This window comes from Tursiops truncatus, chromosome 2 (genome assembly GCF_011762595.2).
Source record: "Tursiops truncatus isolate mTurTru1 chromosome 2, mTurTru1.mat.Y, whole genome shotgun sequence".
In the NCBI taxonomy this organism is placed as follows: Eukaryota; Metazoa; Chordata; class Mammalia; order Artiodactyla; family Delphinidae; genus Tursiops; species Tursiops truncatus.
This window is the reverse complement of record NC_047035.1, coordinates 1171079-1238347: the sequence shown is the minus strand read 5'-3', so window position 1 is coordinate 1238347 and position 67269 is coordinate 1171079. Positions and strand designations below refer to the sequence as shown.

General features: G+C 64.6%; 2 protein-coding genes across 20 annotated transcripts; both read left to right on the top strand.

Annotated features, from left to right (window-relative positions):
• The first annotated feature begins 11789 nt into the window (after positions 1–11789).
• INF2 (inverted formin 2) lies at positions 11790–40128 on the top strand. 10 transcript variants are annotated; one of them, XM_033850545.2, is made up of 23 exons: positions 11790–11948; positions 23193–23592; positions 25369–25484; positions 25550–25709; positions 26194–26227; positions 27172–27313; positions 27984–28125; positions 28335–28973; positions 29517–29662; positions 29738–29799; positions 30474–30576; positions 30714–30799; positions 31289–31389; positions 31914–31984; positions 32074–32181; positions 32495–32565; positions 33598–33718; positions 34031–34195; positions 34278–34380; positions 34537–34677; positions 35291–35920; positions 36349–36405; positions 39127–40128. In XM_033850545.2, the coding sequence occupies exons 2-22, from the start codon at positions 23202–23204 to the stop codon at positions 36402–36404; spliced, it is 3588 nt and encodes a 1195-aa protein (XP_033706436.1). In that variant the 5' UTR covers positions 11790–11948; positions 23193–23201; the 3' UTR covers position 36405; positions 39127–40128. The 10 variants fall into 10 exon arrangements, with proteins under 10 accessions (XP_033706436.1, XP_073656097.1, XP_073656098.1 ...); XM_033850543.2 differs by lacking the exon at positions 11790–11948 and adding an exon at positions 21141–21364 and having other exon boundaries at positions 34278–34362; XM_033850542.2 differs by lacking the exon at positions 11790–11948 and adding an exon at positions 21141–21364.
• A 2989-nt stretch (positions 40129–43117) lies between these two features.
• ADSS1 (adenylosuccinate synthase 1) lies at positions 43118–61293 on the top strand. Of its 10 annotated transcripts, XM_073799989.1 has the most exons (15): positions 43263–43401; positions 44641–44779; positions 50221–50323; positions 53298–53360; positions 54136–54186; positions 54344–54479; positions 55617–55724; positions 55821–55902; positions 56417–56543; positions 56971–57125; positions 57839–57963; positions 58723–58920; positions 59443–59540; positions 60693–60813; positions 60915–61293. In XM_073799989.1, exons 3-15 carry the CDS (start codon positions 50311–50313, stop codon positions 61018–61020), a joined length of 1383 nt encoding a protein of 460 aa, XP_073656090.1. In that variant the 5' UTR covers positions 43263–43401; positions 44641–44779; positions 50221–50310; the 3' UTR covers positions 61021–61293. The 10 variants fall into 10 exon arrangements, with proteins under 10 accessions (XP_073656091.1, XP_073656085.1, XP_073656087.1 ...); XM_073799984.1 differs by lacking the exon at positions 44641–44779 and having other exon boundaries at positions 43119–43401; XM_073799986.1 differs by lacking the exon at positions 44641–44779 and having other exon boundaries at positions 43120–43401; positions 54413–54479.
• Positions 61294–67269: the final 5976 nt, after the last annotated feature.

Below are 67269 nucleotides of genomic sequence, written 5' to 3'. Positions count from 1 at the left end.
TTACACGCGGAAGCAGAGGGAGGCGTGTGTGTGGCCAGAAGTCCGGAGGTGCCTCCCCTCCTGCTCCTGGGGGCTCAGTACCTCTGGATCGCTGTCCATTCCGTAGCTACATAAACATAAGGACGCCCAGATTTTAAAGCATGACTATGGAAAGCATGCAGATCTTTCAGGAACCCGTCTCCTTTGTTGTCATAAAATATATTTGAAATTCAGCAACCCCTTCTATTTAAATGCAAATACAGTCTGACATTTTAGAGTAAAGCGCTATAGTATTAGCCCAAGCTGCTCTGCAGCTATTTCCAACCCTCTTCCCTCTGTGCAATTGTGAAGCAAGATGTCTGGGTTAGGGTGGGGCAACTGAACGATGGTTACCTCTTGGTGCTGGGATGTCAACTGACTTTTGCAGACTTCCTTTTCCGTCATTTTTTGCATTAATAGATATTTTAATAATCAGCATTTTTCAAGATGATGAAACTGCTCTTTTGTGCCCCTGGTTTAGCCACTCCTAGCTGGGCAACCGTGAGGAGGTTCCTTAACCTCTCTGAGCCTCTCTGTTTACAACTTTAAAATGTAGACAATAATATTACCGAGTTCATAGATTTTTGTAAGAATTATATTAGATCATTTTCCAAAGCACCCATAGAGTGGGAGAGGCCCCGTACGGCGCCGCAGCAGCTGCTGCTGTTGCCAGGCGCGAACAGGGGATAAAACAACAAACGGACTCAGCCTTTGCTGCAAGGAGATTCTAGACCAGCAGCGCGAGATGGGGGCAAACACCCACGCCCAGCCCAGTCAACCCCCTGCTGCCTTGGGGGTGGCCAGCGAGCAGCTGTGAGGGGCAGAGAAACGGGGCCAGGAGGGAATGGAGAGGTGGGCCAGGGCCGGGGGTGTGAGGGGCGGCAGGCCTCCTGAGGGGCCCGAGACCACACAGAGACAGCATCCCACCCCAGGGGCACGGGGCACTCAGTGCCGGGCAGGGCCCCAAGACCAGAAAGTCAGGAATACCTGCACCCAGATTCTCCCAGCCTGAGAGCGAGGTGGGGGTCCTGGACTTCTCTTTACTGTAGCTGCAACACTCCTCAATGGTGACGCTATGCTTCTGCTCACCTGGTATAACCAGCACTAACCCTGTGCCCAGCACATGGCAGCCTTTCAATAAATGTTCGGGGGCTTCCCTGGTGGCGCAGTGGTTGAGAGTCCGCCTGCCGATGCGGGGGACACGGGTTCGTGCCCCGGTCCAGGAAGATCCCACGTGCCGCGGAGCGGCTGGGCCCGTGAGCCATGGCCGCTGAGCCTGCGCGTCCGGGAGCCTGTGCTCCGCAACGGGAGAGGCCACGGCAGTGAGAGGCCCGCGTACCGCAAAAAAAATAAATTAAATAAAAAAATAAATAGAAAAAATGTTCAGTAGATGGTTGGATGGTGGGTGGATGGATGGATGAATAGACAGAAGAATAGATGGATGGATGGGTGTTGGGTTCTGTACAGGTTTTAACACTAACCAGCCGTAGGTATCTCGTGACAGAGCGAGGACAGGAGCAGAGGAAGCGCTTGCTGGTGGGAAGACCCCTAGCTCTCACACATCTCACTCTCTCTGGCACCGTCCTTTTCAGCTTCTGTATGTGTAAACGGGAAGGCTCTGTCGTGCCCCAGACAAGAGGAAGCCAGTGTGCCAGGGCATAGGCTGCGTGCTCCTGACACGGGGAGGCGGGTAACGTGACTTGCCGGCAGCCTTCAAAGCCCCGCTGAGATCCCTGACTTCCCAGCCTCGACCTTCACACAAAGGTGACCAGGACCAAGGAGCTGCTCCCAGACAGCCGACCACGGCCGTGGCCATGGCCAAGCCCGCCAATGTCACCCTGCAGCCCTTCAGAGGCCTCGTCAGCCCTGGTGTCCGGGAGGACACACCTCTCCCGCCTCGGGGTCGGGAGCCACGGAACCGAGTCTTTCCACCTGTCGGGAAGGACCCGTGCCAGGTGCATCTTGCTACCAGCTACGCCTCCCTCTTTTGGAGAGCTGCCCCCCATAAACCAGGCATTGAAGAAAAGGTCCCCCATTCACAGCACCTTGTCTCCCCTCCCCCAGGCCACCCCAGACTGCCCAAGGGTGGGGTGGGACCCAGGCTGTCCTGAGAGTCCATCCCCAGGGTTCTTCCTCCGAGGGCCCCAGGCAAGGAACAGCGGGCGGCAGCTACAGGAGGACGTGGCACCAGCCTGACTGGGGCACCAGTCGGGTGGGGGAGGACGACGCTGACGGGGCAAAGCTGAGCCAGGGGATGGAGGGGTCCTCCCGACCCACACACCCCTGCCCTTGTGACTCCCGTCCGTCAACTCCTCTTTCTCTCCTCCACCAGGTTGGGGTTCTGACCCTGGCAACCAAAAGGCTCTTGACTACTTCCGCATCCCTGGACAGGGACCACAAACGGTCCCCGGCGCTGCCCCTCCCCAGGACTGGGCCCAGCCCAGCAGCGCCTCTCCCGGCCTCTGGGGTCGCTGACACCATTCCCACCTGGTGGCTTCCTGCTGACTCTGACCCGCCTCAGGTGCAGCAAGGACCATGATGAACGTCCTCTGCCCCGCCAGTCCCGTTTCAGACGGGAAACCTGAAGCTCAGAAAGGTGAATACATCTAGGAAGGGGCGCCCCACCCACGTCTGCTCGAGGGGGCGCACAGCGCAGGGCAGGCTGAAGCTCGGCTCTCAGGCGTCAGCATCTATATCAGCTCTCACCGGACAGAGGTCTCGCTGCTGAAATACGCCGAACGCTCCACACCTTAGAACCCCCTGATCCAGCCCAGCTCCTGTTTTTGCAGCCGCGGAGAGACCTGCAGTGAGACCAGGGGTCCAGGAGCCCCTTCCCCTCTCAGGCCTCAGCTGCCCCGTCTGCACATACCATGGCAAGGGAAATCTGTCATCATTTCAGGAGCCTAAGGGGGTGCCCCAGTCAGAAAGAGCATCCCTTCCACCCACGCAGCCCCACGGGGAGGGGCTGCCACAGAGGCCAGAGGAGGGGCTGCAGAGTCACCCCACTCATACCCAGCCCCCACCTGCAGAGCGGCCAGGGCGGTGGTCTCAGGGACGTGTTGAATGGGAGGCTTGGGGCTGCTCAAAGGCTCTGAGTCAAGGCTTCCCAGCCCGGGGGAGGGGGGACATCGGGTCAGGGGTGGGGGCAGGGCAGTTGGCACCCTGCACCGGGCTGGGCTCAGGAGAGCCCTGCAGGCTCTGGGGTCCCTGGTGAGGGAGTCCCCAAAAAGACCCTTCACGGGAGCGTCTGGCGTGGCCTGGGTTTGCTATGCTGAGCATCAGACATCCGTCCCTGTTGACTTGCGGGGTCCCTCTGGGGGCTGAGGCAGAGCTGCTTTGGGGAAGAGCCTCCGGGGACAGACAGGGAAGAAAGGTCCGAGGTGCGGCCCCTCCCCCTCCCCCTGCCCCCTGCCCCCTCCCCCTGCCCTCTGCCCTCTCCTCTCCGCGCCCCCGCATCTCCTCCTCCTCCTCCTCTTCCCGAGGAGCCAGATGGTGGTGGAAGCGGCCTCTCATTTTCCGGAGCATGACTCAGATGCAGCTGCCTTCTCAGCCCCACACACCAGCCTGCAGCCTGCCCTCCCCCACCCCAGCAGGGGCCCAGGGGCTCCCAGGCCCCCCCAGACTCCACCTGGGGGCCGCAGGGCGGAGGAGCTGGAAAATCTCCGCCAGGACCCCCACCCCAGGCCCGGGGGCGGGGAAGGGCTGCGTGTCCCCCCCAACCTGGGCTGACCCTGCGGAGGCCTCTCCCGCCCCCCTCACCCTCTGGCACCAGCACCCTACGCCCAGGCAGTAGGGAGACGGGCATGTTCTGGGCCCCCCTAGGTGTCTGAGGCAGGGGGAGAGGCTTGGGGAGCGGGGCAGTGGAGGGGCCTGGACTGGCCCAGGTGCCTGGGCTGAGCTCCGGTACTCAGGGACACTGCCCTGGCCCGGCGGAGGGCTGAGGGGAGGGCCGCGGGGAGTCCCAAGCCAGGACTAGAGAAGCTCCAGACGCAGGAAGTCTGACCTGCAGGGGTCCACGCGGAAGCAGGCAGGCTGGCCTCCTCCCGGGAGAATGTGGGTCAGAGGGGAGCAGGCGTCACCCAGGAATCCCCTCGGGTCATTACCTGCTCTGAGCGCAGGACAGTGTCCCCTCCCCCCACCAAGTCCTCTGCCTGGAAGCCCCCAAAGACACTCTTGGGTGGGAACCCGGAAACCTCTGGGCCACCACTGAGACCTCCGGCAGCTCAGGGCCCTTCCAGGGCAGGGCTGGGCCTCGTCTCATTTGCCCACCTGGCTGCCCCCTGCACGCTCTGGGGCCCTGGGTACTGGCCCACATCCATCAATGAGCTGAACCACGAAGCCAGGCCACACTGAGCCACCCAGAGAAAGCCAGAGAAAAACCCAGCTCCCAGGGTCCCGGGCCTGGTATGTTTCTGTCGCTCTGATGGCTTTAAGTCCAGGACCTGCCAAGGGCTGGGGGAGAGCCGGCCACCCCTGCAGGGGTTTCTGGCCTTTCTCTAGGCGGTCACGGGGTGAGCGGGGACTGAGGCCCCAGGGGAAGGCGGCACCCTAGTCTCTCCCAAGTATCCCCATCCTTTGTAAATTGCCCGCTGTCCCCAGAGTCCTCAGCTTACTTCAGCCTCAGTGAATACCAAGGGCCTGGCAGCCTCCACCGCTGGGCACCTGCGTCTGTTCCTCAGCCCCCCCCCCCGCCCCCGCCGGAAAACTGACCTCTCAACAGGCTCCCACACGTGCACTCACGTCTAACCCCACCAGGCCTGCCAGCACGGCCCCTGCGTCACAGCCTCGCCTGGCCCCGCCCCCCACCGTCTGTCCCTACGCCAGGGGCTCTTTCACACCATAAGTCAGGGTGCCCCACGCCCACCCCTGCTTAAACCCCTTTGCCTCCTTCCCCGATCTCAGAGTAAAACCTACTCTCCTCGCCCTGCGCCTGCCTGATATTCGCACTGGTTCTTGCCCCTCCCTCCCCCTGGTGTGTCCAAAGGAACTTTCCCTGCCCCCAACAAAGTGGCCCAGCACCCCCACCCCTGGACTTCGGCCAGGTCACTGAAGGGCTGCTGGCAGCTCAGCCCCATCTCCCACCCACACCTCATGACACTCAGCTCCATGTGGCTCAGAGGACCCCATTCAAGCCTCCGTAGCCCCAGGCGGGGGACCCCCAGCTCCAAGCAGCAGAAACAGGATCTGGGCCCAGGCTGTCTGGCTACAGCGTTCCTGGGCTGGACCATTGGGCCACACTGCCCACTGCCCACAGGGGTGTACCTGGCCTCCAGCAGGGTCCTCCCTACACAGGCCACGACAGGCTCTGAGCTCTGGAATTTGGCCTGTGGGCGGCGCACAGGGCCCTGCTGGGCAGTGGCGAGGCTGCACCCATCCCCCAGGGCCTCTGCACGCCCCCAACCTAGGCGGAGCCTGCCCCTCCCCCAACTCGCCCCTCCCCCCTCAGCTGCTGTTCCAGGGGATGCAGGCCTGAGGCAGCGGCTTCAGGAGAAGGGCGTGGCCACTTCTTTGCCAACACGAGGTGGCGGGGTGGGCGGGCGGGGGCTGAAGCGCCCAGGCTCTGTTAGCTGGGATCAGCAGGGACCCCTGGCCACGACTGAACCAACCACACCATTGCCCCTTCCCAGAGCCCTGGAGGCCTCTCCCGGGGAAAACGTACACACACACAAGGCCCACCCTGGGCGGGAGGTGGGGCCGGCCCAGCGACAGCCCAGCCCGTGGAAGAGGAACCGGGGACAGTGAGGTGGGGTCTCCCGGGGAGGAGCTCTCTGGGCTCATCAGCCACATGCCCCCCAACCCATACCCAGCTATCTGCCCATCACCCAGCGCCCTCCGAGCCAGGCCCCGTGCTGGGCACGGGAGCAAATGAGGAAACGGAGCTGTGCCTTGGGAGGTGCGAGGTGGGAGGGCAGCACGTGGGGGTGGGGGGATCCACAGACGCATCGCGGGAAGAAATAGCGCTGGGGTTAGGGCCTCCCGAAAGCTACAGCAGGCAGGGGGCATCTTGCTGCCTCTCCTCCGCCGCTTACCGGCTGGTGACTCCGGCTCTTAAGAATGTACTCAGTGTTCAATTAGGAAACTGATCCAATTTAAAATGCGAAAAAGAAAATCCCTTGAGAGCCATCAAGAGAAAGCTTGTCCCTCGCCTTCGTGGCACCAGATGCGGTGCTAGTTGCGCCCCAGCTGGGCTCGCGTGGCCTGGGGAGGGTCGGGTAGGACTCATTGTAGAGGGGCCCCGGCTTAGCACCCGGCACCCCGCGCGCCCCGACGTGCGCGCCCGCGGAGCCTCCCACCCCAGGGCGCGCAGGGAACAACCCGCGTCCCTAACCGCCTTGGAGTTACCGCCTGCTCCAGGTAGTGCTCAGTCCCCGCGCCGCTCCTCAAATTAGAACTTGATTTCTAGTTAATTTCAAGAAAAAAAAAATATGGCCAAGGTAATTAAGGAACTGATGGATGAAAGGAAACGGTGACGCCGCCCGGGACGGCCACAGAGGGCCTCCCTGGGGAGGGCAGGGGCGGGGTGCCGAGCCGCGGGAGGCTGGAGGACGCGCAGGGCACGGAGAGCCTGGCGGGGGCCTGAGCTGCACCGCGGAGTGCGGCCAGTCCGGGGCCCATTCTGAGGCACCCCGCAGAGACAGAGTGGGGGGAGCTGGGGGTGAGGTAGGGGCTGGAGCTCACTCGTACCTCCCACACCCCCACACACCGGACACTCCAGGGCCGCCTGCACCCTGACTTTCAGCCACAGCCCGCCTGGAACTCACAGTCCAATCAGGGACACGGATGACGGACGCCCACACGGGCCTGTGCAAGGAGAGCAGAGGTCAAAGTTTCCTGGGAGAGAAGGGAACACAGCGATTCCTCCTGGGGCTGGAAGGGCGTGGAGGGGTGGAGCGTCCCCGTGGAGGGGGCCTTGCGCAGGGCCAGCGGAAGTTCCCGGGGAGTGGGGGTGGGGGACGAGGGCAGTGGGCGGCAGCCCGTGCAGAGCCCACGGCCCGTGCAGAGCCCACGGCCTGTGCAGAGGGACTGGAAAGATCGCGAGGTCTTGGGCTAGGAATCGGCAGGCCGGGCCGGTGTATGCGGAAGAACCATATTCGGGTTTTGGTTTGGGGGTTATTTTTAACCCTTAAACCTCCCCACTGGGCTGGAGGAGAAAAGGAGAGTTGTGATGGGGTCAGGAAGACGCTGAGGAGGAGACAGCGAGGGGGTGGGGGCGGGAGGGGGTGGGGTAGAGCCCTGTCCTGGGCGCTGAGGGAGTGGAGCCCCCTCCTCCATCCCCGCCTGAAATCTGTGAACTCTTCCTCCCCGGGAAAGCTCAGATGCCAGCGGGTTCTTTTCCACACAGGAGAAGAGGCTGGGAGCCTAATTCAAGGATGGCTGGGAGCCGAATGGAACCGGTTATCCTGGGAGGAGCAGGGGACTGCCGCGAGGGGGGGCCTGGAGGCCGGAGCCCGGAGCCCGGAGGGGTAGGACGCAGCGAGGCAGGTGCGCCAGGACAAAACCTCCAAGACCTGGGAGGCCCAGGCTTGGCGCCGCGCCTCTGAGAGACACAGCCCAGTGGCCAAAACCAGCATCAAGGATTCCGGCCTTGATTTCCACCTCTCAGCAAACACCAGGGGGGACCCGGTTCTTCAGCCTAAATGCCCTGTCCCCTCCCTTCCCCCCAAGTCACCTCTGCCCCTCAGCCCTCTGCCCAGAGCCCTGCCTCTCTAGAGGGGAGAGGGAAGACCCACCTTCTGAGTTTGCAGCCTCAAGGCCAAGGGCAAGGTGAGTCGAAAACTGCTACGTGGACGGAGACACTGGGTTTGGGGCAGGGTGGGTCTCAGGCACCTCCCCACCGTCGAAGCCCTAAGGAGGCCCCTGGGATTCCAGCGGGTGTGCCTGCCGGCAGCCACCCCTGCCCCCTGCAGCGCTCCCAGAGCCAGGGCTGCACGGCCCTGGTTTCTTGCCTCTTTTCCTGCAGAACCTTTATCTTGAGCTAAAGATGCTTCCCCACGCCCCATATAAAGAAGTCAACACTGAGCTGCTGTGTGCCCCCGTCACGCTGGGTTATCTCTGCAGAACCAAGGAGAAAACCACAGTCCCAACTAGACCTTCGCTGGGTAACTGAGGCAACGAAGGGAGTCCAGGAGGCGAGGGACAGTCCAAGTCTTGGTGGGTCAGCGGAGGCCCCAGGCCAGCCCCTCTCTGCTCTGCAGGCTGCATCTCTGGGCATGGCCCCAGCACTCCCCAGGGATGGCCACCCACTGCCACGGGGACTGCAGGACTACTGGCCCAGCCGGCTCAGAGAGGCACCAGAGGGGAGGTGGCCATGGACACAGAGAGCAGGAGCCCAGAGGTCGGCCCGCTCTGCCGACACCCCCGCCCCTCTGCCTCGTGGCTTCCTTGGCTGGACGGGCCCGCAGATGCGGGGAGGTCCACGCGGGAGCCCATGGGCCTCTTGCTGCGACGCGAGGCGGGAGCCACACAACATCTCGGCCAGCCCCAGGGCGCAGCGGTTCTGGTCTATAGAGTCGCCACAAACACTGAATATTGGAGAACTGAGCCATTGCCCAAGGGGGAGCCCAGGGTCAGGGTCCCACCAGCCTCGGACCACATTCTTTCAGCCAGTTGATACGTAAGCTGCTTCTGCATATTCTTGTGTTCTTGTTTAAAGACACTGTATTTGTTACGACTGTGTTGTTCATGAGTGTTGAACCCGCGGCGGCTGCCCTGTAGCTCACGTGGACAGGATGCCCCTCGGACACAGGTGTTTTCTCTGTGAGGCACGTCCAACCTCCCTGTGCTAAGAGCCACTGGACACACTTCAGGGCTATGCTGGGGGCCACTTTAAACGGGGAAATCTCCTCCCGAAAAAGCACAAAAATGTGGAAAACTGAACACTAAATTGGCCGTGTTTGCAGCATGCGATTAAACGACAAGGCACAGAGCATCGCCTCGTCCGACCTCAGCTGGGGACTCACAGAGTTTTTGCCGGTCTACACATGTCAGCAAAAGACTGCAAAACAAGTAGTGATTTTTAGGGTCACAAACAGATTTTAGCGAGTAGGCAAGTTCCCAAATACAGATCTGCAAATGATGAGATCTCCTGAGTGTGTGACTGCTACTCAGAGGAAGAGGCTGGAGGTTACTGACCCACCCGAGCCTCTGACTGACCGGCCCACCCACTGTCCCTTCTGAGAATCTGGTCCCGGGTCCCACCTCCCCTCTCCAGACCAGGGATGGGCCCTGACTGACGTCACCTCTGGCCACGAGGGGGTGTTGAGGCTACAGTGGCCAAAGCTGCTGGGCTACAGAGGAAAGGCGCTGAAGGAGAGACAGGGATGCTGAGAAGAGCGGGGCCCAGGGCCGGAGCCTGCAGCCTGGGCCGCACTACAGCCCACCTTTCTGGAGGTGACCAGCGTGGTCAGGTTCCTGTCAACAAGAGCAGAAGCAGAACGGTTGCCCGAGGTGCCGTAGCTGCTCTGTAGCAGAGCTAGGTACCCCAGGTCTTACTCACCAGATAGACCTAGTCCTGCAGTGGATGAGTGGATGGATGGATGAGTGAGTGAGTGGGTGCGTGGGTGCGTGCGTGGAAGGAAGGATGGGAAGATGGATGGGTGGATGGTGGGTGAGTGGATGGGTGGGTGGGTAGGTGGATGGGTGGGTAGGTGGATGGATGGGTGGTAGATGGGTAGGTGGACGGGTGAATAGGTAGATGGGTGGTTAGATAGGTAGGTGGGTGGGTGGGTGAATGGATGGGGGGCACAGTTCTGCTGACTTCATTCTGTAGCAGTATCAGGGGTCACATCAGGGCACCCCAACAGGACAAAAAAGGAAAAACATTTCAAAAGGCGAATACTGAAAAGCATCCTGGGAGCTGAACTGACACAGGAAACGAAACCCAAGGCCAGGTGGCTGCTTGGGGTCCCGGGTGGGCCCCAGGCTCCCCTCTTGGCCCACGAGTGCCCGCCCACTACACTCAGGTCTGTCCTGGCATCAAACATGGGGCTGGAAGGCCTCTGTCTCTGAGAAATTCCCGTGCCTGCGGGGCTGCTCCCAGCACTCACGCGTCAGCGCCCGAAGCCTGCGCTGCTCCCTCCTCCGGATCTGTTTTCTGCATCCCAGCGGGAGGCAGTGACAGGCTCTCCGCAGGCTCACTGTGGCCCAAGCACGGTGCCGTGGGTGCGCGCTCTCTGCGGGTCAGTCTCAGGCCTGCGCGAGGGCCACCGTGGGTGTATGCTGGAGGGGGCCGGGTGCGGTGAACGGACCGGACCCTCGGGTAAGGCCACGCAGGACACCCGCCAGACCAGGACAGCCGGGACTGTGCCCACCTGCCCCAGGCTGGAGCACAAGGCAGAAAGCCCTGGGCAGGAGCCAGCTCTGGGGGCGAGAGAGCTTCCCTCTTTTCCATCAGGGGAGGGGTCCTCATGCCTGAGTGTGCCACAGAAGGGCTGACCCAGTGGCCAAGCCATAGATCCCTGGCCAAAGCCAGGCCTCCCGCTTCAGCGACTTGGGGAGGCCCAGGGTTCTGCCTGCTCCCCGCCCCCGATGGTAAGGGCTGGGGGCACAGGGCACCGGAGGCCCCGCTCGACACTGCTCTCCCAGCTGGGTCACCCTCCCCAGCCCAGCCTGAAGGCTGGAAAGTCACTCCCCACCTTCCCCCCCTGCACTTCTCCCTCCGCTGGATCCACAGACACACCCACTGACCACAGCCGGCTGCAGCCAGGAGCCAGGTTGGGGAAGCAGTGAGTCAGCGACTGGTGTCACCCCCAGAGGTGCCCACTGCCGGGATCCAGGAGGGCATGGAGGGGCCTGAAATCCAGCTCGGGGAGGATAGGAAGGCTTCCAGGAGGAAGCCACACCTGCTCCACGGGAGGGTCGAGGAGAGGGGCCGGGAGCCAGTAGGGGCGCTGGCCAGCCCTCCAGGCAGAGGCAGGCCCGGCCCTTAGAGAAAGGACTGGCGCATTCCAAGAACAGCAGAGTCCCGGCAGCGTCCCGTCAGGGAGCGGCCTCCACATTCACACGTCCCCTGGCTGGAGGGTGTCCGGGAGCCAGCGCACCCTCCTTGGCGGCTCACCTGGGCGTGCCCAGCCCTCAGGGGCCCTCGTTCCACACCGGCCTGTTGCCAGAAGCTGCTCCCTCACTGGGGCCGAGCCAAGGAGACTTCAGGCGCTGTACACGCTGCTCTTATCCCCAGCCGACAGGGGCAGGCTGGGGGCCGAGGGGTATGGTTGGCCCCAGGGAGAAGCGGGAGCAAGGTTGTGGAGCCGCCTGGACCTGGCGCTGCGCCCTCTGCCCTGAACGGCCCATCATGAGCCCTCTCCACCCACACTACCCCCACCATGGTCCAGACACTGCAGGTCTCGGGAGAGATTTGGCAGGACAAAACCACAGTGGAGACACTTCACCACGTGTGCTCATCTCACCTGGTTACCTTTAGGCGTAATTGTCAGTCTGTTTTACAAATGGGGGAGCAGTGGAGCCCAGGGAGGGGGCGGACAGTGAGGGCTGAGGTGGGGAGACCACTTCCAGATGTTTCCCAGGACGCCCCCACCCCTTCCCCGCTCTGTGTGTCTCACTCCCCAGCGCCACCCCGGCCCACGAACAGCGAAACTGGCAGGGCCGGGAACCTGTCGAGCCGCGGCGGAGGCGGCCCGGGTATTTATAGCCGCGGGGAGATTCCCTCTGCGCCCCGGCCCAACTGGCAAGAGCGGGCGGGGCCTCTCCCGGCGCCCCCGCCCCCCGCAGACTCCGCCCCGGCCGACGCCCGCTCCCCACGTGGCCGCCGGCGGGCGGGGCTGGGCGGTGCCTCTTCTTCCTCCCGCGCGCCCAGCGGTGCCGGAGCCCTAGCTGTGCGGAGCCCCGCAGTGGGCCGGCAGTCCGCGGCTCCTGACTCGACGCGGACCGAGCACTGGCCTAATATACCCGCTCTCCGCCGCCGTCCCCTCCCGGTAAGTCGGCTACCTCTGGGCCGGCCAGGAGCCGCGGGGAAACTGAGTCCGGGCCATGGGGGCGCTTGGGGTCGGGGAGTGGGGTTGGGGGAGCGGCGTGTGCGCCCGGGGTGGCGCCCAGCAGCCCCGCGCCCAGGGCGGCGGGATCCCGGCTCCCAGGCGGGGACCCTGCGGCGCCCCGGCCCCGACGGTTCGCGCCCCACCCCGGACTGCCGGCCCCGGTGCGGAGACGCCGCCCGAGCGCGCGCTGCCCTCGAGTGGTGGGGCCGAGGGTCGGCCGGGCCTCTGCCCTGTCCGGTGCCGGCAGAATTTACCCGCCTCGCGGCTGCTACATCCTGACCATGAATCAGCCACAGTTGGGGAAATAAACTTCAACTTCAAGTGGCACCACAAGGCATGCGGCGGCCTGCGGCCCCGCCTGGGCTGCTGGGTCTGTAGCGGCCTGGATGCAGGTGGGCGCACACGGGGCCCTGGCACCCCCATAGGCAGGCCTTGGGGGAGCGAGCCCCCGTCACTACTCCGGGTTCCTCCAGGATGGGGCTGGTAGTCTGGCCCCGTGCTGCTCCGGTCCCACTCCTGGGCCCCTTTCCTGGGGAGGAACCCGGGAGGGACCGTAGCCTCAGGAGGGAATCCGCGCTTCCACCAACACTGGCTGCTCCTGGGGAGGCACGTAGGGAGACTTGCCTGTCTGGCCTCCTGAGCCTCTGTGACCCAGGCCCCAGGCTGCATGGTGGCCGGCCTCAGTTGTGACCGCAGCTTTAGTGTCCCACCCCAGCTGGACACACACACCAGGAGTCAGGGCACCTAAGGTGGCCATGACCCCGCCGCAGCTGGGAATCAGGAACGAGGCCAGAGGTCAGGCACACCCACGAAGGAGCTGGAGTTGCGAAGTCCCCTCCCCACCAGCCCCGCCCCCTTCTCCCTCTGGCAGTGGGAACCGACCAGGACTCTGGCCTTCTCTGGGCCTCAGTCTCCCCACCTGCACCCTGAAGGGTGGGGACAGTTGCTCAGGCGTGAACCTCCTCTGTCGCCCAGCGGTGAAGGAGTTGGGGACCCAGAACAAAGCCCCAGACCCCGTCATGGTGCTTCCCAGGGTGGCGGGCTCTGGGTAGGGCACGCTGCGGCCCTCTTGTAGCAGCTGTGGGTGGGCGTCTGGTTCCAGGTCTGGAGTCTGAGACTTCACACTGTCCCCACTCCTCTCCAGGCCGGCATCAACCTTCTGCTCAAAGGGCCAGGTTGGTGCGGTAGACCCGTCCCGACCGCTGCCCAGGCCCACCCTCCCGTCTCTTCCACAAGAGTTCCTGGCCCCCAGCTCGGGGCTGACAGGTCATCGGGGCGGGTGGGCAGGCGGAGGGGGCACTGCCGGGGGGGGGCGTGAACCCAGGTGACCAGGTGGGGCTGCCCCTCCCGTGACCCATCCAGGCCGCAAGTCCTTTGAGGCTCCGCTCATCGGCGGCAAAGAGTTAACCGTCAGGTGGGGGCCCCCGCTTTGTGGAGGTGCTGACAGGCTGTCGGAGCTAATTGCATACACCTCACATTTGGGACCTGGAAGCTGTACCCTGAATAGATTCCATTGGCCTTTCGTCAAAGTGCAGTTGTTTTCCAGGTTGGAAAAGTTAGTGGTTTGTGGAACCGCAGGAGGGATGGATGGTAACTGGTTGATGATGGGCCGCCGCCCTGGGTGCAGGTGTGACCAGCTGGCCTGGCCTGGACCCTGGCGGGGGGCTTTCCCTGAAGTGAGCTCGAGCCCCTGGCTTGTGAGGGCACCCAGAGGAGGAACCCCGAGGCGAGGTCCCCCCACGGTCTGAGGGTCTGTGGGCTGAATGAAGGAAGGAGAGGAGGGCCGAGTGAACCAGCCTGCCGCGTTCCCACCGTGATCTCTGACCCTCACGCCGTCCTGGGTAAGGGTGGGTCTTGGGATTCTTGTCTGTTTCACGGGGAAGAGGAGACTGAGACACGGGGTGGTTCGGGGACAGAACCAGTGCTGTGCTCCTGGCAAGAGATGTCCGTGAAGCCCCCGCTGTGTGTGTCAGGCTCATGCTCCCCTCGCCGCTGTGGTGGCCGGAGCGTGGCATCCACCACGCTGGGCGTGCGGGACGTGCTGCCCCGGGGGCCGGGGGAGAACTGGCCGGCCCCCGGGGAGCACTTGGAGGCCAGGGCTGTCCCCCTGCCCCTTATCACCGCCGCAGTTCCCACAGGAAGAGCAAGCACATGGGTGCAGCAGCCTCTGGGTTCCAGGCCTGATGCCCTAGGAGTTAGGAGAGTTTTGTCCTGGCCAAGCAGCGCCCCCTGCCCCTGGCCCCCAATGCGGGGAGGGGGTGCCGGCCCACCCTCAGGGCACCCACCTGTGTGAGTGCAGAGCAGAGCAGCCAACGCGGATGGACAGCTGCCCTGGAGCCCGGGAGCCGCCGGCCCATCAGGGCGGTGGACCCTCCTGGCAGTGGCCGGGGGCGGGAGGGGCGGAAGCAGTCGCAGGTGGGTGACTGACGAAAAGGCCCCTCTCCCTGGGCTGTCCGAAGCAGAAGGGCAAGGGCCAAGGCCGCTTTTTTCTTCCGCCTGCCCGGGCTGCCCGCCCCATCGTTCTTCTTCTGCCTGCCCGGCCTGCCCACCCCATCGTTCTTCTTCTGCCTGCCCGGCCGGCCCCGTCACAGCCCTCTGCCCCAATGCAGCTTTCCCAGCGGCACCTCCCGGGTGCCCTGGGCAGCGGCCGCTGCTCACAGGCTGCCAGAGCGTCCTCAGCCCCCCCCATCCTGTGAGCTGGGCCCAGTGGGAAGGGAGGGGGAGGGCAGGCTGGAGGACCACCGGCTCCCAGGAGGTTGTGCCCGGGCCCACCCGCTCGGGAAGGTGGAGGCCTCCCTGGTAAGGGGTGCAAGGCCAGCGCTGCTGGAGGCCGGCTGGCCGGGGCCATGGAGCGAAGCCCCGCCTGGGTGGGAGGCGCACGCCTGGGGAGGTGGAGGCTGTTTCTGCTTCCTGTTTTGCAGGTGGCGCCGCCGAGGCCTAGCATCGAAGGGGAGCGCTGCGGCTAGAGGGTGCAGTGGGCCGGCTAGAGGGTGCAGTGGGCCGGGGGCGAGGGGCGGGGCCGCGTCACAGCCCTGGGCGTGGCTTCCCTGCGTTTCCTCTGAGACCCCGCTCGGCTGTGAGCAGAGGCCGGCCCCAGCCCCCGCTGTGCCACGCAGTGCTGGTTCCCCCACTCCACGCGCGTCACGCCGTCCCCGCAGACCCAGCGGGTGGGGCAGGGGCTTCTCCATCCCTGAGCTTGACCTTGGTCCTCGCCAGGTGCTGGTGGATGTGGGCGTGAGTGCCAGCATGGGCCCTGCCCAGCTGGGTGAGAGGGCCTCGGTCTCCCCGTCCGGCCTGGTCCCGGTCCTCTGGGGCCCTGGGATGTGGCCTCGGTGTGCAGCCTGCCTCTCCCACCATCCGTGTCCCCGAGCCCGTGTCCCCATTTTTGCTGCAAGTATGTACAGCTCGGCACTGCCGCCTGCGCGCCGCAGCCGGGAAACCGACCTCTGCTCTTCACCCAGCCGCGGGGTGGGGAGGGGGTGCTGCCCGTCCCCCTTCCCGGCCTGGCTCCGCCGCCCCACGTGCACAGGCGTGAGTGGCCTGAGAACGCCAGCCCCGTGCGCCCAGATCGGATGCTGCCCGCTTTGGGGACATCCATGGCCCCTGCCTGGTGTTTCCAGGCTATCGACGCAGGGGCCGGGCCAGGCCGTGCAGCTGGAGGCAGAGCCGTCGGTGCCGCCTGTGGCAGGGGGCAGAGCGATGGGAGGGACGGCCGGGACGAAGGCCCAGGGGTAGGGCCTGGGAGGTCGCCTCCGAGAGGAGTAGGGGAGCCGCCTGGGAGGGGCCTTACTGGCCAGGCAGGCCCGGCGCCTGTGCAAACCGTACTGGCCCAGCCGACCCACGGTCCCTGGACAACATTCTGGCCATTTTGCAGACGAGAAAACCAAGTCCAGGATGGGCCTGGCCCCTCGGTGCCCGGCAGGGAACAGCACACAGCGTCTTGTGCCCGATGCCCAGGGTCCCACTTGCCCGGTAGGGCCGGGCTCCTGGCACGGGCTCTCGGGGGTGGGTGGCCCAGGGTCCCACTTGCCCGGTAGGGCTGGGCTCCTGGCACGGGCTCTCGGGGGTGGGTGGCCCAGGGTTGCTGAGCGGGACTGGAGAAGGGGCACGCGCCGTTCCAGCTCAGTGTCGGCCACGGCAGCCTGGCCGAGGTGACGTCACGCACAGTGGACTGGTAGGCAGCGGGGCACAGCGCTTCCTGGCAGTTACGGGCCCGCTTTGCAGGTGGCATCCGTGGATCTGTCGGCAGACTGGGGCGGGGAGGTGGCACCAACATGCTCGTCCCTGTGTGAGGACAGAATCCAGGGCCCAGCAGGTCCTGTGTGTTGCCCAAGGGACACGGCCAGTCAGCAGCAGAGCCTGGTCTCAGCTAGAACTTGAGCTGTCCCCTGCCCCCAGGCCCTGGCTGCAGCCCGTGGCAGTGCCAGGCTGTGCAGGCTGGGCCCCTCCCTGCCAGTCTGCTGCTTTGTTCTCCCTACTCTGGGCAGGCAGCCTGGAATGGGGACGTAGGACAGGCGGGGGTGGGTGGGTGGGGGCCCCCTGGGGCAGGCAGTGGGTGGCCTTCATGTCCTACCCCAAGACCCTGAGGCCTAGACAAGCACAGGGCGATCAGGGCCTGAAGCTGGCCTACCCCTTCCCTTCCCTGGACACCAAGGGTCCTCCTCCCTGCTGGGAGAGGCCTTTCCTGAGGGCAGCAGGGGGCCGGGGGGAGGGACACGGGGCTTCCTGGAGGAGGCTGCTCTGAGCTCTGTCTGGTCTTGGGGGAGAGAACCCATGCAGAGGAGACGCTGGTGGCGAGCCTGAGGTCTGCGTGCGGCCCAGCGGAGCCCTGCAGGTGGAAGCTGTGGCCAGACGCCGCCTTGCCACCCGCGGGGCCACCAGGTTCCTCGCCCTCGCTCACTCCCTGACCGCAGGTCTGCACCCATCACTTCCCTCAAGTGTTCGTTGTCAGAGCTGACTCACCGCCAGAAGGCGGCAGTGGCCTCTGTCACCGTTGGCCCCTGAGCCGGTCCCCTCCCTCCCGGCCTGGGATCCCCCAGAACCTGGACCAGAGCCCTGAGACTGGCAGAGGTGGCCAGGCCCTCTGGGCGCTCCCCATTGGCTCTGCCTGTGTGCAGCTGGGGAGGCCGAGGCCCAGAGACCAGGTGACAGCAGGAGGCGAGGACAGACCCGGTTCCTGTGAGCCTTCAGGGCAGTTGGAAGCAAAAGCCTGGCTTCCTGGTGTGGGTACCTCCACCCTTCCTGTCCTCTCCCTGCATCCGAGCTGGCTCATCCCCAGGGAATAGGGCTCCCAGATCACCCCCAGCCCCTTACCAAAAGCCCAGACACCCACAAGGCCCAGCTCAGGGCTGCACTGCAGGGACCCTCCTCCCAGTGAGCCCAGGTAGGGCGGCACCACCTGCCCCAGCTCCGGCTGCTTTTCCTGTTCACCCGAGTCTGTTCCCTGCTCCAGGACCCTCCCTGTGTGGCTCCCACCAGCTTCTGCTCCTAACAAGGAGGGTGTGAGCCTGCCACGTCGGTCATGACTCCAACCTGGTCCAGATCCCTGGGCACGGTGGGCCACCCGGGCCCCCGGCCCTTCTAACCGCACTAACTAACCGTACAGAAGACCCAGCTCCCAGGTCCATCCCTTTACCCCTGGTGCCCCGAGCTGGGGGCGGGCCTGCTCGAAGCCCAGCTCCCTCTGTGAGATGCTGCTGGTCTCCTTCTGTCATTTTGCTTGCTCTGTCCCTTTCTAATCATGAAAATGACCATATTCACCGTGGATGCATCATCTCTTAGCGTTTGGCACGTGTCTCGTGCGACACGTCACATTTCACGTGGCTGGAATCCCACACAGTGCGCCTGGCACCCTGGTTGTCACCTCTGGGTTTTAATTTGGTGCTGCCGCGAATGTCTTGGCGCCCACCCACCTCCCAGCGGGCCCCTCTGTCCCGCTGCTGGATGCAGTGAGGGCTCCGGAGGCAGGGGCCTCACACCCCATCCTGGAGACGGCAGGTGGGGCGGGCAGGAGGGCTCCTTGGACGGGAGACGGGCCAGGGACCCGTGAGGACCCTGCGCACTCCACGCCCAGGTACGGGCAGGCGATGGGTGGACGCGCAGTTCCTTCCCGGGGGCCCACTGTGCACAGGACCCCCTACCGGGGATGAGCCCACGGGAGGTGACCCACACAGTTGAGTTGAGGCACCCTGAGGGCTCGGGGCCTGGTGAAGATGACACAGGAGCCGAGATTCTGGAAAGGAGGGGTAATGGGGTCACAGCAGGGCAGCCTCAGCTCCCCCTCCTACCCAGCAGGGCCCGGGCTGCCCCTGAGCTCCAGGAGCTGCCAGGAATGTAATCCAAGAGTTGCCAGGCAGTGGAAAAATTTGGGTTCTTGTAGGAGCTAAAAATACAGTGTGGCAGCCCCTGCCTTCCAGTTCCGGAACCCCCCTCCTGCCGTTTTACGCCCACCCCGGGGGAAGACGAGCTAACTCTTTGCACCCGCCCCCGCCCTCGCTGGCTCTGGGCCCAGAAGCACCCCAGCCCGTTTGCTGATGCTGGCAGGGCTACCCCAAAGCTGTCTCCCCAGCCTCAGGCAGCCAGTCCCCCTCACCGGCACCTTCCTTAGCCCTGGCCCCCGCTCCGGCCCCAGAGCCCCTCCTCCGCCAGCCCTTGCAGGGACTGAGGAACAGAAGGCCTCACCCACCTCCACAAGGTGCCAAGTGCTTACCCCGAGTCTGGGCTTCCCCACCCTACCATGCTGCTCAAAGTCCAGTGGATCCGTGCAGGGCCTCCCAGCAGCCGTGCCCAGGACACAGCTCAGCGCCCAGTGCCTGCCTGGACCAGCTCGCCCTCTCTGGCTCAGTTTCTCCATCTGCAGGGGCTGGTCTGGGAGGCCAGCTTTGACCCTGCCCCCGCCGTAGGCACGCACTCAGGTTGATGACCGCCAGGCAGGGGCGGTGGCTTCCCGAGAGTGCCCCGCTACCCAGGCATGAGGGTGCCCAGGTGGAGGTACCAGGCTGGCCGGGTGCAGGAGGAGGGCCAGACGGGCGTCTGACGAAGTGGCATCTGTGTGGGCTGGGCGAGTGCCCATGAGCAGGACACCCGGATCGGTGGGCTGACCCTGGGAAAGCTCAGAGGGAGACCCTACCTTCTGGAGTCCCCGTCCGAAGGGGAAGGCATGACCCGGTCCAAGTGGAAACTCCACGTTAATGGAAGGAAAAAGGTGAACGTTAAGGATCAGCCGGCAGCATCCCACTGACGTCAGCCTCAGGGTCTCTCTGCAAAGGGTCACTGCCCCTGTAGCTTCGGTGCAGGGGTGGGGCGGACTGCTTGGAGGACAGAGGGGGGTGCTTCAGTCGCCAAGGGACGGGGGCTGGCCTGAGCCACTTGAACTTGAACCCCTGGGAGCCCCAGGTGGTCGTGCTCTTCTTAAGCCTGCCGCGCTGGCTGCATAAAACGGTCTGCCCTTCCAAATTCCCGTGCTGGCCCTGCTCTGGGCAGGCTGGCCACACCCCTCATCTGGGGGGGACCCCCCCCGCAGAACTGGGAACACATTCCTGAGCTTGGGGCCCCGCCCTGACTAGACTACACTGGCTTGGTCCCCGTGGCCCCGCCAGGTCTCGGCGCCTGGACTGGCTGCGCGGTGGGCCAGGGCTGAGCGGGGCCCGAGGGCAGAGAGGCAGGCATCCACGGACAGGACGACAAGAGCCGGGAGAGCCTGCGCGCTCGCTCTGCCCACCGGGTGCAGCCCTCTGAGACACTTCACAGATGGAGAACAGAGGGGCAGAGTAACTTCCCTGGGCGCACAGCCGGTGAGCCCAGGAAGGAGGCAGCAGCCTTCCACCACGCTCCCTCCCACGCAGCGTCCCGGGTGTTGTCAGGAAGGGCCGTCCCCACAGCCTGTGCTCCTGAGGGCAGTAAAGGTTGATTTCCTCCGGTGCTCGCTTTGGAAGCGCTCAGCCACCGCCCGGACGGGAACAGGCAAAGGCTGTTTATTCCAGGCTGCTGCGGCCAGGGAGTCGTCTGCTGGCTGGTTACTACAGACCTAGAATGTTCCATACACACATAGCTATCTACATTCGTGTTATATAATATATGTTAATACGTTAAAATATCTTCTGTGTACAGAAAGCTTCTTTACAGGAAAAAGGGGGCCTCGGTCGTGATGGGGGCTGCGGGACTGGGAAGCTGGACGGCCCATAAGACACGGGGTGTCCACATGATGGCTGGGGGCACGTCCGGTTTTCTCCGGTTGGTCCTCAGTCAGAAGCGAGAACAAAGACCATGGACGCCGTGGGTTACGGATCAAGTCCCGGCCGTGGGGGGTGTCACAGGGCGGCTGTAGGGCTTCCTGGGCTGTCGCTAGAGATGGAGGTCTGACTTCCTGCAGGTCTGGCGCAGAGGGAGCTGCTTCCTGGGCTGGTTCCTGTGATGGTGGCTGGGTGTCGCGGGCTGGTGGCTGCAGCTGTGGCTCAGAGTTCCGTGTTTATATATGGTCTGGTCGTGGTCCATTTATGTATTCAGTCTTTATCCTGAAAAGCAGTTGGAACATTTCTAGGAGGATGTCCTTGGCCCAGGGCCTGACAGCCCTGGACGATGTTGGGCACCCTGGTGGGTATCACAGAGGGAGAGAAGCCACCCCACCTAAGCCTCTGGGTCACTAGCTGAGCTTGCTCTCCCAGCTGGATGCCCTGTGCTCACTGGGCCGTGGCCAGCCGAGCCCTGCGCACCGTCGCTGCCCCACGCGGCGCCTGGGGCAGAGCTCGGTGCCAGGGCACGTGGCGTAGGATCCTTCGTGGGCAGGTGGCGGGCAGGGCTGGTCCCCTGCCTTGCTTCCGCTCCCGCAGACCCAGGGCTCCCGTGGGGGGCGTCTTTCAGGACAGCAAGCCTGTGGGCCCGGGGATTGGGTGTGCACTGGGAGGACGGGGCAGCACCGGGAAGGGTGGCTCTGGTGACATGGGCTGCCTCTGCTTCCAGGGACCCCTGGGGCTCTTGGCTGGCGAGGACACTGGGAGGCCAGAGCGCTGGCCTGGGAGAGTTCGCGCTCTGTCCACTCAGCCTGTGCCAGGCAGCCAGGGACTCGGGCCAGTGGAGGCGGGGCGGGAAGGGAGGGTGAGTTCTGGGTCCTCCTTAAGCGGCAGCACCCGCGGCGGGTGGCAGTGTGTGCGGAGGTCCGTCTGCCGCGCTCTCCGTGTGCTGGTGGGAGCGGCCCCCTCCCCTCCACCGAGAGGCTGCCTGGGAGGGATCGGGGCCACAGCTGGTACCGGGCAGCTCCGTGGTCAGCAGTGATGAGAAGCCAGGAGAGTGTGAGGGGCAGCCGGTGGCAAGGCCCAGAATCGATGGGCCGAGGCAGCCGGAAGGTCCTGAGAATCTGGGTGAGTGCCTGGGGGTCTGAGGCGGCCGGGCCTGGGAGGGTGCAGTCACGGGGCGGGCCCCGGCTTTTCCAGCCGGCCTGGCCCAGCACAGGACCCAGGCCGTGGGGGCCCCTGGGGGAGAGCTGAGGGGCACCCCACAGGCCCCTCGCCTCCCACCCCTCAGGATGCTGCCAGCAGCCCGGCGCTGGTGCAGATGAGGGAACAGGCTCGGCCAGGGGCTGCTGGGAGCGTCAGAGCTAGGGGCACTTGGGGGTCAGCCCCCTCTCCCCCCGGCCAGGCTGCTTCCTGGAAGGACCCCGTGGGTCCCGCAGGGCAGGTGGGCAGGGGGAGGATGAAGGGTGGGGGGAGGGTGCTGGACTCCTGGTGCGGACCCCCTGCAGACAGAGGAGGGGCGAGGAGGCCCAAGACCCTCACCCAGGCGGAGGGGGAGCAGGACCTCCGAGAGAGACAGCAGCGAGCGCTGGGGCCGCGAGCCCCGCCGGGGACAGGCCCCTGGGCTCCTGGCCCCATTCAGCCTGTCTCCTGTGACCTCACGTGGCCCCGCGGGTCTCCCCTCTAAGCTACCAGGGCCAGCAGCCCTTTGGGTGACGCTGCACTGGACATCCAGCATCTCGAGGGCCTCAGGCCGCCCTCCGGGGTCCAACCTCAGTTCTGCCATTTCCATCTCTGGGGCCGTGGGCACGTGATCTGGTTCTCCTGGGTGCCGCCTCCGTGTCCGCTCCTGTGAAGTGGGGGCGTACTGTGCCCGCCTGCCGGGTGGTGGAGGCCAAGGGTCGGGGTGGGCAGTGCTGGCACCAGGCCCTGGGCATGAGGCACAGTGGTGTTGCCGTGCCCTGCCCCTGAGGCCTCCCTCCACGCTGCCCTTCTCACACGCTAAATATAAGACCCAAGCCATACATGGTCGCAGAAGAGCCTGGACTGCCCCTGATCTCTGGGGGCCAGCCCCAGGGTCTGTGGTTGGGGACAGCGTCACAGCCCAGGGCCCCAGGGAGGGGCCTCGGTGGCTGTGGTGACCTGTCCCGCTGTTCCGTTTGGGGAAGGGCACGTCTGGGGGTCGTTCTGGGCTGGGCCACCCCTCGGCCGCCGGGGGATGTTCTCTGGGCTGCGATCATACCTCCTGCAGTTGCATCCGGGTCAGTCTCCGAGAGCCACAGGCCTGGGGGACGCCGGTCTTCCACTGCACGCAGACTGACAGAGTGAGGCCCACAGAAACTGGGGCCTGGCAGGGCTGCTCCCCACAGGGCCCTGGCCTTGCCCCGAATTGGGTGGGCGGTGGACATGACCCTCGAGTCAGCCCCCCTCCCCAGGCACATTCCCGATGCTGTGGGCAGGCTAGAAATGACCAGGGTCTGGAATTGTCCCCGCCCACCCTATTGTCCCCATCTGATTCTGTCCACTGGGCAGGGGAAGCACCCTGGGGGCCAGATAAGGGAGCCCCGGAGACCCCATTTTTGCTGCCTGATCACCGCTGGGTCAGTGGTATTCCTGCCAGTGTAGCCTTCTGGGGTCCTGGTGCCTTCAGTGAGGACAGCGGTGCTGCCTCCTTGGTTGCCGTGATGATCGAGACCGGGATGGGTGTAAGCAGAGCCTGGCACAGGGGAAGCCCGTGGGCAGTGGCAGCCCTGGTGGGATGAGGGTTTGCCAGTAGTGTGTCCCCCGGGCAGGCCTGGGCATCAGCAAGGAACGCAATGAGTCCCAGTTGGCAGGTAGAGGCCTGGAGCAGGGGACGTTGCCTCCACTGACCAGCCAGGGGCCAAGCTGGGCTGTGGCTCTCCTCCGGGCCTGGGGCCGCGCTCCGGGCTGACACCCCTCTCCTCTGGCCCCGCAGTTCAGCAAGATGTCGGTGAAGGAGGGCGCGCAGCGCAAGTGGGCAGCGCTGAAGGAGAAGCTGGGGCCTCAGGACTCGGACCCCACGGAGGCCAACCTGGAGAGCGCTGAGCCCGAGCTGTGCATCCGGCTGCTGCAGGTGCCCTCCGTGGTCAACTACTCGGGGCTTCGCAAGCGGCTGGAGAGCAGCGACGGGGGCTGGATGGTGCAGTTCCTGGAGCAGAGCGGCCTGGACCTCCTGCTCGAGGCCCTGGCGCGCCTGTCGGGCCGCGGTGTGGCCCGCATCGCCGACGCCCTGCTGCAGCTCACCTGCATCAGCTGCGTGCGCGCCGTCATGAACTCCCAGGAGGGCATCCAGTACATCCTCAGCAACCAGGCCTACGTGCGCCAGCTCTCCCAGGGTGAGGCTTCGGGCTGGGGAAGGCGGTGGGAGGGCTGGGGCACAGGAAGAAAGAGCTTGGCCCGGCAGCCGGGGAGGACTTCCTGGAGGAGGAACCAGTTTCCCATCTTTCCAAGTCTGAAGCCTCCAGGTCACCTTGGAGCCGTGATCCTCTACCAGCTGTACCTAGTTGCCCCCTCTGTTCTGTGCCTTTGCCCTGCTTTTCCACCTAGCCCTGTGCTAGTTTGGGCCCTGCCCCCTCCCCGGTCTCTGGCCTCCGGGCCCCTGTCCACACTGTGGCAGCTGGAGTCAGCTGGGTCAGAAACACACGTCCACCTGAGGGGCCCGCTTCCACTCTGCCGGGCTCCGAGCTCCTCGGCCTCAGCCCTTCAGGTCTGCGGCCCCTGCCAACGGCGTTGTCCTCCACCGCCACCCCCCTCCCCGCCCCCATCCCTGCTCTGGCCACCTGGGGCTTCTCCTTCCCCAGCCGCCGGTCTCCCCGTCTCCACCCCCTGCTCAGGCTGCTGTGCCCTCGTGTCCTGCCCGCCCTTCAAGTTCTGGCTCACTGTCACCTCTTTCAGGAAGTCTCCCCGGACTGCAGCCAACTCAGTCCTTGGGAGAGACCGCAAGTGGCCCTTGGTGGACAGTGGTCACTGTGTGCTCTTTGCCTACCAGGCTGTGCTGCTCCCACGATGCTCGGGGCTCCGGGCCGGGCAGGGCCTGTGTGGGCGAGCGAACCAGAGACCACCCGGCCCAGGCCCGGCTGTTGCTGTCTGTAGAGTCCTTTGTGCCTCAGTCTCAGCAGGGCCAGCCGAGAGACACCCCCAAAACTTTCCCAGCTCCGGGAATGCAGTGGGAGGCAGGGGTACATGGGGACAAGCAGGCATCGCAGGCTGTGTCTGCTGTAAACACAGTTGGTCTAAGTTTGGAGAAAACACGGGCTCAGCCCTGGGAGGGCTGCCAATGTTGGCCTTGGGCCCGGAGCCCACAGGGGCCCCCTTAGACCTGAGGGCCAGCGGGAGTCGACCCCGGGTGACTGGGGCCGTGCCTGCCTCCACACCCCTCCCCGTGGTCCCGGGGACGGTCAGTGCGTCTGCAGAGGCCAGCGCCTGCTGTGGGCGGTGGGCTGATACAGGGCACCCCGGCCTCCGCCAGCCAGGCACTTGGCAGCTAAAGTGTGGGAGCCCGGGCTGGGGTCGGTGGGCACGGGTGGGGGCAGGGCGGGAGGAGGGAAGCCCGGGCTGGGGTCGGTGGGCACGGGTGGGGGCAGGGCGGGAGGAGGGAAGCCCGGGCTGGGGTCGGTGGGCACAGGTGGGGGCAGGGCGGGAGGAGGAGAAGCCTGGGCTGGGGTCGGTGGGCACGGGTGGGGGCAGGGCGGGAGGAGAAGCCCGGGCTGGGGTCGGTGGGCACGGGTGGGGGCAGGGCGGGAGGAGGAGAAGCCCGGGCTGGGGTCGGTGGGCACGGGTGGGGGCAGGGCGGGAGGAGGGAAGCCCGGGCTGGGGTCGGTGGGCACGGGTGGGGGCAGGGCGGGAGGAGGAGAAGCCCGGGCTGGGGTCGGTGGGCACGGGTGGGGGCAGGGCGGGAGGAGGAGAAGCCCGGGCTGGGGTCGGTGGGCACGGGTGGGGGCAGGGCGGGAGGAGGAGAAGCCCGGGCTGGGGTCGGTGGGCACGGGTGGGGGCAGGGCGGGAGGAGGGAAGCCCGGGCTGGGGTCGGTGGGCACGGGTGGGGGCAGGGCGAGAGGAGGGAAGCCCGGGCTGGGGTCAGTGGGCCCCTCTGAGAGGCCCCCTGCCTTTGGCAGCTCTGGACACGTCCAACGTGATGGTCAAGAAGCAGGTGCTGGAGCTGCTGGCGGCCCTGTGCGTCTACTCGCCCGAGGGCCACGCCCTGACCCTGGACGCCCTGGACCATTACAAGGTGAGCGGTGGGTGGCTGGCGCCTGGGTGGGGCCTGGGGGCACGCTGACCCCGTCCGCCCTGCAGACGGTGTGCAGTCAGCAGTACCGCTTCAGCGTCATCATGAACGAGCTCTCGGACAGCGACAACGTGCCCTACGTGGCCACCCTGCTCAGCGTGGTCAACGCCATCATCCTGGGCCCCGAGGACGTCCGTGCCCGCGCCCAGCTGCGCAGCGAGTTCATCGGTAGCCCTGCCCGGACCCCCGCCACTGGGGCCCTGGCCGCCCAGCCCGCGCTGCCCCTTCTGGGGAGACGCCCCGTGCCCTCCACTCCAGGGCCCCAGAGGCAGGCTCTGCGTGGGCCCGGGAATCCTCCTGCCCCCACCTGCTCCCTTCGGTGGACCGAGGGCCCCGGGACCCCTGGACATTAGCCCTGGAGGGCTCTCTGTGCAAGGCTGCCGGGCAGTGGAGGGAGGCGGGTCCTCTGACGTCCAGTTCCAGCCCTGCTGGCTGTGCCAGGGACCGTTTACTGGGGACCACTGTGCGTCCAGTGTGGTCTCCCCCGAGAGCCCCATATCCCCAGTGTCCCGAGGGAATGGGCGGGGTGCTTTGGCTGGTAGGAGTGAGCCCAGGGAAAGGGTGGAGATGCAGGTGTCAAAGATGCGGGTGACCCAAGGGTGGGCTGCCCGAGCAGCAGCCTCTGAGACTTACCGCACCCGTCCGTTCCCAGGGCTGCAGCTGCTGGACGTTCTGATGCGGCTGCGGTGAGTCCCCACTCTGCTCCCCAGAACCAGGCCCCCCTTCCCCCTGGGTCCCAAGCAGCGCGTCCAGATGGGCAGGGAGGGGGCTTCCTGGAGTGGCCCCAGCAGGCCCACCGCTCCTGGGGCCAGGTCCCAGGGAGAACCCAGCTGGCCATTCCTAGCGCTGCTGGACAGGCCATTAAGCAGAACTTCCCACCCAGGGGCTTGGGAGCTGCGCCGAGAGACTAAGTTACCAGGTACGGTACAGGACGCCCAGTTAAATTGGATCGTAGGTAGACAACAGATCGCTCTGTCAGTATAAGTACGTCCCACATGTCGCACGGATATACTTGTGCTAAATGTCGTTCAGTATTTACTTAAAATCCAAATTTAAACGGACATCTAGAAACCCGTGTAGCTGAGAAGCCCATCCCAGGCCTTGCCAGGACCACGCTCCAGGGTGGGGCCTCCACCCCCAGGGAGGTGGGCAGGGGGCCACCCCAGCAGTAGGAGCCCCAGCTGGTGCGACTGGGGCTACGCCGGCCTCCGCCAGAGGTCTGCCGGGCGCTGAGGGGGCGGCTCGTTGCCCAGGCTGAGGACGGGCCTGTGCTGGGCTCGGTGAACGCACAGCACCCCGCTCAGACCAGAGCCCCACGCCTGCTCGCAGAGGCCGGGGGGACGCCTCGGGGGCAGCCTTGGTGCCGCCCTCCAGCACCCAGAGGAGGGCCTGCCCCCCCTTCCATGCCCCCCGCGGCACGGCCCCTCCGTCTGTCCCTGCGAGTGTGAGAACTCGCGCTTCCTGTCCCGAGGGGCGCGGAGCTGACCGGGGAGGCCGGCTGCCCCTGGCTACGGCGGCCACCTGCAGGCCTCGGGCCCTGCTCAGGGCTGTGTGCGCGCCTGTCGGGGGCAGGGAGGCTGGGGGAGCAGCCGCTGAGCCCGCCCGCCCCCCTCCCACCCTCCCGCCGCAGAGACCTGGAGGACGAGGACCTGCTCATCCAGCTGGAGGCCTTCAGGGAGGCCAAGGCCGAGGACGAAGAGGAGCTGCTGCGGGTCTTCGGGGGCGTCGACGTCAGCAGCCACCAGGAGGTCTTCGCCTCCCTCTTCCACAAGGTGGGCCAGGCGGGCAGCCCCTCCCGGGACTGTCTGGGGGAGGGGCCGGTGGGCCCAGGGCTGGAAGGGGCCTCCTGTCCTGTGCTGGCCATACCCTGCCCTGCTGGGGCCGGCGGGAGCCACATCCAGAGCTGAGAGGCCTGGGGGGCTGGAGAGAGGCAGAGGCTGGAGTCCGCTGCCTGGGGCCGGGTCTGGGCTGTCTCCGGCCAGAGCCAGGGCCACAGGACCCAGGAGGACAGGCTGGCTGCGCTGTCCTGGGCCCAGCCCACCGGCCACCGTGAGGGGTACCGAGGGGACTTCGGGACCAGCGAGTCGGGGTGCTGGGTTCTGGTCCAGCTCAGCCGCTCCCTTCACGGAACCCAGCAGCTCTCAGCCAGGGGCCAGCGTCCCCGGGGGCATCCAGAAACATCTGGAGACATCTGGGGTTGTTGTCACAACTGAGCACGGGTGCGACTGGCTTCGAGTGGGGGGAGACCAGGATGCTGCACATCCCACAGGGCACAGACCGCCCCCCGACGCTGACCTGACCCCAGGTGTCACCGGCGTGCCCGTCAGGGAGCCCTGACTCAGGCACATCGCCAGGGCCCCCGTGGGGCCTAGAGGGGTGACAGGGTGGACGCTCCTGGGGAGGCGATGGCTGTGACCCGTACTCCTTGCCCACCCCGTCCAGGTGAGCTGCTCCCCGGTGTCCGCCCACCTGCTGTCTGTGCTGCAGGGCCTCCTGCATCTGGAGCCCACCCTCCGCTCCAGCCAGCTGCTCTGGGAGGCCCTGGAGAGCCTGGTGAACCGAGCCGTGCTCCTGGCCAGTGACAGTGAGTGGGTGGGATGGGGTGTGGGCAGGGGCCCCGTGCCTGTAGCCCCCGCCCGCGTCCCCCTCCCTGACCCCAGCCTGGTGGGCACACTGGGTTCTTAGCCTGTGGGGGGAAGGGGCCAGCCTCGGTCCTTAACCCGCCTCTGCCCGAGGGAGGGGGCTGCACCTTTCCGGATGCCCCCCACCCTGACCTGGATGTTCCCACCCCAGCCCAGGAGTGCACCCTGGAGGAGATGGTCGAGCGGCTCCTGTCCATCAAGGGGCGGCCCCGCCCTCACTCCCTGGACAAGGCCCACAAGGGTGTCCAGGTCAACCTCAGCCAGAGTCGAAGGGGCAGCTCCCCCCAAAACACCGGTGCCCCGACAGTGGGTGTCGGGGACCAGCAGCCAGCGGCAGCCCTCGCCGGCCTGCACGTTGCCAGCGTCCAGGGCGAGAGTGGCAGGACGGCGCCACAGCCCACAGCCCCGGAGCAGCTGGAGCCCACCCCGCCCCCAGCTGCACCCCCCCTCCCTGGCACCGCAACCTGTCCCCCGCCCCCGCCCCCCCCACCTCCTCCACCCCCGCCCCTGCCGAGCCTGGGGGCCGCGTTTCCCTCACCCCCACCTCCCCCACTGCCTGGCCCTAGTGGGACCATACCCCCCCCGCCTCCACCCCCAGGCCTGGGGTGCCCACCCCCGCCCCCGCCCCTGCCGGGCACCTCCGGGCCCCCTGCAGCGGGCGGCATGGAGGAGATCACCGTGGCACACAGCCTGGGCTCCGCCTGGGTCCCCAGCCACCGGCGGGTGCAGCCCCCCACCCTGCGCATGAAGAAGCTGAATTGGCAGAAGCTGCCGTCCAGCGTGGCCCGAGGTGAGTCCACGCCCCCAGGGGGCTCCCCTCTGAGGGCAGGGGCTCGGCCGCCATGGGGGGCAGCCGGGGCAGGGGCAGGTCAGGGGTCCCAGCGTGGCCCGAGGTGAGTCCACGCCCCCAGGCGGCTCCCCTCTGAGGGCAGGGGCTCGGCCGCCATGGGGGGCAGCCGGGGCAGGGACAGGTCAGGGGTCACCTCTGAGGCCCCTCTCCTCGCACAGCTGCAGGCCAGTATGTGTCTCTGATGCCGCCCAGGGGCTGAGTGCTGATGGCTCAGAGGAGGTCAAGGCCGAGGCTGGCTAGAGGCCAGGTCACCTGCCAGCCTGGACGCAATCCCCCCCCCACCCAGTGCAGCCACACCCACATATGTGGCATGGCAGCAGCTGGAGGGCTTCCTTTGCCAGGCATTTATTAAGTGCCCGCTGTATGCTTGCCCTGGGCTGGGCCCCAGGCAGGGCATCCCTGCCAGCCCTCCAAGGCCCGGGCCACCTGCACCCCAGACTCCCGGGGTAGGTGTGAGCCTGACTGGCGGCCCCTTGCCCGCAGAGCGCAGCTCTATGTGGGCGTCACTGAGCAGCCCGGACACTGAGATGGTGGAGCCTGACTTCTCCACCATCGAGCGGCTCTTCTCCTTCCCCGTGGCCAAGCCCAAGGAACAAGCAGTGGCCCCAGCCAGGAAGGAGCCCAAGGAGGTAGGGAGGGGCCAGGGCTTAGACAGGGCTCCGTGGCTGCCCTCCAGGTACTGATGGGTCAGGGATGTTTTTCAGATCACTTTTCTGGACTCCAAGAAGAGCCTGAACCTCAACATCTTCCTGAAGCAGTTTAGATGGTGAGCTGCGAGGATCTGAGAGCAGCTGGTGTCGCAGAGCCGGCCCCTCCCGCCAAGCCCCAGTCAGACTCCCAGGCCCCGCCTGACCCGGCCCCGCATCTTGGGCTCAGCAGTGCCCTCTGCAGGCCACCCTGGGAAGTTCACATGCCATCCCTGGGGCTAGAGACAGCGCGGGTAATAGCCACAGAGGACCCCAGCTGGGGGCTCTGAAGACCACTAGGCCAGACTCCCTGGGGAAAATGAGACCCAGAGAGTGGTGGGGACCCTTTAAGCCACAGACAGGCGGTGGCCAAGCCAGGCCGAGGACGTGGCCCAGCCTCCCAGCCCTTGAGTCCTTCCCTGCAGCAGGTGTTCCGCCCGGGAGCTCACTGGGTACCGCTGAGCCAGCCCACCTGTGTCCTGAGCAGCCCCCTGGAAGGAGGAGGAAGAGGGCGCTCTGGCAGATGGGGAGTGTTCCATTCAGCCGCCAGCGTCATTACTGTGTGACCCCGGGCAGGTGGCTTGCCTTCTCTGTGCCCCGCAGCCCTGGCCCCTGCGACCTCCTAGGTGTGGGAGGCAACCTGGGCATGACCAGCAGAGGTGTCGTGGGCCAAGGGCCGTCCCAGGCTGGCAGGGTCCCGAGGAGGCCAAGAGGGGTGCCTCGTGTGACCACCCCCGTCCTCTCACCCCTCCAGCTCCAACGAGGAGGTCACCGCTATGATCCGGGCTGGGGACACCACCAAGTTTGACGTGGAGGTTCTCAAGCAGCTCCGCAAGCTCCTTCCCGAGAAGCACGAGGTGAGTGGACCCAAGAGGTGTGTGTCAGGGGGGCCCAAGGGGCCTGCAGCTCCACCCAGAGCTGTGCCCGGTGAGCGGGCACCTCAGCGAGCCGCCGCAGGTCTCCTGGGTGAGCACGCGGGGGCCTCCTGTTGCAGGTTGAACACCTGCGCTCCTTCACAGAGGATCGAGCCAGGCTGGCCAGCGCCGACCAGTTCTACCTACTCCTGCTGGACATCCCCTGGTGAGCTCGGCGGCCCTGCACCCGAGGGCCTGCCCACAGGTGGGAGCTGGGCCCAGACCCAGAGGACAGAGCAGGGCTGTGTAGACGCGTCCCAGGGTTCCACGAAGAGCAGTCCCTAGCCGCGGGGCCCTCCAAGGGGACCCTGTGGGCCGGGGCCTCCCTCCCGGCCGGCGACGGCATTGGGGGTGGGCAGCGGGCAGGGCTGTGTGGCCTCCAGCAGGCAGGCCCAGGCCCCCCCGTGTGACCCCCGGGAAGGCCCCTGTTCTAGGAGCGAGGGGTGCCCCGCGGGGGAGCGCCTGCCCTTATCTTCGGCAGCCTGGGACTTGTCCAGAGCGCCCTTCCCGGGCCCGTGCCAGGCCCGGGAAGCTGCATGCTGAACAGGGCCAGGCCGTGGGACCACCCCCCACCAGCGCTGCCGAGAGGACCCTGCGGGCCCAGGGCGGGTGGGTGGAGGCCCCCAGGCCCTGAGCTCCCGCCCTGCCGCCCCAGCTACCAGCTCCGGGTCGAGTGCATGCTGCTGTGCGAGGGCACGGCCGTCGTGCTGGACATGGTGCGGCCCAAGGCCCAGCTACTGCTCGCCGCCTGCGAGGGTGAGTGGGGCACCCGGCTGGGGGCGGGCAGGCCCTGGGGGTGCCAACCTTCCCCTCCCTGTAGACCACCGCCCCGTCTTGAAGCCTGAGCCGTGCACGCACTCACGCATGCCCACGCCGACACACGTACACGCACACACACGCACACCGCTTTCCTTGAGCGAGGAGTCCCCAGCCAGCGGGCAGGGACACGGACGGGCCTGACCACCGAGGCATGGCTCGGTTCCGCTGGGGTTGCACGCCGGGTGGGGATGTCCCCTGTCGTCTTGGCCACAGACTGAGAGCCAGGGTGGCTGCAGGTGGCAGAGGTTCCCCTCTGTCCTCGCCCCCAGAACGGGCAGTGGTCACCTGCCCCCGGGGGCGTGAGGCTCAGTGAGCGCCCATGTCGCTCCTGCTTCCGGAGCCTCCAGGCTTGCTTTCAGTCACGTTTCCGCTGCCCTGCCCGCTCCCTCGTGCCCTGGAGCCTAGCAGGGAGGTGGGGTGCGTGGGGTGCGGGGAGGCAGTGAAGGGACGCCATCCTGCAGGCCTGCTCGCCAGCCACCGGCTGCCCGTCTTCTGCCTGCTGATCCTGAAAATCGGGAACTTCCTCAACTACGTGAGTGGGCAGCACGCAGCCCGCCCTTGCTCCCTGATCCCCACCTGGCCCCGGGCCCAGGCCGAGAGGCTCACTTCCCGCCCTCGCAGGGCAGCCACACCGGGGACGCGGACGGCTTCAAGATGAGCGCGCTGCTGAAACTCACAGAGACCAAGGCCCAGCAGGGCCGCGTCACGCTGCTGCACCACGTGCTGGAGGTGTCCGCGGCCTGGGGGGCCTTCGGGATGGCGCCCACGCCCCGCTCTGCCCGCAGCCCCTCGGGGCTCCCATCTGAGCCCCCGGTCTCCCCTTCACACCACTGCACCCCCCGCAGTCCTCACCCACTCCAACTGGCCACCGTCCCTCCCCAGACCCCAAGGAGAGCAAAACCGGCAGAATCCGGCCAGGCCCGAGGGAAGGCCTTGGAGGCCCGGGGTGCCGAGGTCTTCCGAGGGCCGTGAACCACAGCTGCTGAGGGTGGGGAGTTGCAGGGTGGCCTCAGCGGGTCTCACCGGACACGTCGTGTTGCAGGAGGTGGAGGAAAGCCACCCAGACCTCCTGCAGCTGCCCCAGGACCTGGAGCCGCCCTCCCGAGCGGCAGGGTAGGTACCTCCTGCCCTGCCCCCCACTGCCCGCTCCCCAGCCAGTGGGGCGGCTGGACTAGGCTGGGTCGCACGTTGCGGCACCACCCCGGCCCCCCAGGATCTGCTGCCTGATAGACACTCTCACCCTGGGCAAGACCTCGCGTCCGCCGTGGCCTGTGCCCGTGTGACCTAGAGGAAGAAACCGAGGCCTAGGATGTTGGGGAGCGACCTGACTACGGTCACGCCAGGGGCTGGTCTAACATGACCTCTTCACAAGGTTAACCTTCAAGATGAGGCCATGCCACCCCACTGTACAAGGAGGGAAACTGAGGCCTGGGGAAGCAGGGCCGGGTCCATGGGGTCACATAGCCCAGGTGCAGCTCTGGGAGGGCAGCCCAGGCCATCCACCTGCAGGGTCCACACTCCCAGCACAGGCCCTGCCCGGCACCGTGCCACCGTGGAAGGTCCTCTTGTCGCGGGGCTGCTGCGCCTTGTGGAGGGTCAGGCGAGGACAGGCTGATCCGTGGGGGTAACTGTCCTGACGCCACAGACGCAGCACCTTGTAGGCTGGGCGCTTCATCCCAACCCACTTAGGCCATCTGAAGGCTCTGACGTGTTTCTGGCGGCCAGTGGCTGTGCAATCTGGGGTCCCACTGTCCCAGTGAATGTGCAGTCCGAGGGTCCCACTGTCCCTGAGGCTGTGCAGTCTGGGGTCCCCGCTGTCCCTGAGGCTGTGCAGTCCGAGGGTCCCACTGTCCCTGAGGCTGTGCAGTCCGAGGGTCCCACTGTCCCTGAGGCTGTGCAGTCTGGGGTCCCCGCTGTCCCTGAGGCTGTGCAGTCCGGGGGTCCCCACTGTCCCTGAGGCTGTGCAGTCCGGGGGTCCCCACTGTCCCTGAGGGTGTGCAGTCGGGGGTCCCTGCTGTCCCTGAGGGTGTGCAGTCGGGGGGTCCCCCCTGTCCCTGAGGGTGAGCAGTCCAGGGGTCCCCCGCTGTCCCAGCAAGCCTGGACACCAGCCGTCCCCTGACTTTAACGGCCCTCTGGCTCCTTCAGGATAAACCTTGAGATCATCCAGTCGGAGTGCAGCAGTAACCTGAAGAAGCTTCTGGAGATGGAACGGAAGGTGTCTTCCTCCATCCCGGAGGTTCAGGAGCAGTACTCCCAACGCCTCCAGGCAGGTGCTGGGTGGGTGGGGCCCTGGGCGGGGGGCAGGTGAGCGTGGGGAGGAGAGAGCCAGAGTAAGAGACCCCCCTCCGGGAGGGCGGCCCCCTATTCCTGGTCCCTGATCCTGCGGCCGCAGTGCTCAGACCCTCGGTCCTGCTCAGAGACCACAACGCCGGCAGGGCCTGTGCCGGTGGCCATCCTCCTGCGGCCATGGGCCCCACCGCGCCCTCCCTGGGGCTCCAGCCTGGGCATCTCCCTATGACAGCAGGTGGTGCCCTGCGTGGGCCCCCTCAGGGCCATGACCCTGCCCCTGTGCCCCCAGGCCGGCATCACGGCCTCCCAGGAGGTGGAGGAGGTGTTCCAGGCCATCAGGCAGAAGCAGCTGGAGCTGGCCACCTACCTGTGTGAGGATGCCCAGCAGCTGTCCCTGGAGGACACGCTCAGCACCATGAAGGCCTTCCGGGACCTCTTCATCCGCGCCCTGAAGGTGGGCCCCCGCCATTGCCGGGTAGGGCGGGCGGAATGGGGGTGATGGGGGGCCGGGCTCACGGGCCGCATCTGTCCCGCAGGAGAACAGGGACCGGAAGGAGCGGGCGGCCAGGGCTGAGAGGAGGAAGCAGCTGGCGGAGGAAGACGAGGCCCGCGGGCTGCGGGGTGAGGGCGGGAAGCCTGGTGAGGCTGTGCCAAAGGCAGTGGGGGGGGGGGGCGGGCCTGGGCCATGGCCACTCCTCCTTCCTTGGAAGTCTTGCAGCACTACATCCCCTCCTCTGGGGCGATTCCGCGGGTGGGCTCCAGGGACCCTCTGAGCCGCGTCTCTGGGCTTCTCAGTCAGGCAGGGAGGCGGGAAGCAGGAGGAGGTGTGTGTCATCGACGCCTTGCTGGCTGACATCAGGAAGGGCTTCCAGCTGCGCAAGACGGCCCGTGGCCGAGGGGACACGGCCGCAGACCCCCCGAGGAACAAGGCACCTGGTGAGACCCTCCCCCGCCTCCCTGTCACCACTTGCTTCCCGCCACCCCCGCGCTATGCCATCCTTGCAGCCCGGGGCCTCCCTTCCTCCAAGAAGCCCTCCTTGATTTCACAGGAGAGCCCACTCCTCTCCCCTGCTGCCCTGAGATAAGGGCCAGCTCACCCCCACAATGCTTCCGCGTGTGTCTGCTGCAAGAGGGCTCCCCGGCTGGTGTGACGGCCACCCGTCCAGCCCCCAGGCCGGCAGAGGAGTCGGGCCAATGGGCCCTCTGACAGATGCCCTGGGGCTCAGAGGGGCTCTGTGGTGGTGGAGGAGGCAGGCATGAGGCCCCGGGGTGGGACTCTCCACTCCTGAGAAGGCTGCCTTGGGCTCCTTGGGGACTCTGGGGGCAGACGTGCCATCGTCTCGGGGCCCAGCGTCCCCCCCCCCAACCGTGGACAGACCATGGACATCAAGGCCTGGGCCTGCCCTGTGGGAACCCGCACTCGGCCACCAGGAAAAGCTTCCCGGGGGGGGGGGCTTTGCAGGGTGGGTGGTATTCGACTTGGGCAGGCTCTAGGGATGGGGATCACTGAGGGGCCCCTGCCCTCCACTGATGGGTACTCCATCCACAGCAGCCACCAGGGATCCTGTGGGAGGCACCAGCCTCCCCACGTCGGAGCCTGGTCTCGACGCCGCAGTGGCCAAGGAGCCCCGCGGCTGGGGTCTCGCTGATGCCGCCCCCAGCAGCCCCCAGCCCACTGGAGACTCATCAGAGAAGGGTGGTCCTGGGCCCCTGGAGAGGCGTTCTTCCTGGTACATGGATGCCAGTGATGTCCTGGCCACCGACGACCCTCTGGGCCCCCAGCCCTCATTGGTGCTGGGAGGCACTCAGGCCCTGAAGCCGCTCAACTTCTCCAGTGACAAGCTCTCCAAGGCAACGGGTTTGAGCCAAGACACGGAGGAACCCACGGCCCCTCCGGGCGCCCGCCAGGCCGAGGCTGACACCACAGGCGAGGGCGCAGAGGATGCAGCTGCCCACGGCCGCGGTGCTGGCCTCCCTGCCGCAGGCCGTGGCGGGGACGGAGACGAAGATGATGAGCACACAGCCCCGGACTCCGCCCTGGACACCTCCCTGGACAGGTCCTTCTCCGAGGAGGCTGTGACTGACTCATCAGGGTCTGGCGCCCTCCCCAGGGCCCAGGGCCGGACGTCAAAGGGCACAGGCAAGCGAAGGAAGAAGCGCCCCTCCAGGAGCCAGGAAGGTAACTTGGGGCCCCCCTCCCTCCTTGTACCCCGAGCAGGAGTACCAGGCAGGCGAGTCGGCAGGGCTCCGGGCATTGGCGCGTGATTGGAGCTCATTCGTCACACGCCAGGGCCCTGGAGCTCCCCTTGCGGCCGGCCGCTGCCACCCCTTCCCCCCCGCCCGAGTGTGGGCGATTCCCGGGGCATCTCTGTGTCCTGCCAGAGAGGAGGTGGCAGCGCCTCTGCTCCGGGAAGGGGCAGCCTTGGGGGGCACCGTCCAGCCAGCACACCTCTAACCCGCTGACGCCTGCCTTACGTGGGCCACCTCCAGCAGGGCGCGGCGAGGGGCCTGGGGTGCGACTGTGTTCCGGCTCAGCGTCCACGCTCTGAGCTCAGGGTCGCTCGCGAGGGGCGAGCTGTTGAGCGCGTTTCTTTTATTTGGAAGCAGAGGTTGCCCTTGACCCTGACGATAATAAAACAAAAAGACTCTGTGTGATCCAGTAAGGTACGTACCAGCCTGGCGCTCAGCACTAACGGTGGCAGCAGAGGCAGGGCCCGCGCCCGGCCCTCCTGGACACTAACCCAGCTCCCCCAGCCCTCCAGCCAGCGTCCCCCGGGCCGCGGTGCCCGGCTTCCCCTCCCTCTCGGAGAAGGGCGGGAGCTGTGCCTCGCCTAGTTGGGGGAGGTGCGGCCTCAGAGCCTCCGCCGGGCCGACGGGGTGGACAGGGCCAGCCAGGATGCCCTTGGGGAGCAGGGCTCCAGGGCCCAGAGGGTGGGGACGGCGTGGCCCTCGGCCCGGCCACCAGGCTGAGGTCGCCCTGCCGGAGCCTCGTGCTAACTCCCGGCCGCCAGGCTTCGCTTCCCCCAAGTCTATCCACAGGGCACCCGGCCCTCCTCTGGCCCTGGCTCCAGCCACACGTGTCCCCAGGGAGACCGTTGAGGGACAGGGAAGACCCTGGAGACCGCTGCCAGGGACAGGCAGGCCACCGGCCCCTGTGGGGATGCACAGGCGTCCTCTCCCTGGAGGCAGCGGGTGGGTCTGTGGGCACCTCCTGGGACTCCCGCGATGGGGTGGGACAGTCAGGGTCTTTGCCGAGGCTCACAGCTGCAACCGGAGTGACGGGCCTGGGTCCCCATGGCATCCCGGCCTGTGCTGTGGGCCGTGATCTGGTGCAGGGCACCGGAGCCCCGCCTGGGTGGGAGCCCTGTGTGTGGGGGGGCGCCCTCTGTTCCTCACACACCTGCTGCCCGATGTGCCCGGGGCTTGGCCAGGGCATCGAGGTGAGGTCGGGCTGGTGCCGGAGCCCAGGGCAGGGGTGTGGTCCAGTGCAGCTGTGACCTAGTTCAGCCTTGCTGCGGGGCTCAGCCTTCACCCTGCGCTGCGGGGGGTTGCCCCCCGGGGGGTGCTGAGCTGGGCTGTCTGCTTTCACGAGGGCACCCGCCTGTCCCTCGGGGCCAGGATTTGTCCTTGCAGCCCCAGCTGCTGGCCCTAGGTGTGGGGGACATTGGAGTGTGCAGTCCATGCGTTCGGGGACAGCAACCATGTGTGGCCACTGTCTGGTGAAAGACCGCTGTGCCCGGTGCAGGGTCTGCGCTCCCCCAGTCCCCCCCCGCCCCCGGCCAGGCCTGGGGCTCCCAGTCTGCAGGCTCGTGGGCCCTGTCATCCCAGTGTTAGGACGGGAGGAAGAACCCCTATCCTCCTTGTCTCCCCAACTTCTTATTTGGAGAAAAACTTCAACTCGACAGGAAATTTGTGAGGAGGTCCCAATGAACAGCACCTACCCTTTACCCTGAAATTACAAAAATGTGGAAAACATAGGAGAATTGCTGACGTCTGCTGCATTGCTCCCCCACCCCCCACAGCTTTACGGACCGATGTGAGGGTTGCTTATAGCCATCAGGATACTTTGTGCCGGGGTTTGTCCCCGGGGCCCCCAGGTCAGGGCCATTCTCCCGCGCACCCAGACACCGAGCTGTTTTTACCTGCAGCCCCGGCCGGGGTGACCCCTGGTCCCAGTCTACCTGTCATAGTCGTTGCTTTGCTTTTCTGGAAACAAAGTCCTGCCCAGGACCACACGTCCAGCCCCTTTTGTCTTGCATAACACCGCAGACACGAAGTCACTTTGGAGGTGTCCTGTTTGTCCCCCACCTGGGTCCAGGTTGCATTTAAGGCAGGAATCCTACACCCGTGACGTGAGTCCTCCCCAGAGCATCGCGGGAGGGGCTCAGGGGCCTGTCTGTCCCGGCGTCGGTGGCATTGACGCCGACCCAGACGTGTTACGGTGGTGGTTGTGGCAGAGCCCCGCTGCACAAGGAGTGTTTTCCCTCTGATTAGTAAGCAGCAGGTGGGTGATGCCCGGAGTGACGGCCCCCAGTTTGCACCAGCATTTCTGTTCTGTCGTGCCATCTTTCAATCGTGCAAGTGTCGAGCGTGGGTGGTGTGTTCCGTCCTCTGCTGCAGTGCTCGCGTGGCCACGGCAAGAGTGGGAGGAGTGGCGTCAGGGCGCCTCCGCCCGCTCCTCTGGTCCTTTCCTGGGTGCAGCCCCGCCCCCGCTCCCTCTGCCCGCCCCGGCCCGGCCCAGGCCCACCTGACTGTCCCTCCTGGGCCTGCAGCCACAGTGTGGGGGACTCTGATCCTCTACTCCTGCCCCATCTCTTTTGAGCTCTGGTCCCCGAGCTCCACGCTGCCGCCTGGCTCCGGGGTGCCGTGGGCGCAGGGCATCTGGGGGCAACAGCCAGGCGAGGGCCCCGGGACTAGAGAGCATGGAGGGCACTGGGTGGGCGCAGGGCCGGCCTGGGGCAGGAGCCACAGGTGTAGGGCCCGGTGCCCTGAGGACGGAGCTGCAGAAAGACACGGCAGGAGGCATCCACATGAGGGGCCGGTGGGGAAGTGACTGGGGCCTCCAGGGAGAGCTGGTGACAGTGGGGACCCGTGAGTACAGACGGAGTGAGACCTGGGGAGACCCCGCCCGCCTGGTGATGAAATGTGCTTTGTGAAACCCGGTCTGGACAGGTGGACGGGGGCAGCAGTCACCTGCTTCCTGTGTGAGCCTCGCTGCTCCAGAGAAAGGGCCTGCCGTCCGAGTGGACCTGGGGACACGTGGTGCAGCCCACTGGGCAGGGGGCAGCAGGGGGCAGCAGGAGCCTGGGGACCCGGTGCGGGCCCCCTGCCACCGCCCACAGCAAGGCTGCTCCTGACCGAGTTCTTTCCTCTCCCTCCCCGCAGGCCTCAGGCCCCGGCCCAGAACCAAGTGAGAGGACCCACAGCAGGACCGCTGGACGTGCTGCCGAGCGGGGCTCCTCCGGGGCCAGGCTGGGACCGGCCCCCGGGAAACCGAAACCCTGTGCCTTACCCAGCCAGTGCTGCGGTCTCCCGGAGCCCTGGCAGGGGCTTGCGGCTGGGACCCCAACGGGCACTGGGGCCCGGCCTGCCTGGCGCCTTCCTGGCCTGCCTGAATGCCCCCAGCCCCTCGCGGTTTGCTTTCTAAACGCCGATGCCCAGCCCCGACCCCACACCGCATGCACCACGGCGCCCGCCCGCAGCCTGCAGGGGGCAGGGTCCGGTGGCTGCGGGTCCAGCACCACTGAGCTTGTCACCCGGCACCCAGCTGCTTCTGGGGACAGGCCCTCACAGACCCCCTCCCCCTGCAGCTGCGGTTAGCCGGGGCGGGTGGGGGCGCTGGAGCCCCGGCACCACAGCTCAGCCCCTCAGCCCACTCAGTTGGTCTGAAGCAGTCGTGTTTCACTGGAATGGGATTGTTTATGCGTTTCCACAGTTCTGTGGTGGCCCAGTCGGGGATAGGTAGGTGGGTGAGAGGACCCCAGGGCCTTTGGGTAGAGGCAGGCTGTCTGACAGTGCATGGGAGGGCCAGCGTCTCTCTACTCAGAAGGGGGGGGGACCCCATGGAGGTGACACGCATCCTAGCATGTCCAGCCCTGAGGCAGGGAGGGGTCTGCCCTTGTGGCCACAGCCAGGACCTGGTCCCCTCATGGACAGCACAACCCGCCCTGCGAGCTGCTGCTTCCACCTCCAGACCCGGCTGGGCTGAGGGGAGGCCGGGATCCAGGCCTAGGGGACCGGACGGATCTAGCCAGAGGGGCTCCCGTCTCTGACCCCGTGGCGCCCCTGCCCACACTGCGCTCGCCACCCCCCATCCTCCCCATCCCCCGCTGTGTGCTGCTGAGACTGGAGGAACTTTGGCCAATAAAGAGCAAAGCTTGCCCAGCACGTGCCCGTGTTGTATTCAGAAGCCGTGGGTGGGTGTGGTTTGATCACAGTGGCTGTGACGATGCGGGTGGGTGGATGGATGGATGGATGATGGATGGACAGACGGGTAGATGGAGGAAGGGAAGGACAGACGGGGGGGCGAGAGGGTGGGTAAATGGGTGGGGGGTGTGGCTACATTAGCGCATAGGTGGCTGTGTGCAGGGGTGGACAGGTGGACGGATCAGGGGAGGGCGGGACAGCGGGAGGGGTGGGCCTGAGGGGCCCTGCCTGCTCCCACAGAGCCCCTAGAATCGGGGCAAGGTCCAGGACAGTGGTGAGATGAGCACAGCTCTACGGGGCCGTAATTTACAGACATAAACCTCACCTGTTGTAAGTGTATGTAATTCCAGCAGATTTACAAGATACTGCAGTCATCACCGTGACCCGCTTTTAGTATATTTCCATCATGCCCCCAAAGTCCCCGCATCCCCGATGTGGCAGCCGCTCCCCGTTCCCCCTCCCCCAACCCCAGCAACCGCTAAAGTGCCTCCTGTCGCTACGGATTGGCTTCCCGTGGACATTTCATGGAAGCGGGATCAGACAAGTGGCCTTCTGTGACGGTTTAGCATGTTTTTGAGATTTAGCCGGGCTGTAGTGTGTCAGGACTCCCTTCTTTCGTGTGGCTGAAGAATGTTCTGTTCTGTGGCCAGACCACACGTTGTTCATCCGCTCACCTGTGGACGCTCCGGTGGTCTCCACGTGAGGCAGCGCTGCCGTGAGCACGTGTGTGCTGCCTGTGTGCTTTCGTTTCTCAGGGTTCGATTCCTGAAACGAGAATGGCTGGGTCATACGGCAAGTTTATGTTCAGCTTCTTAAGAATTTGCCAAGCTGTTCTCCAAAGCGGCCGCGCCCATTCCCGCTCCTGCCGGTGCACTGCTTCGAGTTCCAGGGGCACCTGTGTCCTGGGGCACCACGTATGACGTGAGGTGGGAACCCTGGGCAGCCGAGCCTGTGCGCTTCTGCAGGGGGCTGTTCTAATTTGGGCTGGGCCATGTGACTGGCAGGGCCCCAGCTGCTGGGCCTGGACAGGGCTGTTTATAGAAAAGCCCGACTCCCCCCAGGCCTACTGGCTATTTATAGACCCGGGCTTGGGGGAGTTGGTGCCCCGGCCAGCGTCTGGCCCTGCAGAGCCCATCCGAACCCCCACGGTGCCCCCTGGGCCCCTCTGAGCCTCCATCTCACACCCGCTGGCCCAGAGCCCCAGTCTCCGGCAGGAAGGGCTCGGAGCCAGCAGTCCCCGCCTGGGGCCTTCAGCGCCACCCAGTGGTGGACAGAAGCATCGCCACCGCCCCCCTCTGATGTGACCTCTCCAGGGCTCCTGGGGGCCATCCCAAAGCTCAACTCCTGCATCCGGAGACAACAAAGAAATCTCCCAGAACGCTTTTGGTCCCTCCCGCTACAATCCCACCCCCTCCTAGTTGACACAGCCAGCCTCCCACGCCCTCACTCCCTGAAACACTCCGCCCCCCGCCACAGCCCGCCCTGGCCAGCCCACGGTTCGCCCCATCCTCAGCCTCCTCAGCCCGCGGTGGCTTCAGAGCCTGGCACCCGGCCCTCCTGACCCTGCTGCAGCCGATTCCCGGGGCTGGTGGCCCACGGAAGGGCGGGGGGGGGTGCTGCCCACCCGCGCTCCATCACTGTCATCCAAGGAGGCCTCACACCCTGCTTGTAAGCCCTGGTGTCCCCACGTGAGAGAAGAGGGACTGGGGCACGGAGGGGCCAAGAGCCCTGCCTAGGGTCGGCGCCAGGGCTCTGGCCAGGAGCCCAGGGGGCTGGAGGGTGCAGGGGTGGGGGGAGGGGGGCGGAAGAGCAGGTGCAGCGGTGCTGGGGCGTGAAGCACTGACTCTCCAGGAGTCCGTGACAAGCCCAGGGTCCACTCCCTTGCTCCTGGGGAATATCTGGTCCCCTGCCTCTGGCTTGGAAGCCCAGGGAGCTCAGTGGCTCTCTGAGCCCTGGGCAGAGGCCAGTGGACAGGCTCCAGGCCCCTCTGCACTGAGAGTCCCCCCAGGAAAGGAACCAGGGGCACTGGCTCCCAGCTCTGGGGCAGGGGCCTAATAGGACACTCCTACCCCCAGGGGCCCATCCCTCGCCCCTTCTCCGATCCGTAGGGCCAGTCGTGTACAAGCCCAAGTCCACTTAGGGTGTGTATGTGGCAGGGTAGAGCGGGCGTTCACTCCGCTGGGAACACAGGAGCCCAGCAGCCCATGGTGCACCCTCTCTGGGCACCCAGTCCCTGCACAGGCTGGGGCAGGGAGGAGGTCTGGTGGGGCCTCTTAGACACCCCGGCCCAGTGCGGCTGGAGTGCATCACTGGCCGCTCCAGTGCCCAACCAGGTGACCTGACGGCACCGTCCCTTCTCCCTGGACTCAGGGCCCTGAGACCCGAGGGCAGCCGGGCTCCTGGATTTAGCCCGCCTGTGATACCAGGGTGCCCAGTGCCAGACGCCGGGGCCCCTGCCCATATGGGAGGGCGAGGGGAGGGGGGACGTTGGTGGGGGAGACACTCTGTCCTCTCTCTGCGCCCACCAGAGGGCGCCCGCGCCAGTCTGGAGAACCCGGGTTCACCGCGGGGCAGGTGCGCACCCCGTACACCCCGAGTGGGGCGCAAAGACGCAGCTCCCCTTTGGCAAACCGCACTCCCGCCCTGGAGGGGACCCCCGCGGTTTCTGGAACGCCGAGGTCCTGGACCTAGCGTGGCCGGCGGGCTGGGTCGCGGCGTCCAGGCCTCGCCTCGGGGAAGGCGAGCGCGATAGCCCCCAAGAGCATTCCCGGGGCTCCCCCGGCCTGGCCGCGTGGAGGGACCCCGTAGTGCGCCGTCGGGCCTTGCGCCCCCGCCAAACCTGGCCCGGCCCGCGGCCCCACCCGGTTCCGGGTGGTTGCGGGGGCGGGACCCGGCGGCCTGGAGGTCACGGCGGCGCGTCACGGCGCCCGAGAGCCCGCCCCCGGCCCCGCCCCCCGCCCCCGGCCGGTTCCTTTTAATGGCGCGGCGCCCTGGTGCGGCGGGCTCTCGGGCGGCCCAGCGCAGCGGAACAGTTGAGCCAGCATGTCGGGGACCCGAGCCTCCAACGACCGGCCCCCCGCCGCAGGCGGCGTCAAGCGGGGGCGGCTGCAGCACGAGGCGGCGACCACCGGCTCCCGGGTGACCGTGGTGCTGGGCGCGCAGTGGGGGGACGAGGGCAAAGGCAAGGTGGTGGACCTGCTGGCCACGGACGCCGACATCATCAGCCGCTTCCAGGTGCGGGCCGGGCGCCGGGTCCCTCCCCCACCCGCCCAGCGAGCCCCCCTCCCCTCCCCTCGGACCCAGACGGACCCTGTCCTCCCTGCCCTCCAGCCCTCCTGGGACACGCCTCTTGGACGCCTCCCCTCCCGCGACACCCTTCCCAGCCGCCACCCCCGCCCCCTCACACGCACACACCACCCGCTCACAGCCCCCTGCCACTCGTGGGAGCACACGCTTCCCTCCCCCACTGCCTCCCCCAGGGACCCCGCCTTCCCCACCAGCCCCACCCCCCAGGGCAGTGGGCCAGGGGCAGAGCTATAAATACAAGTCGCTGAGTTGGGGACACCGGATCCTCAGGGGGTGGGGTGTGCCGTGGGTGTGACACTGGGCCCTGCAGTGTGGGGGGCAGGGACCCCAGCTTCCCAGTGGTTTGAGGGCCACGGAGACACCCTCCCTTCCTGGTTCTGTCTGGGTCTGGGACAGGGCTGGCTGACCACAAGGGGTCAGTGCACGCCGAGGAGGCTGAGTGCCCAGAGCCCAGGGTGGGAGCCAGCAAGGCTCCTCTGAGAGGGGTGGCCCTGGAGGGTCAGCCAAGCAGAGGCAGAGGCCAGGGCAGGACAGCGGGCCAGGTCCTGACGGCAGGCAGAGCAGGGACAAGGAAGAGAGGGGGGAGCCTCGGACTTACGGCCGGGGCGACCCCGTGGCTGGCAGTGCCAGCCAGGAGGCCAGACACAAGCTCCGTCCCCTGAGGGCCCAGGGCGGGGCCTCTGCCGGCTGCGGGCTGCTCTCTGCACCCCGTCTGTCCTGACTGCCACTGGGCAGTCCCTTGGGGCCCCGTGCCATGCTTGCTGCCATGGGCTGACCTACAGCTCGGGGTGCAGAGGGGTCAGCTTTGGGGTGCGTGCATTGGCGCTGCCAGGGTTTGCAGCCACGGGCGGGAACGCCGCCAAAAGTGAGGAAGGGGCGCCCTCTGAGCTCCTCCTCCCTGGCTCTGTGGCCTCATTCCTGAGCTCCCGCCAGGCGGCCTGGGGCTCCGGCGCCCCAGGGGAGACCAACGTGCCGGGCCTGGGGAAGACGCTGCCATCCGGACCACTCCTGCCTGACGCAGACAGTGGGTTCCTGGAAGGTGCTTCCTGGGGTGGCGAGAAGTCTCCCACCCTCTCTCTGCCCTAAGCCACGGCGAGCAAGTCCGCTCCTCTCCCCTGGACCCTGCAGCCGGGCGCGTGGTCCATGTCCACTCTCCTCCCTCCCCAGCTCAGGGCATCCCCTCCTGGGGCCTGTCTGCTCCAGCAATGATGCCCAGGGCTCTCCGTGTGACCTGCCAGCTCTGGTCAGCCTCGCCCACCCGCCTGTGGCCGTCTCCCCTCCTCGAAGTGACCTTGGGGCTTTGCAGGTACCCGTGAGAGCCCTCATCTTGAAGCCACCGGGATGTCCTGGCTGTGGAGATGGTTCTGGAATGAGGCCCTCCCTGCTCTACCACCTGGGTCAGCAGGCCAGGCCCTGCCCTCTTCCATCGCTGGACAGGACCAGCCAAGGGCAGAGCAGGCTGGACCCCCCAACCGCCTGGGGGGCCCCCTAGTCACCCTCTCCCCCACCCATATTCTCCAACTGACATCAACTGACATCAACTGACATCATTTCCACCTGCAGGTCTCTGCTCTGCAACATGTGGGAATAATTCCCAGCTGTCCTGGGAGCCCGCTGGGGTTTCTCCTCTCCAGCCTCCAAACAAGCTGGTGAGGCGGGGCCTCAGAGGAGTTGAGCAGTTGGAATAAGTAGCGCTTATGGGCCCTCACGTGTGCCACACCCGCATGGCAACAGCGCTGGGCGTCGGGCTGGCACGGGGAGGGTCCAGCCCCTGCCCCGGGAAGGCTGCTTTTACTTAGAGCGTGTATGCGTGAAGCCCAGGGTCTTCGCCGTCACACTGCACCTTGACCCCAGGAGCTGGTCCGAGCTCGGGAGCGAGGGGCCAGGGAAGCTGTCGGTGGGGTCGCGTGCAGGGGGTGGGCTGGGCTGGGCTGGGGCCCGTCTGGGTGGCTGCCTAGAAGGGCTAAAGCCAGCCGGCCCCAGTGGCCGGAAGGGTCCCCTGGCCTGTCACCTGGGCCTGGGGCCATCCTGAGTGGCAGCTGCTACCCCCGTGGCTGCCCTGGTCCCCGGCTCTGGTCTTGCCTCTGCTCACCCTCTGCCACCAGCAGGCCTGTCTTCCGTCTTGGCTCTGGTACAAGTGGGAAGCCCTTTGGTGGCCTTTGTCCACCTGGCTCACCTGGACTCACTTTCCTCCTGCCCAGAGGCGGCCTGGGGCCAGAGCCACCCATGCCCCCAGCGGCCATCCTCGTTTCTTCCCATCTCAGTGGTTTGGGGCCTGTGGTCAGCAAGCACCCCAAGACCCCCAAGACCTTCCTTATGGTCCAGAGACTCAGGCCTTAGGCTCCTCCTGCTGTTTTCTTTGACTCTAGGCCCCCTTTCCTGGCAGCCTCCCCTCTCCCCGAATGGAGGGTGCGCAGCCCTGCCCTTCACCAGCAGCAACCCTTCTGCAGCCTGCGCCCCCGGTCTGCCCCAGGGCTGGCTCCCTTCTCTCCTCATTCGCAGCCCAGCCCCCTGGGCTCAGGGCTGGCCGCGCAGCCTCCCGCTTTCCTCTCTCTGGTTCAGCTCCTGCCACAGCGCTGCGGCAGAGACCCCAGCGCCCATCCGTCAGCGGCCTCCCCGCGCTGGCGCCTCATACCCCCTCTGCTCTTTGCACGGACGGCCGAGGGCTCCGCTCACTCCCTGGGAGTCCCCGCCCTTCCCCTGGGCTCCGGCTTTCCATGTCTGCTGAGCGTCCTTCCTGCTGTTTGCCATCCCCCTCCGCCCGCCTCCGTGGTCCAGATAGGAGCCTAAGAGCTCACACACCTGGCCTGGCCGTCAGGCCTCGGTGCCAGCCCTCCTTCCATTCCCAGAGTTGCCTTCGTCAGGCTTTGGGCCCCCGCCCAGGACCCCGAGGCCTTCGCACGCACTGGGCAGGGTTTCAGATGCCCCTCCTTCCAAGGGCAGTAAGACAGCTCGGCTTGGCACAAGGGCGCGGGCGGGTTTCCCCGGGGGAGCGCCGCCGTCAGTCCCCAGGGAGCTGTGGCGATGGGCACGGTAGTCTCACTCGTTGGGGGCCGCGTCCTGCGGCTTGTTGGTGCTCTGGGTCCCCTCTTCCTGGGAGGGCAACTGGGAAATGCCTCACCTGGAGCCCCAGGCTAGTCCAGGAGCCTCCGAGGGGGAGGGAGAGTGGGGAAAATACCTGGTGTTGTTCCAGAAGCAGCCCCCTTCCACATGTACACCCTCCGATGACACCGGCCCCCCAGCAGTGCTCCAGGGGGAGGGCCTCCGCAGGGTCGCCCAGTCCCCCGCGCCCTCCTCCCTCCAGGCCTCACCCCAGTGCCTCATGGGACAGAGTAGCTCAGTTTGGGATGAGTGAATGAGTGGGTGAACGAATGAACGGCAGGAGCCCGCCAGCAGAGCAGACACACAGGGAGCTGAGGGCGGCCTGGGTGCGTGCACTCCATGGTTTCACCCCGACCCTGCTGGGGGTGGGGGCAGTTCACAAGGGGCTCCAGCTGGAGGGAGAGCCGGCCCCTCGCTGATAACACCCGCAGCTCCTGCCGCTGCCCAGAGGCCTCCTCCCCCGCCCGTGGCCACACCCTGCGGCATGGGAGCAGCTTCAGGGCCTCGGAGACAGTCGCCCCGCACTCAACCTCTGCCCCCAGAGAGGGTGGGCTGGAAGGACACCTGCAGAGGCAGGTGGGGTCGGGGCTGGTCAGATACCCCAGTGGGTTGGCCTTGGCCCCGTTCCTGTGTCCCTGAGCGAGAGCCCCCCTTTCTTAGAGTTCCTGTGTCCCTGAGCGAGAGCCCCCCTTTCTTAGATCCCTGCGGCCAGGGAAGCAACCGGCAGGAGCGCCCACCGGGGAGTTTGAGTAACCGGCCAGGCCACAGGGGTGGCTTCAGCTCCCTGGGCGCTCAGAGCTGCGCCTGACCCAAAGCTGCGTCACGAGGGGAGAACCTGGAGGCTGGCAGAACCTGGAGGCTGGGAGAACCTGGAGGCTGGCAGAGCCCTGAGCGTCCCCCGGGACACGGAAGAGGGGTGAGGCCAGCTCCAGCTCACGCTTGCGGGGCCCCGGGCACGGAGCTTCCAGAACCTGCCCACCCAGGAACGAAGGCCCTGCAGAGGCCGCCGGACTGGGCCTGCGGGGCTGGGGCCTTAGGAGGGCAGGTGGGGTGTCCCTGCCCCGACCTCACCCCTGACTGTGCGGCCAGGAGAGGGCAGACGGGGGCCTCTCTGGGCGGTCACCTGGACCTCTGCAGAGCTGCTGGGAGGTGCGCCCTGCGGGGCAGCAGACCCCGGGCTCAGCGTCCAGGGCTGGCTCACGGCCCTGCGAGTGGACTGTGACCTGACGCCTGGGCCCCGCGGCCGGCAGGGCCACCTGCCTCCCACAGGCCCACAGTGGCCTGCGCCTGTTCCTAGGCGCTGGTGTTTACCCCAAACAAATGTGGTGTGTGCTCAGGCCAGCTGGCGTTGGCACTGGGCACTCGAGAGCAGGGGAGGGAGGCGGGCCGTCTGGACCCCCACCAAGGCAGGCAGGATGCGGCTGGGGGGGGATGTCTGGCATACGGGGAGAGCATCTGCAAGCTGCCATCTGGTCTAGCTTGGGCTCTGCTGCAAACTCCTTTCTTGGGACCTCAGTTTACCCATCTGTCAAAGGAGGCCACGCACCGTGGGCTGACCCACCTACGGTGGGAAACCTGACCCTGGGTGTGAACTCCGCGGAGACCCTCACGTGAGGGAACTCACTGCACGTGTACTGAGGCAAGGGCAGAGCAAGGACAGAGGTCTCGGGGGGGCACAGTTGACCCCCAAGCCCGGGGCCCAGCAGTCACGGTGACTCAGATGGTCAAGGCTGAGCCCACTGCCCTACTCCCCCGCCCCCCACCTCGTCAGCATCAGCTCCCTTCCCTGTCTCCCTCCGCGGCGGCCCCCCCAGTTCACCCCCCAGCACAGTCTGCATCCGAGCCCCCCATGGCCTGACACCGCCTGCCCGCCCTTGCTCACAGGGCACCCCCTCCTTGGCCCCCAGCCCCCCGTCGTGCCCTTTGTCCTTCTGCTTTCCGCGTCATTTGTTCAGAGCCTGCGCTCAGTTCCCGCAGCCAACCACTTGGCTCGGGGCACCTGGGGAGGCGGCAGTCTGGCCTCCAGCCGTTGTCGGCCTTCGGGGGGCGGCTGAGCCGTGGGACCCAGCGCCGTCGTGCAGCGGGGCCTCAGGGATGCACGGCAGCATCGCAGCGACCCCAGGAGTCAATTAGAGGCAAACCCACCCCAGTCCCCCAACCCCCGTGTCAGGCCAGACAGGCCTCCCCGCGTGCGTTTGACAAGTGGAACGCTAGGGTGTCTAGGGACCCCCGTGGAAGGGGCTGCTAGCCAGGCCGGGCCGTGGTGGGGCCGTCTGGCACAGATCGCGGCCGAGCCCCAGGGCGAAAGGGGTATTGTGGGTGACGTTGGGCTCTGGCCCCGCTTCTTAAATTACCCGGGGGTGCGGTGAGGTCCAGGGGGAAGAGGCCCTGGCCGGGTCTCCTGGCGCCTGCGCCCCCAGCCTGGGCCATCTCGGTGGGGGTGGGGGGGGGGGCCAGGAGATGTGTAAGTTTCATCCATCCCCAGCCTGAGGAGTAGGTGCTCCTGGCGGGAGGGGGCCGCCCTCATTCAGCCCTGCCTGCACCGGGCAAGGAGAGGCCTCGTATCGGGGGAGCCCCACCCTGCCGGGCCCTGCGGAGGCGGGGCTGAAGCCCTCACAGCCAGCAGCCACGGCCGCCTCCACAAGGCTGGGGGACAGCGGGGCGTGGAGGACGGAGGCCCAGCCGTGGAGAGCCTCCGCAGACAGGCGTGTGCTTCTGCAGGAGATTCAGCTGGGAAGGTGGAGCCGGGCTGGGCTCCGAGGCTCTGGGGACAGAGAGGGCCCCACAGAGCAGGCCCACGGCCTCTGGCACCAGCCAGAATGTGCCCCTCCCTGGGCCCTGCTCACTGGCTCTGGGGACCCACGTGCTGGGGCCCACGCTGTCCGCTAGTGGCCGGAACTGGGACTGGAGGCCGGTGCCCCTCAAGGGCAGGGCCTTCCCCTGGCTCCCCCGACTCAGCCCCGACAGCCGCAGAGTGGTTTTTCCCTCTTTATTCTTAGATGGGAGACACAGGCCCCAGGGAGAGTCCCTGCTGAGAGGGTGAGGGGCCCTGGCCCTGCTGGCCCATGCCAGCACCCAGTCCCCTCACCCGGCCCCAGAAGGGCTGTGCTGCCTGGCCTGCCCTCTGCTTCCCCAGAGCTCGGGCTGTGTGGCAGCAAGGGCCATGGGGGCCTGGGTTTGCTTCCCGGGATGGTTGGGCCCCTCATTCCTGCATCAGAGGACGAACCCCCGGAGGGACTCATGGGCAGGGCAGGCAGGGCTCTGAGTGTGTCCGCAGCTTCGGGGCTGCACTAGCCAGCCTCCCTGGAGCAGTGGCACGTGACGGTCCTGGGTGTGGGCCAGCCCCTCTCTTGGACCCGGTCCCCTGGCCAGGCCCCTTCACTCCATCCCAGGAGCAGGGCCCTAAGCCAGCACCCCAGACGTGCATCAGAGCCGACCACTGGACCAAACTCCCCAAGTCCAAGCATGGACGGCACCTCACACTCGTTGGGGGACAGGACACCACCCCGGGCAGCCCAGAGGGGACTCCTGAGCGCCTGCATTTAGAGCTGCCTGCAGCGAGGCCGGTTGCCGGGCAGGCCTGCCCAGGGTGGGTCCAGGCCCCTGGGCTCCTGGGTGCTGAGCCAGTTTGTTTTCTGTTCCCAGGGGGGCAACAATGCGGGCCACACCGTGGTGGTGGACGGCAAGGAGTACGACTTCCATCTGCTGCCCAGCGGCATCATCAACACCAAGGCCATGTCCTTCATCGGTGAGTGCCCGCCCCGCCCCGCCCCACCCCAGCCTGGGATCCTGAGTGTGTGAGCAGGAGAGACCTGGGACGTCATCCAGCCCAAGGGCCCGGTGTGAGGCCTGGATGCAGCCGGAGAGCTGGGCTGGACCCCCGTCCCCCCTGCCCTGCCCAGCGTGAGGACCAGGTGCTCCTGGCCAGGAGGGAATAACCTCAGCGGGGCCTCGGCCCTGGGCCGGGAGGTTCAAGGTCCAAGGTCCCCGCCTCAAGCGGGAGCCCTCGCAGAGGCCTCTGACCCGGGATCTGTCCTCAGAGCCCCTCCCAGAGCCCAGGACCCCACCCAGCCTGGTCCAGAGGGAGGGAGAGTGCGGGAGGCTCCTCTGAGCGCCCAGACTCCCGCAGTGTGTGTGTACAGGCCCGTGTGCCTGTCTGTGAGCGAGCGCACGTGCGAGCGTGCATGTGTATGCGTCTGCGTGCGAAGGTGCGTGAGCGTGAGCGTGTGCGTGCGTGCGTGCAGGTACCGTGTGTGCGTGCTCCTGTGCGTGTCCTCAAGTGAGCGTGCGAGCGGGCTCGGGCCTGGCTCCCCGCCGCGTTGCTGGAGACGGGTCTGTGCAGGGAAGCTGTCCCTGGCCTGCTCGGGCCCCTCTGTGGCGCCTCCCCTCGGCCCCTTCCCGTTGCCTTCTGCTGCCCACCCCCCACGGGACACGCTCTGGCAGCTCCTGGTACTTTTCCTTCTGGCTCTTTCCACGCCTGGGCAGGCCCACACTCGTGACTTATCTGCCCCGCCCCCTCGCTGGCTGGGAAGCTGGGGAGCCGGGGTGGCGCGGCAGGTTGGTAGGGGGTCTGCCCTGCACGTGGGCCCAGGGACACGGCGGCAGAGGGGCCGCAGGGCAGTGGGAAGTCAGGCTGAGCAGGAGGAAAGGGTCTCCCGGAGCCTCCGCCGTGGGTGAGGACAGGGAGCGAGGACGCCAGCTCACCCGGGACCCCACGCCCAGGGGCTGGGGCTTTGCTGCAGGAAGCTGCTCAGCGCCAGCCTCGGTTGCTGGGCCCCAGGCCCCTCCGGGAGGGAAACGAGGCCAAGGAGGCACCGCTCGACCAGGGGCGCTCTGCCCGGTCTCCAAGGAGCTGGGGGTGGGGGGGGCCAGCAGTCACCGGGGAGCATGGGCAAGGGCTCAGCTTGGCGGTCAGCACGGCCAGACGGCGACGGCAGCGGGAAGCCCCTTAGCAAGGGCAGAACGAGCTGGCACTCACACGGCTGCCCCTCCAGCCCGGGTCACGGCCGTTTCAGGACTCGTGGCATTTAGGTGACCTTTTGTGCTCGGTCTGAGTCACTCCCGTCTGGACCCATGTCCCGTCTCCCTCGGCCAATCCGGGTGCTCAGGGGACGGGCTCCTCCCAGGAAGGCAGCGGGGGCCCTGCCCAGCTGGTTTTGGTCTTAGAGGAAGGGGCCAGCGTTGGCTTTAGCCTGGGCCCACGGTGACCTCGTGACCTTGGTGAGCGCCTTCCTTCCCTGGCCTCAGCCTCCGCCCTCTGTAGACCCTACTTCAGTTTTACGTGGATGGGGAAGCGTGGCTCCCCCGAGGCCCTGCTTGGGTCCGAGGAACGGCTGGAGGCTGCATTTCTCCGCACCTCCTGCTTTCCCATTTCTATGCCACTTAAATAAAACGTAACAGCTTTATTGAGGTATAACGTACGTACCATGAAGTTCACCCCTGTGAGGGCACGACCGTACCTCCATCGCGATTCAGTTCTAGAACATTTTCCTCCCCCTGAGGGGTTTCTCCTCCCCCCTCCCCCTCACCCCCGACAACCACTGATCTGCTGTCTCCGTAAGTGCTTCATGATGGTTTTTGTTTTGTTTTGACCGTTTTCTTTGTTGTGATAAAAGGTACATAATATAAACTGACCATCTTAGCCATTTTTAATTGTGCAGTTCGGCAGCGTTAAGTACGTTCACGTTGTGCAGCCTTCACCACCATCTGTCTGCAGAACTGTGTCATCTCCCTAAACAGAAGCTCTGTCCCCATTCAATACTCACTCCCCCTTTCCCTCTCCCGCCCCTGCCCCCGTCTCCATGAGTCTGACTTCTCTATGGACCTCATGCACGTGGATCACACAGAATGTGTCCTTGAGCGTCTGGCTTATTTCACTTTATATAGTGTCCTCGAAGTTCATCCATGTTACCACCTGTGTCAGAATTACCTTCCTTTCTAAGGCTGGATAATATCCTATCATGTGGATGAACCCCATCCGCCTGTTGATGGACGCCTGGGTTGCTTCCCCATCTTAGCTATTTTGAACGATGCTGCAATGAACGTGGGAGCGCGAATTTCATGCTGTTTTTGTTTTTATTTATTTATTTTAAAAATAGGCCATTTTATTTTATTTTTAAAATTAATTTATTTTTGGCTGTGTTGGGTCTTCATTGCTGTGCGCAGGCTTCCTCTAGTTGCGGCGAGCGGGGGCTACTCTTCGTTGCGGTGCGCGGGCTTCTCATTTCGGTGGCTTCTCTTGTTGTGGAGCGAGGGCTCTAGGCACGCAGGCTTCAGTAGTTGTGGCACATGGGCTCAGTAGTTGTGACTTGCGGGCTCTAGAGCGCAGGCTCAGTAGTTGTGGCGCACGGGCTTAGTTGCTCCACGGCATGTGGGATCTTCCCGGACCAGGGATTGAACCCGTGTCCCCTGCATTGGCAGGCGGATTCTTAACCACTAGGTCACCAGGGAAGTCCCTGTTTTTGTTTTTAGATTTTTTTTTTTATGTGGACCACTTTTAAAGTCTTTATTGAATTTGTTAACAGTATGGCTTCTGTTTTATGTCTTGGTTTTTTGGTTATGAAGCATGTGGGATCTTAGCTCCCTGACCAGGGATTGAACCCGCACCCCCTGCATTGGAAGGTGAAGTCTTAACCGCTGGACCGCCAGGGAAGTCCCTGTGCTGTTTTAAACGTAAGGCCCCCGCGTCCGTGATGCGATTCAGTCTTGTGTCTGTGTTGCAGGCAACGGAGTGGTTGTCCACTTACCAGGCTTGTTCGAAGAAGCAGAAAAGAATGAGAAGAAAGGTAGGCCCGTGTCCCCGCAGACCCGCCCCGCCCAGGACACGTGCATGTTCCCAGCGGCCAAGTTGCCGGGTGGCTCGCCATGTGGTTTCTCCTGAGGGCGGCGGCAGGTGGGCAGGTGGGGCGGCTTCCACGGCTGGCCCCCTGCCTGGGCCTGCTGGCTCTGTCTGTGCAGGAAGCTGGGAGCGGGCAGTCCAGCGGCCCCAAACTCTGGCTCCAGGCCACAGCCTCAGTGTCGCAGGGGAGCTTTCGTGACACTGGGGACAGGTGGCACTGGGAGATAAAGACCAGGCTGTCCAGGAAGGAGCCCTGGAACCTGGAATATGTCCCTGATGTCTGGCTGAGACTGGGGACCATTGGACCGACCACGCAAGCAGGGAAGAATGTGGTCTCTGGGGGCTGTTCAGGGGCAGGAGGCTGGCAGGCAGTGACCGAGGCCACCAGCCAGGCATCTGGGCAAGTGGGACCCCAGTGACTGTTTAGAGGCAAGATGATGACACAGCAGCCCTGAGATGCCGTGGAGGAGGCATAGCCTCGGCCTCAGGGCTCAGCGCAGGCATGAAGAGAGCGAGTGGGGCCCTGGCCCTGGGACGCGGGCACCAGGAGGTGCCGGGACGGAGACCCCACGGGGAGACAGGCTCACCGTGGGCACGTGGGTGGACGTCCCTGGGGGGAGGGCCCAGGACCCCCCCCCCCCAGAGAGGCCACCATGGGGAGGGCCCGCCGCTGACTGGAGGTGACTCTGTGGCCCGTGGCCAACCACGTGCCGTGTCTGCAGGCCTGAAGGACTGGGAGAAGAGGCTCATCCTCTCTGACCGGGCCCACCTCGGTGAGTCTCAGGCCCTCCCTGCCCGCCTGTGAATGACGCCCCCTCCCCACCATGGCCTGGGGCTCCCCCAGGCCTTCTCCAAGGGCTTCCGGGGGTGCCAGGTCGGGATCACTGCCCCCACTGGCAGATGGGGAGATTGAGGCCCGGGGGACCCCAGTGCATCCCCGGAGGCCCTGTAACCGTCTGTCTCTCCCGCTCGTGGTGCCCCCGCCGGCCCGGCCGGCAGTGTTCGATTTTCACCAGGCGGTGGATGGGCTCCAGGAGGTGCAGAGGCAGGCCCAGGAGGGCAAGAAGTGAGTAGCACGTGTGCTCAGCTCGTGGCCCTCGAGTCCATGGATGGAGAGCTGGGGGCGTGTGGGGTGGGGAGCGTGCGTCCACCCGAAGCCCCCGAGGACGGTGCCCGTCGGTTCACCCCAGGCCTCGCTGGCCCCGAAGCCCAAGTGAGCCGCCTCTCCCCGGGGCCGCGCCGTCCTCCCCGGCCTCCACCCCGCGGAGTGCCCGTGCTGTCTGTCGCCTGCTGCGCCCCCCACCCCTGCTGGGGTCGCAAGCCAGCCTTGACCATAGCTCTGTCACGGCACCCCGTCCTGCCCACCAGCTCTCGGTGGCCGTTCACTGGTTCTCCAGAGATACTTGTTAGAAGGGGCCGGGGACGGTTCTCAAAGCCGGGACAGGCATGCAGCAGACCAGAGTACCGCCTCTCACACACACGTGCACACGCGCCTGCACTGCCCACATTCACACTGTGCACACGCTCGTCCACAAGCGCACACGTACACACACACACCGGTGCACGCATGTCTGCACACAAATGTGCTCGCACCACATGCACTCACACGGCACACGCGTGTGCGCACGTGCATGCGCTGCACACATCTCACACGCTGCGCGTGCTCACACACAGGGGCACGCCCGCTCCCACGGAGCATATGCACGCACAAACATGCACGCACACGCACACGGCTTGGCCACGTGCAGGTGGCAGTGCTGAGCCTGGCTGGGCTGTGGCGGGCAGAGCGTAGAGGATGGGCACAGCTGGGTCCCAGTCCCGGAGCAGCAGCCGCCGTGCCAGGCAAGAGGGAAGCCAGGGCAGAAGGCAGACAGGCCGGGGAGGGCACCACTGGGCACTGGGCCTCAGGGGGGGTAGGGGAGGGTCAGGGCTGGGACTCAGACCCGCGTGCCACCACCGCAGCCCCGGGTCCCCGGAAGCTGGCCCCGTGAGATGTCCCGTGGTTCTCATGGCCGTCCCAGACCCCCGGGTGCTGCTGCCGGGAGGGACCCTCAGATGCCACCCAGCTCGACCTTGATTTCTGGGGCTGGAAACTGAGGCCTGAGGGGCTGGCCGGGGAACCTGTGTTCCCAGGCTCCTCCCCCAGGCCCCGGGCAGGCTGGCCTGGGCGACCCGAGTTCACAGCCTGTGGCCTGTCTTTTAGCATCGGCACCACCAGGAAGGGGATTGGACCGGCCTACTCATCCAAAGCGGCCCGCACGGGCCTCCGTATCTGTGACCTCCTGTCAGACTTCGACGAATTCTCCACCCGGTACCTGACCTGTCCGTGACCCCAGGGGAGCCTGGCCAGGGAGGTGGGCGCAGGGCTCCAGGGGGCCGGGGGTCTCAGTTGTTGTCGCTTCTGCAGGTTCAAGAACCTGGCCCATCAGCACCAGTCCATGTTCCCCACTTTGGAAATAGACGTTGAAGGTCAACTCAAAAGGCTCAAGGTACAGCCGGGCACCTCGGCATCAGGGCCGAGCCCGCCGAGGGTCCGCGTCCCACCGACCGTCCGTGCACATCCGTGCAGTGCACCTGTCGCGTTATCACAGGTCGCCTGGGCTTGGGGGCTGCGGGCCTCCCGTGGGCGCCTCCTGGCCAGCCGTGCTCATGGTGCCGTTCTCAGCAGGCCAGGGGCTCACCTGCTGGCCTGGGCCCTCGCCTCCTCTCTGAGGAAACTGCCCCAGATGTGCTGGGGGACGGAGGCCGACCCTGTATGTCTGGGGCAGGGGCAGGCGGGAGACAGGAGGATGTCAGCGCAGAGCCCTTCTGGAAGTTTCCAGGGCTGGGACCCCAGCTCCTCCACCCTCTTCTGGGGCTGTAAATGTGACAGGGCGGGACGAGCGGGGACACCTGCAGACCGAGCCCCTCGCTGGGCAGGAATTTGCTGGAAAAGAGAGGCTGTGGGGAGGAGGCCAGAGCTGGGTGGACACCCTAGTTCCTGCATCTTCCCCCTTCCCCCAGGGCTTCGCTGAGCGGATCCGACCCATGGTCCGAGATGGCGTTTACTTCATGTACGAGGCGCTCCACGGCGCCCCCAAGAAAATCCTCGTGGAAGGCGCCAACGCAGCCCTCCTCGACATTGACTTCGGTACATCCACGGCCACTTCCCCACAAACCCCGCCTTTCAGAGACAGGCGTGGTGCGGCCTGCCTCCATGGCCGCGCTGCCGGCCGTGCCCAGGAAACGTAACGCCCTCGTTTCCCTAACTTCAGCCGAGAGAGGAGAAGGGAGAAGCTGGGCTGGAGGGGAGGGAGGGAGGGCGAGAGAGACCGGCGGGGCCCAACTGCCCCACGTGGGCCTCTGTCCACCCTGTCCCTGACCCAGGGACACACCAGCACCGAGGCCGCAAGGCGCAGGCCGGGGAGGCACGCACCGTCCAACCCCTCCCCCCAGCTCACACCCACCGTGCCCCATGCCGGCCACTCCCCCGGGATGGTCCCCCTGGAGACCCTGCCAAGGGGGACCCCTGGGCCCAGGTGATCTGCGGGGTGGGGGCCTGACCGGCTGTCTCACAGGGACCTACCCCTTTGTGACGTCATCCAACTGCACGGTGGGCGGCGTATGCACCGGCCTGGGCATCCCCCCGCAGAACATAGGCGAGGTCTACGGCGTGGTGAAGGCCTACACCACACGCGTGGGCATCGGCGCCTTCCCCACCGAGCAGATCAACGTGAGTGCCCAGCCCTGCGGGACGGCGTGGGCACCTGGTGGAGGGGCCTGGGGAGGCTATGAGGTGCAGGACGCTGCCGCGCCGTGGCCGTACACAGCGGAGCCCCTCGGCTCGGGAAGGGCACCGGGAGCTGTGTCTCTGCTCCGTTCTCAGGGACACAGGCCACCTTCGTCCTTGAGGGCCTGAGTCCGCCTGGGTTTGGTCTCAGGCAAGCTAGAGCAGGGCCAGAAGCAACCCCCCACCCCGCCCGGCAAGCTGCTCTCCAGCCTCGTGGGTGTTTCTGGAAGCTCAGGACACCGCCGGCCTTCCTCTCACCTGGCCTTGTGCCCTCATGGCCGGCGAGCACCCGAGACTCTTGTCCTGGGCAGGTGTCTGAGAGCCAGAGTGGGAAGGGGCTTGAATGAGGCGCAGGGACAGGGATGGGACTCCTGAGAAATAAACACACGCCTGCCCGATGCTCAGCTGCAGGGCCGGGTCCATCCACCCGCACCTGCCCACGAGGCCCAGGAAGTAGGTGCTGGTCAGTGCGGCCCTACCTGTGGGGCCTCAGCTGGGGCAGGTGTGCCGGGGACCAGGGAAGCAGGCGTGAGGGGGGTTATCGTCAGGGGCTGCAGGGGGGTCGGAGGGGAGGGCAGGGGAGGCACTGTGAGCGCCAGGCAGCCGGGCGCATGCTCCCTTTCCCGTGGCACCGGGCCCTCTCTGTCCCCACGCAGGAGATCGGTGACCTGCTGCAGAGCCGCGGCCACGAGTGGGGCGTGACCACGGGCAGGAAGAGGCGCTGTGGCTGGCTGGACCTGATGACCCTCAGATACGCCCACATGGTCAACGGATTCACCGCGTAAGTGGTACTCGCGGCACATCTGCTACTGAGCCCACCGGGTGCCCGTCCAGCCCGGGGTCCGCCCACCCCGGGGTCCGACCCTGAGTCCCCAGACATGATGGGAGCAGGGGAGCTGGGCCTCGGGGCTCAGGGCCACCGTCTCCCCACGTAGGGTGATGTCACCCGAGGGAGACCCTTCTCCACGGCATGGCCACAGTGGGGTGACGTGGAGGCCCACGCGGGGCACCTTGGAGCTGGCCCTGCGTCCAGCCCTGCATCTCCTCCTGAGCACAGACAGGGCTGGGGCTCCCCCACGAGCTGTGCCAGCGGCAAACGCCATCACTTCACTTCCCCCAAACCCCCAGGGTGACACTGGGCTCCTAAGAAGGGGGCAGAACAAACCCCCGGCAGGAGAGGCGACGCTTGAAGCTTGCGAGACCCCGCAGAGAGGCGGCCGTGAGGACGCAGCCTGCGCTGGTCCTGGAGAGCGGCCAGCTGGGTTTACAGCCCCTCGGGGGCCTCCGCAGGTCCCCCCGGCTCTGGGGCCCCGGTCTGTGAGGCTGTGGACAGGAAGATGACCCCGAGGGGGCCAGGAGCAGGAGCCCCCCTCCTCCGAAGCAGTACCCCCAGGGGGCAGGGCGGGCCCCCGACAGTGCCCCCGAGACCAGCCAGGCAGCCGGGCTGCTCTTGGTGATGGTTGTGGTTCCGGCGGCTCAGACCTTGCCCGGGGAAATGAGGGGCTTCATGCGAACGGAGGACTTCCTGCTTCCTCCCCAGAAAGACGGGCCAGGGTGCGAGGTGCACGCTTGTCTCAGCGCACGGCCCACGAGTTAACCACAGCCGCGCTCGGTGTGTGTGGGCCGTCCGTCCGCGGGAGGCACAGGGACGAAGTGGCCGAGGACACGGGGTCGGAGGCCCCCGGCCCGCAGTCCTTGTGTGCAAAACGGGGAGATGCAGCCTCCCGGGGCCCCGAGGGTAAGAGCCCAGCCCGGGTCAGGGCAGTGGCGCTGCGCACAGTGGCCCACGTGGGCTCGGGAAGCCCAGGGACACCCACCCAGAGGCCCTTGAGGCCTGGCCGTGCAGAGATGAGGAAAGGAAAGGGAGAAACTTGCATGAAGCCTGGGCTCCCTGGCCCTGGGCGGACGGTGCGGGAGACCCTCAGGGGTGGACGACGTCATGGGCACCGGTGGTCTCGGCCCGGGCTCGGGGTCTCCCGGGTCAGAGGGGCATGGACGGGCACAAGGCTCACATGCCCAGACCCTCAACGCGGCCGTGAGAAGGGCAGAAAGGACAAGGCCACCAGATCGGGGTCCCCACGGGGTGCTTAGGGCCAGGTGGGCCAGGTGGCTGGAGCTGGGTTCCAGCCTGGCCATGGGCGGCCTTTTCCATCCTCCTCTCGATTCCTGGCAAGTAGAGGAGAAGCGAGGGGTGGAGCCCGACAGGAGAAATGACGGCGTAGCTGAGCGCCACTCGGCTTCTCGCTGTGGTTCTGGACAGGCTGGCCTTAACGAAGCTGGACATCCTGGACGTCCTGGACGAGATTAAAGTCGGCATTGCGTACAAGCTCAGCGGGAAGCGGATCCCCTACTTCCCAGGTACGAGCACGGCGGCTTGCCTGTCCTTGGCCTGTCTCGCGGGACCTGGGAACAGACGTGACCCGTGGTTTCTGGGGCGAGGGGACAGGGTGTACGTGTTGAACACGCGGGGTCAGTGCGTGTCTGGGAGACTCATCCCGATTCTGTCTGTGGCAGGTTCTCACCCCGATGGGAGGCCTGGCCGGGCCTTGGGGCAGTTGCCAGGCATCCATGGTCTGGGAAGGGCTCAGAGGGACCGGCCTGACCCCGGGACCCTGGGGGACCCTCAGGAGCCTGGGGTCAAGGCCCACCTCCCGGGAGCTGGGGACTCACCTGAAATAGCCGATGTCAGGTCTGGACGCTCAAAGCTCTGGGCAAATAGGAAGACGACTTTGACCTAAGAAAACATACATTTTTGGTTAGACTCCTTAAGGTTCTAACTGGAGTTTCTGTGACCAAGGAAGCATCCTTTCTTTTAAAAAGCATAAAGGCAGTGCTGTTTTCCTGGGGTCACAGTTACTTGTGCATCGGCACCGGGGACACGTGACCCCACCCTCACCAGTGGCCATGGGCGAGCTGACCCCCGCTGCCCCACCCCCAGCACGTGTGTACACCCGCCAGCACCGGCGGCTGTGGGAGCCCCGTGCGTCCTCTCGGCCAGTGTGCCCCAGCCCTACTGACCCTGAGCTTCGAGAGGGCTCAGGGGAGCATTCGAACTTGGAGTGCATCCAGGGCCCTTGCAGTGGACGGCCCCTTGCAGCATCTTCTGACGATAAGGGGTGGTTGGTGTCTGCTGTAGCCCTGGAGGCCCCGCCAAGTGGGGTCCCTGTGCTGAGGAGGGGGATATAGATCCTTTAGGACCTCTTGACACTTCAGGACCCTAGATCCCCTTAGAATTTCCAAGCGGGGGCCTCAGAGTTCCTCTGATGATCGCTGTGGACGTTGCAGCAGAGCGCGTAGTGAATCCGTGTCCAGGGTGGCATGTCCCCTGGGCTGGAAGGGGTACAGCCAGTGTCCGAGAACCACCCCAACCCCCTGAGTAAACCAAGCAGGGCGGCTTGCCTTTCCCGCCTCTGAGCCCCGGGGCAAGCGGACCCCAGGCTGGGGGTCCCGGCCCCGTGGCCGAGCTACTGTCCACAGCACGTGGTTCACCCCCGCCCTGTGTGTCCCCAGCCAACCAGGAGATTCTGCAGAAGGTGGAGGTGGAGTATGAGACGCTGCCTGGGTGGAAGGCGGACACTACGGGCGCCAGGAAGTGGGAGGATCTGCCCCCACAGGCCCAGAACTATATCCGGTTTGTGGAGAACCACGTTGGAGTGGCAGGTGGGTGCCCTGAGCCCTGGCTGCCCCCTCTCCCCGCCGTGCCCTGGGCTGAACCTCCCCTTTCCCTTTCAGTGAAATGGGTTGGCGTTGGCAAATCCAGAGATTCGATGATCCAGCTGTTTTAGACAAAGACAGAGCTGATCCCGGCAGGCCACGTCCACGCCAGCAGCCACAGTAGTGTTCTTTCCCCAGCCAGCAAAACCAACGCCGTAAACAAAGAGATTTGAAAACTATTTTCTGTACTTTTATATTTCTCTTTAAGCCTTCAGCTCCACCCACTGATTTCTACAACTTGAAACATCTGAAAACCAGTGTTGGGTACATTTTAAAATCTGCTATTTCAATGAGCCGAAGCGCTCAAAACAGAGACCTTTTATGGCACGTGAATTGTCACATGGTTGTATGCCCGGTTGGAGCCGTTTAGTAATAAACAAATCCGACTGCCGCTGAACGGTAGCGAGCAGTGCCTGTTTTGTTCTGCCTCTGTCGTCGTCATTTTGACTTTTAAACGCTGGAAGGAGCCACTTTGCCACATCAGCAGTCTGGGTGACACACATTTTCTTTTGTTTTTTAATAGATTTATTTATTTATTTATTTATTTATTTATTTATTTTTGGCTGCGTTGGGTCTTCGTTGCTGTGCGCAGGCTTCCTCTAGTTGTGGCGAGTGGGGGCTACTCTTCGTTGCGGTGCGTGGGCCCGTCATCGCGGTGGCTTCTCTTGTTGCGGAGCACAGGCGCACGGGCTCAGTAGCTGTGGCGCACGGGCCCAGCCGCTCCGCGGCATGTGGGATCTTCCCAGACCAGGGGTCGAACCCGTGTCCCCTGCATTGGCAGGCGGATTCTTAACCACTGCGCCACCAGGGAAGCCCTGACACACATTTTCGTGTCATGAAGCCAAGCCGTGAGTTTGCTCAGACCACAAAATGCAACCAGCCCAGGGAAGAGAGACCACGGGCATTAAACAGGTTTTCCAGAACCAAACACTCCAACAGATTCACCCTAGCGCCCCGAGCCCTTCCCCGCAACCAGCAGTGCCCTCCATTTCGGTGGGACAGCCACTGGCCGCATCCCTCCTGAGTCCCCTGGGCTAGGAAGCCGCTTCTCAACTGGCTGAGGCTGCAGAGAGCCTGCGGTGGTCTCTGCTCAACCGGAAGCCGAGTGGTAGCTTCCTAACCCTTCACGGTTTGGGGTAAGTTTAGAAAAATAACAGGTCTTTTGGTATCATTTCAGAGAGGGAAGGGATTATACATATGGAGAGACCTAGAGTCTGCTGGGCTTAAATCCTAGGTTTTTTCTTTTTTTAACTATTTATTTATTTATTTTTGGCTGCATTGGGTCTTCATTGCTGCGCGCGGGCTTCCTCTAGTTGCGGCGATCGGGGGTTACTCTTTGTTGCGGTGCGCGGGCTTCTCATTACGGTGGGTTCTCTTGTTGCGAAGCGCTGTCTCTAGGCACGTGGGCTTCAGTAGTTGTGGCTCACGGGCTTAGCTGCTCCGCGGCATGTGGGATCTTCCCAGACCAGGGCTCGGACCTGTGTCTCCTGGGTTGGCAGGTGGATTCTTAACCACTGCGCCACCAGGGAAGCCCTAAATCCTAGCTTTTTAGAGCTGAGGATGCCAGCTGGGTTCACTGACATTGGGCCGCTGCCAACCCGGCTTGCTTCCCATGGGCCCTGCCGGCCCCGGGCGGTTCCGCAGGGTCCGGTGTCACCGGCTTGCACCACGGAGTCCCAAACTCATGTGGCAGCATGTTGGGTGAAAGGGCCACAGATCGGGTGTGTGGCTGCACACCTGCCAGCGAACTTTTCCAAACAGCGCCGAGAACAGCCTTCAGTGGTTTGAAAGATGTCAGGGGCATGCGTGCGGACCAGCTTCCTCGGGCAGCAGGGCTGCAGGTGAGACGCGCCCGCAGAAGCTCATCTTGGCGTTTCCCAAGAATTATTTCCCTCCTCGACAGAGCAAGAGGGGCGAAGGGAGAGGCCGAAGGCAGGGTGAGTTCTTAAGGAAAGAGGAGGTGGGCCCCAGCTCTTCTCCCTGCCCCCGGGGATACTGTGCTTCTCCTGACCAGATGCCCATCCTGCTACGGCAGAGGGATGCGCGCTTCGGGCCATCAACCAGAGCAGGCGTTTTCCAAAGAAACCATTTCATTCCGCATGGAAAGCTGCGCCCCTGGCTCGGCAAGCTCACCCCGCATAAATGACGAGCTGCACAAAGCCGCTGCGTTACGTGGTAGCTGCTGAATTCTCCACCCGAATACGCGGTGTTCTTTCCTTTGATCTCGGGACAAAATCTTGGGGAGGCAGCCCCAGGCGATGTCTTTGAGTGTCTGCAGGTGTTACACAAGGTGAAAAGACACCAGTTTGGAGGGGAAATCATTCTTCCCCGGCACCAGCTTCCTCACTCCCGTGTGGCCCAGGGATGGGAGGCTCTGTCCTCTGGGTTGGGTTAGGACGCACAGCCCCCCTTTTTCTCAGTATCAGATGTTGTGAGGGTCTGAGTAATTATAATAAGGTGCCCTCTCTTCTTTGCACCAATAACACAGCCCCATTGTACACGAGCTCACAGTGGTCTCAGGTCAATACATGGATAAAAGACAAGTAAGTGATTTGATAACGTTGTTTGATAAAACGTGTTTTTCCAGGGACTTCCCTGGCGGTCCAGTGGTTAAGACTCTGTGCTTCCACTGCAGGCGGCAAGGGTTCGACCCCTGGTCGGGGAACTAAGATCCCATATGCCGCGGGGCGCGGCCAAAATGTAAAAAAAACAAAAACAAAAAAGTGTTTTCCCAAACACTTTGGAAAGCTGCTGGTTTGCTCAGAAGTTTAACATTCATCTACCCTACCATCAGATAGCCATTCCACTCCTAGGCACTGATCCACAACAAATGACCACGAATGTACAGAAAAAGCCTTAGACGAGAACGTTCAGAGCGGCTGCCCTCATCAGAGCCAAAACCTGGCACACCCAGGTGTCAGTCGACAGGTGAACAAACTGTGGTCCATCCACACACGGAATACACTCAGCAACGAAAGGAATGGACCACTGAGGAGTGCAGGACGGTGGCCGGTCTCGGAGCGAACTGACGGAAAAAGCAGACACAAAGGTGCACGTGCAGAAGAAGACCGAGCCTGTGAGGTTCTAGGACGGCAGCGTCCCTGTAGGGATGAAAACAGAGCAATGGTCACTTCTGCCCGGGGCGGGGGAGGGGCGACGGGGTCATCGTAACTGGCAGAATTGTATACATTTGCCATCTGGGCATTCCACTGGGTGTAAATACACACAACCACACGGTAAGTAAATTATACCCCAATCTGAAAGTTACTCAAAGTAACCATACAACCATCTTACGTAACTGAGATGATCATTACAATTTTAGGACCCCGAGGCAACTTTGATGAAACACATTAATGAATACGTTTCCTGCCAGCCTTACGCACTCTGCATTTGTTGGAGGGGAAGTTTGCTGCACTTCTCGTGGGAAAACAGAAAGCGTGTTCCTTCCTCATCTGACACATATTCACTTCCAGAATGTCCAACTTTCTAAGGTCAAATTATGCCATTCCGCAAATGCTTTGCATGAGTTCGGTTTTCCTGGGATATCGCCCCGCGCCGGGCAAGGCAGTTCTCCTTACTGTGCTTCCACAGCTCCCGTCCTTCCCCTTTTGTGACATTTGTCCCACCAGAGGGCAGGGACCCCGCTGGCTCTGCTCCACACCACCCCTAAGGGCCTTAGCACAGAGCACGGTATCTATTAAGGGCTGAATCGTGTTCCCCTAAACTTCACATGTTGATGCCTCAACTCCCTGTACCTCTGAATGGGGCTGTATTTGGAGGTAGGGACTTTGAAGGGGTCATTTTTTCCGAAGCTTTATTGAGGTATAACTGACATATATTTAGATATAATTGATATAGAACATATAATTGACATATAATGTACACCTTAATTGTACACTGTTGACTAAAACAATAAAAGAGACCATCAAAATGGGTTTATTTGGGAACGGCAAAAAATTGCAATTTGGGACGTGTAATCTATGGCTAACCACAGGCAAGTCTGGAGAACAAAGGAGGGAAAACTCTTGAGAAGGAGGAGATGGAAGGGGCTAGTCTGAGCAAAGAACCCATTGGTGGAAACTGGGAGTTGGACATGTAAGTGGTCTTTCATTGGCTGAGTTGTGACAGACTCTTATTGGCTGGGCTGTTGTCTGGGCAAGGAGAAATTCTTCCTCCTGCTGGGTAGTAAAGTAGTAACCTTCTTCTTTGTAGATGCAAGGTACTCTTTTTCTATCGGGTCTGCAATTAATGTAGTTCAGTAGGGCATGCTTGCTCCCTCTTCTGGCCTCCTGACTCTTTTTTTTTTTGGCCACACCATGCGGCTTGCAGGATCTTAGTTCCCCGACCAGGGATTGAACCCAAGCCCTCTGCAGTGAAAGTGCGAAGCCCTAACTACTGGACCGCCAGGGAATTCCCACTGACTCCATTTTAAATGAGGTTTCTCTTTCTTAATTTTTACAACATTAAGGTGTACAGTGTGATGATTTCATACACATGCCTATTGCAAGCCATAATAAGGTTAGATAATACATCCTTCACCTCATATAATCACCATTTTGTTGTCGTTGTTGTTGTTATGGTGAGAACAGTTAAGATCTACTCTTAGCAACCTGCACATACACGATACTTGCTAACTATAGTCACTGAGCTGTACATTAGATCCCTGGAACTTACCTACCATATAACTGGAAGTTTGTACCCTTTGACCAACAGCTCCCCATTTCCCCCAAGCCCAGCCCCTGGCAACCACCATTCTACTCTCTTCCTATGAGTTTGATGATTTTTTTTTTGTTAGTATTTATTTATTTATTTACTTACTTACTTACTTAGGCTGCGCTGGGTCTTAGTTGTGGCGTGCGAGATCTTCGTTGCCACATGCGGACTTCTTAGTTGCGGCATGCACGCGGGATCTAGTTCCCCGACAAGGGATTAAACCCGGGCCCGCTGCATTGGGAGCACAGAGTCTTATGCACTGGACCACCAGGGAAGTCCCAAGTTTGATGATTTTGGATTCCACATATAAGTGATATCATACAGTACTGTATTTCTCTTTCTCTGACTTATTTCAGTTAGCAAAATGTCCTCCAGATTCATTCACGTTATTGCAACTGGCAGAATGGCCTTCTTTTTTATGGCTGAATAATATTTCATTATATGTATATTCCAAATATCACATTTTCTTTATCCACTCATCCATTGATGAACACTTAGGTTGTTTCCATGTCTTGGCTATTGTAAAAATGCTGCAGGGAACATGGTGCAGATAGCGCTTCAAGATAATGATTTCAATTCCTTTGTATACACAGAAGCGGCATTGCTGGATCAATTGCAGTTCTATTTTCAACTTTTTGAGGAACCAGGAGGTAATTAAGTTTTAAAGAGGTCATATGGGTTGGCCTTAATCCAGTCTGACTGGCGTCCTTATCAGAAGAGGAGATGAGGACACAGAGGGACCACCACGTGAGCACAGGGAGAAGACGGCTGTCTGCAGGCCAAGGAGAAACCAGCTCTGCACACACCTTGATCTTGGACTTCCAACTTCCAGAACTGTAAGAGAATAAATGTCTATTGTTTAAGCCCTCAGTCTGAGTGCTTTGTTACGGCACGTCTAGAAAACTAATCCAGCACTGACTGGGCCTTCAACAAATATTTCTTAAATTAAAATTAGGTTGAAATAGAAGAGCTAACAAGATTCTCTTTTAATCACAATGTTTTGCATCTATCTACTGTGTCTTAAACACGATCCTAAGGCAGTTTCAAATCTGAACGCAAAGAAGTCTTTTAAAATTCCCAAGGCCTGTAAGATTAAAAACAATACTACTGGGAATTTCATCTATTTCTGGGCTAAAACCAGTCAAGCGTCTTTTTGTCACAGTGACCGCAGACCGCTAACGGGTATAGTACCAGATCATGCGGTCACGCAACAGGAAAAACGCTGGCCGAAGCCCCACTTTCGGCCTGGTCTCCCTAGACCCTCCATGCCTGGCGGGCCCCATCCCTGCGGGTGTCCTGGGCTGTGATGTGCATCACGTGGGGTGGTGTCACGTGAGGGGTGTGTCGCGTGGGGCGTGGCCTGTAAGACGGAGGCCCTCGGCTTGTCAGCGGAAATCCAGGCGACAGGAACGAGCTGGACGACCTCGGGGGCAGCGGACAGGACGAGGGTCGGGCGGGTAGGCGGCCGGCAGAGGCCGAGGTGGGGCCGGAGCCGCACGGCTCTGTCAGAGCCCGACATTACGTCAGGCCTGCCCCGCATGACGCAGCAGGGCCCGAAACCCGGCCCGTGACGTGTATCCAGTGCGTTCATGAGGCACTCTCCACTTGTGAGGGCGGGGCAGTCCTCCAAATTAAGAATTACAGAAAAGTGAATCAGCCG

What these genes read in the sequence shown, in the direction of transcription:
- INF2 (XM_033850542.2), top strand. Translation starts at nt 21,278, where the DNA reads ATGAGAAGCCAGGAGAGTGTGAGGGGCAGCCGGTGGCAAGGCCCAGAA. An exon ending in GCCGTCCAGCGTGGCCCGAG is followed by an intron (nt 28,974 to 29,516) that starts GTGAGTCCACGC and finishes CCTTGCCCGCAG; the next exon opens with AGCGCAGCTCTATGTGGGCG. An exon ending in CTCCTGCTGGACATCCCCTG is followed by an intron (nt 30,800 to 31,288) that starts GTGAGCTCGGCG and finishes CTGCCGCCCCAG; the next exon opens with CTACCAGCTCCGGGTCGAGT.
- ADSS1 (XM_073799984.1), top strand. Translation starts at nt 43,210, where the DNA reads ATGTCGGGGACCCGAGCCTCCAACGACCGGCCCCCCGCCGCAGGCGGC. An exon ending in TCCCCACCGAGCAGATCAAC is followed by an intron (nt 57,126 to 57,838) that starts GTGAGTGCCCAG and finishes GTCCCCACGCAG; the next exon opens with GAGATCGGTGACCTGCTGCA. An exon ending in ATGGTCAACGGATTCACCGC is followed by an intron (nt 57,964 to 58,722) that starts GTAAGTGGTACT and finishes CTTCCTCCCCAG; the next exon opens with AAAGACGGGCCAGGGTGCGA.